Raw genomic sequence first — 70,928 nt, 5'->3', positions numbered from 1 at the left:
AGAATGACTTCTTTCATTCTCGAAGCAGGGAGATTGACTAATCAGCAGGGAGAAGATGCCTTGACAGGTACATGATGCCTTGTCAGGCACATGAATTAGACATGAGTGACGGGGTACTGTGTTAAGTCACCAACCTCATTTTCTCCTCCAGAGAAACCCTCTGGGGCCAGTGACTAGATGGGAATCTGGATGAGAGGCAATCAAGCTCTAAGTGACTTGTTCAAGGCCACATAGCTGGTAATTGTCGGAGGCTAGATTTGAACTCCCATGCTCCTGACTCCAAGGCTCTATCTACTATGCTATCTAGCTGCCCTTTAAAGAGCAATTATAAGATACTTATTTACATTTTACTATTGCAATAGCCTATTGATTAGTAGAAATGAAAGAAGATGCTATCCATCTTCAGATAAATATTGTAGGAGGAAATAAGCATAGTATGGTCATATAACCATATCCATATCTAACTGTGTGGTTGTGTGTATGTGTGTGTTTATAAACATATATATATATATATGTATGTATGTATGTATGTATGTATATATATTCTGGGGCAACTAGTTGGGGCAGTGAATAGAGGAACTTTGGAATCAGGAAGATTCATTTCCATGAGTTCAAATTCCATCTTAGATACTTACAACTGTATGACCCTAGACAAGTCGTTTAACTGTTTGCCTCAGTTTCCTCATCTGTAAAATGAACTGAGGAATGAAATGGCAAATTACTCCAGTATCACTACCAAGAAAATGCCAAATGGCATCACAAAAATTTTGATATGACTAAAATGGTTGAACAGCGAAAATTTACCAGACACTGTGCTAAGCACTGGGAATAAAGAGTTCACAGTATATTGGGGGAGATGATATGAAGACAACTATATTCAAACAAGATACAGAATAAATTAGATATCATCAACAAATGGAAGGTACTGGCATTAAGGGCAATGAAAAAATGCTTTTTGTAGAAGGGATGATTTTTAGCTGGCACTGAAGAAAGTCAGGGAAATCAAGAGGAAGAGATGATTAGAAGAAAATCCTAGGCATGAGTGACAGTCAGTCAAAATACAGGGAGCTGGGAGTGGACTTTCTGGTGTGAGAATTAGAAAGGAGATTAGTATTGCTGAGTTATAGTGTGCCTGGAGGTGAGTAAGTTGTAAGATTGGAGGTAGGAGGGAGCTAGGTCTTAAAGGATTTTGAATATCAAACAAAAGATTTTTTATTTTCTCATAAAGTTAATAAGGAAACATTTGGAGTTTTTGAATAGGGTCATGTCATGGTCAGATGTATTTTTTAGGAATATTGATTGACTACTAATTGGAGGATGGACTAGAATCAGAAAGAGACTTGTAGCAGGGAGATTGACTAATCAGCAGGCTATTCCAATAGTGAGAGGTGATAATAGCCTGTACTGGGATGGTGACAATATCAGAAGAGAGAAAGGAGAATGTACGAAAGATGTTACAAAGGTAAAAATTGATAAGATTTGATAATAGGTTGAGTAGGGAGTGACAGAGTTTAGAAGGTAGGGATGACTCCTTAGTTCTAAGTCTGGAGGACTGGGAGAATTACTGGGCCTTGAACAATAATGGGGAATTTCAGAATGTGGTATTCTAAAAGCAGTCTTCTTAAGTATTGACATAGAATAGAATCAAATAGCAAAGAATAAACATACTTAAAGAACAGAACTCCTATTGGACAATTCCTTATTATATTAAGATGAAATAAAAATTCCTTCTCCTGGCATCTAAAAACATCTGCAATATGGTTCCAACTATCTTTCCAGGAAGACCTCACATTAATCTCCCTCACACAATAAATGATGCAACCAAATTGATTTACTAGTTTGTCTTTGAACATAACACTCCAGCTCTCATCTCCTGCTCCTGGGCAGGCTGTCCCACCAGGGCTGGATGGTTCTCCCTTATGGTATTACCTAGATTTGGAACTGGCAGGGATCTCAGAAAACATGTATTCCAGTTATCTCATTTTACAGATGAGTATAGGGAGGCCTTGGGAGGTTGGAAGTTAGTAAATCTCATTGCTATTTTTTGGAAAATGTAGTTTCCTTTAAGGTGACATCTAGTGACATCTTTTTCATTAGGCTTGCCCTAACCCCAACTAAATTGTTAGTACCTTCCCTCACCTATGTGAATTTTGTGTTGCCTTATCTTTGTAATTATCCATTGCATCCTAGATTTATAGCTAACAGGGATATTAAAAATCATTCAACATTTAGTCCTTTTTTTCAGCTGGAAGAATGAAGGTAAAGATCAGCACTTAGGGGGAAAAAAACCCAATTATATATGAGACATTTTAAATTTTAATTTCAATTATTAATATTTTTCCATCATTTAAAAAGTCTGTATAATCAACAAAATAGTAAATCAAGCCCTGATTTGTAAAGCTTGCCAAATTTCAAGGCACAAATTTTCATTGAAAATTTCACCATGGGGTCTCATGACCCATAGGAGTTGGCACCTCACCACTGGTAAAATCTATTGCAATTTTGAATTTATATCTCCAGGGACTGGCATTAATAATTGCCACATAGTCAGAACTTCATAAATGCATGTTGAACAAATGAATGAATAAAAGTAGGATAATATTAATGCTCTATCTTAAAATAGGAAAATATTAATTCTTATATCACAAGATTATTTTTAAAGCATTGTATGAAGCTTAAAACAAATAGCTATACCTAGCACATTTCATTAGACTGTATATCTAGGGAATTTAAATTTTTACAGGAAAATTTTTATTGAATATTCAATTATAATATACATAATTTTATTCAATAAATTTAAACTTAAATTTAACTTAACAGGATTAAAAATAGCTAATGAATTTAAAAATAAATTTTAAAATGATAAAATAATAAAATGTTTTTCAGACTTCAAGGCATGTTCAAGCACAGCTGACACATACTAGATACAAACTTAAATGAGCTAAGTATAAATGAATTAGTTTTACTGATCCAATAAACTCTTCCAAGTAGGACTGCCTGGATTGCTGTTCTGAGATTTTTCTCTTTGCTTATCTGAGATTCCTGAAGGGAACTTAAGAATGGAAGACAGTTTGGACAATGTTATTCTATTGAAATTACTAGGTTGAGGAAGACTTTAGAGAGGTAATTACTTTTTCCTAAGAGCAGAACCCCAAGAAAATAATCTATCTGGGAGACTCAAAAAGGGGGTATAAGAGAAAGATTAAGAGACATATTGAGGGGCAGTTAGGTGGTGCAGTGGATAGAGCACCACCCTGGAGTCAGGAGTACCTGAGTTCAAATCTGGCCATGACACTTAATAATTACCTAGTTGTGTGGCCTTGGGCAAGCCACTTAACCCCATTTCCCTTGCAAAAACCTAAAAAAAAGAGACATATTGAGAAATGTTAGGGAGAGAGAGAGAGAGGGGCAGAGGACAGAGAGAGGTATAATCAGTGATGTGAACCTCTAAAATCTTTGCTAAATTCCTTAGTATTTTGGAAGAGGTCTAGCCTACTTTGAATAGGTTGTCCAACCCCATGAAAGAAGAATCAACAACTTTTCTGATTACCAGTTTTATTATATTAATTCAGTTTTCCAATTTTGGGCAAACACTTTCCTGAACTTAAGGAAAATTCTAATTTCTAAAATTGATTGGTTACTTTTTTTTTTTTAAGATTTTTCAAGGCAATGGGGTTAAGTGGCTTGCCCAAGGCCACATGGCTAGGTAATTAGTAAGTGTCTGAGGTAGGATTTGAACCCAGGTACTCCTGACTCCAAGGCTGGTGCTCTATTCACTGTGCCACCTAGCCACCCCGATTGGTTGTTTCTTAAAAAACAAACAAACAAAAACTGCACCAGCCCCCCTAGGGAAGTGGAGGATTCCTTAGAATCCCAGACTAGGAAAGGACATATAATCAATGAATGTGGAGATAACTTGATTAAAAAAATGCAAAGTCAGTCAACCTAGATAGAATTAAGGAGATTCTTGCTATTGGGCTTAAAATCTTTTAAAATCTTTCATGGAAGAGGAGTTAGCGATCTTCTCTCACTTTTAGTTCTCAATCCAAACCTGGTTGAAGGGAGGGTTCTCAAGACTCAATGACTTAGCCACATGAATGAAGGTGAAGCACAACTTATGTGTGAACTGAGAAAATGTGTTGAAGGCACACTGCAAATTTGCCCAAGGTCAAACAATTAAGTGTCAGAACTATAAATAAGATTCCATTCCATCTGACACTTCAGCATTATTTGTGCCAAACTATGACAAGAAACTTTCTTTTACCTTCACCTTCCACCAACTCTTTCCTCTCTTTCCCTTCCCTCCCATTGATGGCAGATACTACTTTCACCTTTCTTTATATCTCCCACACTTAGTACACATATAATAGTAGTACACATTTAATAGTTTACAAGTATATAATAGTGTATAATAGTACACATATAATAAATACTTGATTAACTTGTTGACCAGAATATATTATGCATACTAAACCGATATATAAATATTATTGATGGTAAGGATGATGATGATGCTTGACTTCTGACTCATTTCTGACAGCAGCCAGATGGACATATTTGGATCTCTGTGAAAGACTTCCTAAAAGCCTGTGTTAATTATGGAAACTAGTTATAAGAATTAGAGAATTATAGAAATTATAAATTTCTATACAAAATAAAATTAAAGAAATTAATTATAGAAAAAAAGAAGGAATTATAGATTATGGTAGTACAGATTGGCTGATATTTTTGGGTTTACTTGCTGAACACTGGCCTTGGGTCCCAGATACCTGGGTGCCATATCAGTGCTGTTTGGTCTTTCATCTTCATGTCCATATTCAGGACATGCAAGGTTATAGACTGGACATATGTGATCATTCCTTGGTTGTTTTCAGATCAGTATGCTTTCCTGTTGCTTACTTTAATCTTTATTTACTTTATTCGTAGTTTCCACTGTCAGGGAGTTTTTCTAGGAATCCCTTTTTCTAGGAATCACTAATAAAGTTATTCATAACTTTTACAACTTAAGGAATCCACATGATGGGTTTCACAAATAGAAACCCTGCACCAATGGTTATGATAGTATATCAAACTCACAAACTCACAGAACTGAAAAGAGTGGAAAAGAATTTCAGTAATGCACCCCCCCTCCCACCACATCCCTCAGTCTAATTGGTGCACAAAGGGAATCTTCCCTGAGATCATACAAAGCACTGAAAGGATATTAGAAGTCAGTGAATTCCACTCCCTCATTTTATATATGAGGAAACTGAGGACAATAGATATAATAGGATTTGACTATGCTGTAAGAACTGAAGACAGTGAGGAACGCAGGGAAACATAGAAACACTTACATGAACTGACAGAGAATAAAACAAAAATATACTGTAACTACAAGAATGGAAAGAACAATCACACACCAAAAAACAGCAAAAGCAAATATAGACAAATTATAGAGAACAAGCTTGACTTGAAGAAGACATGAGAGGATGCTAATTTACTCCTTCATAGTTGTTGTGCACTGTTAAGTGTTCTTTGGATTTTTGAAATGTACTGATTGATTATGTTGATTTTTCCACTTCTTATGCTTTTCTTTTCTCTTTAGAAAATGGGATTTATTATATGGGATTTCTCTCTGGGAGGAGTAGTAGGAAAACTGTGGAAAACTGTGGTGTTGCCAAAAAAAGACAAATAAAAACTTATTTAAAAAAGAAAAAAAAGGAATGAGAGATGTAAAGATAGAGTGGTCTGTCCTTGTATCTGACATGGAGTGATGATGCCCAGAGGAAGTTTGATATAATTAAAAGAATATTGAGTTTGGCACAAATAATGCAGAAGTGTCAGATGGAATGGAATCTATTTATAACTCTGACAGTTAATTGTTTGACTTTGGTCAAGGCACTTAATAATTATGTGGTTCAGTTTTCTCATCCATATATTGGGTATGCAAATAACTGCATTCCCTACCCAATGTGAGAAACAGTTGAGATAATGATTGTAAAGAGTTTTATACAGATAAAGAACCGTACAAATATGATGACATTCATGTCCTTTGAGTCTCTAAGGGCCTCTAGGACTGAGACCACTTGTGTGAAAATGTTTACTAATTTCCCTGAGACATTTATTTGCTAATTATCCCCTGTGAAACTGCTCTACAGCAGAGACTTTAGTGCTAGGAGACCAGTAAACTTCTCTCTCAACATTAATAACCTTAGTCTGTGGTCAATGACAGCCTGATGATTTATTTGTATGGCCAGAGAGGAGTTCAATGGAAGGAAAAGGTTTATTGTCCTGATGATGGTCAGAATCTCTGACCTGTTCCAAACCATTGCCTCATTGCTTCCCACAGGCAAAGGTTAATTTACTTTTCTTCTTCCTCCTCATTCCTTGTTCATCTTTTTGAATAACACCTGGTTTGATAGTTATTTTTAACTGACAACACTGGACTTATTTGGAAGGAAGAAGTCTGGGAAGTTGTAGTATCTCCTTGTGTTGGAACATCTATCACATTTCCACTTTGAAGGACTGAAAGTGAGTGAGAACAATAAGCTTTTCCTAAGGTAATTCCTATCATTGTAACTTTTAAGTAAGAGAGGGTCATGGCACACCAAGGGAGGGACAATTGGGAAAGATTCCATTCAGTGTTACTACATCAGTGCCAAACTTTGTCATTCATGTGCTAAAGTGTATATTTACATTATGGTATCCAGATATGCTCTTTAGCTTAAATGAGCTGAATCATTGCCTAAACTCCACTTTCTGAATATAAAAAAAGGACCATACTGGATAGGTTAATATACTGTCTGTTCTGAAGGATTTAGACAGTGATTTGACACACACACATGTGAGGAATATAAGTGACTGTGGTATACTGAATAGAAGGTTGGTTTTGGAGTGAGGAAGCAAGTTCTTGTTATGTACTATGAAAACAGGCAAATCACTTCTCTTTTTAACATCTTGTGCAATTCTCCAAGACTTGAACTTAAAAACAATTGTTGATGTGCTTTGGTTTTCACATTAGGAATCCCTTAGGCTAATGAAATTACAGATTTCCTTTGATCTTCACAACAAAGGATGAAATATGTAGGATGGGTCTGATTAATCTCTTTTGACTGATGAGAAAATTTACATCTAAGAGGAGGTAGGTTGCTTTACATTTTTTCCTTTTTAGTTTTTGCAAGGCAAATGGGGTTAAGTGGCTTGTCCAAAGCCATACAGCTAGGTAATTACCAAGTGTCTGAGGCCAGATTTGAACTCAGGTACTCCTGACTCCACAACTGGTGCTCTATCCACTGCGCTACCTAGCTGCCTCAGGTTACTTTACTTTGGAAGTTACTATGGGCTACTAGGTGGTACAGTGAATAGAACACTGGACTTGGAATTAGGCTCATTTTCATAAATTGAAATCTGACTGTGTGACCCTGGGCAAGTCACACAATCCTGTTTACCTCAGTGTCTCACCTGTAAAATGAACTGGAGAAGGAAATGGCAAGTCACTCTATCAGCTTTGCCAAGAAAATCCCAAAGGGGATCAGGAGGAGGCAGACATGACAAACATGACACAACAAGGTTGCTTTAATGGCAAAAAAGTCAAAGTTGAAATCATTTTTCTTTCCTGCATACATATACCTCTATCTGCCCCTCTTCCCACCCCCTCTTTTGATACAATCTTCTTCAGTACTTAGACAAAGTTAATAGAGTCTATTCTCTTTTTGATTCTGGAATGGCTGTGATCATGTCCATAAATTTCATGTATTCTTATTTTCAAATATTTTTTCTTTGAAAGGTCATGAAGAAACCAAATAACATATTTTTTTTGCAAGGCAATAGGGTTAAGTGGCTTTCCCAAGGCCACACAGCTAGGTAATTATTAAGTGTCTGAGGTCAGATTTGAACTCACCACCTAGCTGCCCCCCTGTTGGTTTCTTTCTGAGAATCTGTTTCCTCCCTTCAACATCTGCTCTCAAAGGAACCTGAAGTTTCCATCTACCCCCATGCCCCTCTTTTTCCCCCATGATAAGAACTTAATGTTGCTACAACCCAAGAGTGCCTTCTTCCTTCTGAGAAGTTGGGTCTGCCTTCTTCATGGTAGCAGCTAATGATTTCCTTTAATCAGGTGGGAACCTAGAAGAACTGAAAAAAGTCCCATAAGCCTCAGGTGACAGACAGTTCACAAAGTAATAGAATCAAAGAACTGCTGTGTTGGACAAGCAATAAGGTAATCTAGTCCAAACACTTTGTTATCAAAAGGTCATTCAGATATAGTTTGAATACCTCCAGTAACAGAGGACTGTCTCAAGAGGGAACTAATATCATTTTTTGATATTTGTAATTATATAAGGCCCTTACACTGAATCAAAATATGCATTCTACCTATTTGTTCTAGTTCTGTTCTCTGGGGCCATAATTATCATCTCAGATTTATAGAATAATTTAAAATTTATTAAATATTTGCTTCACAAAATGTTTTAAAGTAGGTGGTAGTACTATTATTCTCATTTTATAGATGAGAAAACTGAGCTCCCCCACCCCCAAATTCTTTTGCTTTGTCCATGGTCATACTCCTAGTTCGTATCAAAGCTACTAGCTTCTTTAAAATCATCCAATTAATTTAGACTGAATGCATTGTGACTTTATAAAAAAGGAATCCTTTTTATCTGACTTGACTTCCTACTCAGGCCAAATCCATTGTATAAATTACTCAATCTTCCATTTGCATTTTGTAGCAATTACAGATACTGTCTATGAAACCTGGAAAGATGTGCTAGTTAGGTAATCTGCTATTTGGATATTTACATCTCTGCATTTCCCATAGACTGGACTTAGTATACTAAAAGTCTCTTAATGAAAATTCTTGAGTTCCCTCTAGTGAGACTCAGTGGTCAAGCAGATACAATTTGAAGTGTAGACATTGGTAAGTTAAGGTTTATTGGGCTAGAATTATGATATAGAATTCAGGAAGCAGGTACAGAAAAAGGGTTAGGCACAGAATCAGATTATGGGATTGATCTGATGATGTTCCTATCAAACTCAATTGATCAAACACAAAATCTTATGTTGACGTCAACAAGTAACCCTAGATAGTTCAAGAAGTAGGACATAGAAAGATAAGAATATTAGTATTCCTTCCAGTTTGGAAGCTTTCTGGAATATTGTCTTCAGTTCTGGGTGTTAAAGTTTTTTTTTTTTCCATTGGTTCTGCCTTGCATAATGATCCTAGTTAAGTTATTTAACTTTTTTTCTACCTCATTTCCTCATCTGTACAATGAAAGAGTTGAACTTGATGGTTTTTAAGCTTTTCCAATTCTGAATCATAATAATTTTCACTCATATATTTATGTATTCATTAGTAAGATTATATTCAGAGAGGAGAGATAGGGTGGTGTAGTTCATTGAGATCATTCTATGGAGGATGAATTGAAGAAATTAGGAGTGTTTAGTTGAAGAGAAGGTTTGGAGAGGGCATAATAGTATAAGTTTCCATATGTTATGGAATGGGGTGTTGTTATTCTATCACTGCTGAAGTGAGTCTCCAAGAGATAATAAAAGTGTCTACTTTTACTGGATTTATACTCAAGGTATCACTTAACCTTATTTCTGGAAGACATCTGCTCCTTACTATGTTAGATGAAACTCTACACCCTAGGTCTCTGTTATCCATAGATTCTACTTTCTATTTTGCAGAGTATTAGAGTTGGGCAGTTACAATGACCTTCCTTTCACTCTGTGTGTGTGTGTGTGTGTGTGTGTGTGTGTGTGTGTGTGACAGAGTGACAGAGAGAGAGACTTGTATTTAAGTCTAGTTCCAAGTCTAACCATCCCAAACTAGCAAGAAATATATTGAATAAAGTAATGAAAATAATAAGAAGCAAATAAAGGAGACATTTTCCCCAAAAGGTCCATCCAATCTTCTTTCACTTAAACATAGAACTCCATCTTCAAACTCTATTTAACTATCTTCCTATGACTGGAATATTTCTATTAGGAATTAGAATAGAATGAGAAAGCACAAATATATATTACTGGTCCATCATATCTAGTTTATCCCAGTACCCACTTCTCTTTATGTACCTCATCAAATCTACTGATTTGCCATGGCATAAATGCCATGGCCTCTCAGTCTCCTCTTGTCAGTGACTTAACCAGATCTCTGTCTCTGTCTCTGTCTGTTTGTCTGTCTCTGTCTCTCTTTCCTACATCCTTATTTAATTGACTGACTTTGGAAGGTGCTATTAGATTTAATTCCTAGTTGATGGATTGGCTTGAAGATAATTTGACTTGTTTAACTTTTCTATCACTTTTTAGATGATAGCTCGTTGACCATGTCTACACCAATTAGTGATTATACAGAATCAGTATATCTGGTTTATGTATCCTTTGGATAGTCATAGTGTGTTACACATTATTTTATGATTTTCAAATAATCATGGAGAGAGGGACAAACACCCTCAAAGAAGAATAAAATTATAAAAAAGATGAAAAATGCAAGAGATTCCCAGAAAAGGTTTCATAATATTATTGCTATATATGTAGAAGAAATAAAGCTAGGTTGAAAATAGTGTAAATAATGAACTCCCCTGAAGTAGTCACATTATTTGCATTCTCATTGCCTATTTCCATTAAACTGGAAACAATGTACTTCTTAGTAAAGAAAGTAGTTCACAATTACACAGATCTGCAAGGTTTTCCTCATTTTGCTCATCACAACTCTGTGATATAGGTAATAAGCATTAGAGTTTTATTTCCATTTTTCTGATGAGCTAACTTAAGTACTCAGGTGCACATGGTAACTATCTGAGGCATAATTTGATCTTTGAGTCTAAGTTTGGTACTCTTGGAGAAAGAAATAACAAAACACTTCATTCAGCATCTTTTCCAAGAAAACCCAAAATGGTATCATGAAGAGTCAGACATGATTGAAATTACTGATTACATGCACACATATACACACAGACTCTAAATGGAAGGAAAAGAGAAATATAAATGGAAGGAAAAGAGAAATGCGTGTGTGTGTGTGTGTGTGTGTGTGTGTGTGTGTGTGTGTGTGTGTGTGAAGGTATCCAACTAGGAAAAGGTGGTCCCCTAAAGGACGTGTGCTTGGAGTTAAATCTTGAATCTTGAAGAAAGCTAGGGAAGCCAAGAGTATGATGAAGACTCAAAATATTCTAGTTATGAGAAGACAGTCAGTACAAAGGCATACAGTTTGAAAATGAATATCAGTTCAGCAATGTAAAAGAAGACAAAAAGAAGAGGAGTTTTAGATTGCCAAATAAGGGACTTCATATTAAACCAAAGGCTATAGAAAGTCATTGGGGGTTTTGATGAGAAAAGAAGTAATATGACAAATTTGTATAAGAAAAATGTAAAATGAGATGGAAAGAGAATAAGAAATACTTCAGGAATCCATTAAGAAACAGCATGGTACAATGTAAAGAGTACAAATTTTGGGATCAGAGGATATTGTTTCAAGTCTTCTCTGATCTTCATTTCCTGTGTTATATAGGCAAGAAACTTAAGTTCAATAGACCTCTGTTTTCTTATCTGTAAAATTATGTGACTTGGACTATATAGTCTCTGAGGTCTCTTCCAACTCTAAATCTACAATTCTATGATTCTGATGGAATTGGTTCTCCTTTCATTGAATCAGATTGCTGCTGTTCTCAACCTCAATGGATGGTTGCATTGGTTTCAGTGGTCCTAAATCCAGTTGCTAGTCATGTGGGTGGTTAACTTCTCAATGACTACTTACTGCCTGTATCAGTTAAGAGAAATAGCCTGTCAGTATATCATGTGACAGATATTGTATTTTACTGCTATATGCTTTGACAACTCCCCATCATCTCCATTCTGTGATCAGACCTTCGAATGAATAAATGACTGGGGGAAGAATTAGAATAAATGATATATAAGATTAAGGATGAGGTAAGAATAGTAGAATGTAGAAGGAGAGAATGAGGTTGGTGGACATGCAACACAGAGCTGAGGAGCAGTTATTGGAGTTTGAAAATTATGATATAAGCAGTAAGGAAGATCAGGGGTAGAGTACAAAAGTGGTGGAACTAAAGGAGAGTGAGGCCCTTGGAGAAGCAATCTTATCTAGGAGGAGATCAATACAAGTGAGAAAGAATTAAAAAGCCACAGGAATAAGGAATGAGCTAAATGAGAAGGCAAAGAAAAAACAGAGAAGATTAGACAGCTAGTGAGAAGAAATGTTGATCTTTAGGCTCTTTTCCAACTTCATGAATAGAGCTATTATAGAGTGGAAAAGAAACTTTATATTTTTAAATTGAAGTCTTTAGCTCTTAGATGACCTGTTTTTCCTTTAGTCACCCTGAAGATCTCTCCTCTATGGAGAGGACCAATGAGACAGCTGTGAGCGAATTTGTCTTTGTTGGCTTCTCAGCCCTGGCTGAATTTCAACGGTTGCTGTTTGTGTTGTTCCTTCTTCTCTACTTGTTCACATTGGGAACCAATGCTGTAATCTTGTTCACTATCCTGTTGGAACGAGCCCTACATACCCCCATGTATTTCTTCCTTGGAATATTGTCTTGTTTTGAGACCTGCTACACTTTTGTCATTGTGCCCAAGATGCTGATAGATCTGCTGTCCCAGAAGAAGACCATCTCTTTTTGGGGTTGTGTTGTCCAGATGCTCACCTTCGTCTTCCTTGGCTGTTCTCACTCCTTCCTGCTGGCAGCTATGGGCTATGACCGCTATGTGGCTATCTGCAATCCTCTCCGCTACACCCTGTTGATGAGTCATGGGACATGTCTGGGACTAGTGGCTGCAGCCTGTGCCTGTGGCTTCACTGTTGCCTTGATCACCACCACTCTGGTGTTTTACTTGCCCTTCCATTCCTCCAACCAACTCCACCACTTCTTCTGTGATATCTCCCCTGTTCTCAAGCTGGCCTCACACCATACCAGTCTCAGTCAGATGATTATCTTCATGCTTAGTGTGTTAGTCCTAGTCATTCCTCTGCTATTAATCTTGGTGTCCTATATCCATATTATCTCTGCCATCCTAAAGATTCCCTCCACTGTGGGCAGGTATAAAGCTTTCTCCACTTGTGCATCTCATCTTATTGTTGTCACTGTCCACTATGGCTGTGCTTCCTTTATCTATTTGAGGCCCAAGACCAATTACACCTCAAGCCAAGATGCTCTGATATCTGTGTCCTATACCATTCTTACCCCATTATTCAATCCCATGATTTATAGTCTGAGAAATAAAGAGTTCAAGACAGCTCTTTGGCGAGCAATGGGCCAAAATTTGTGTCCTAAAATTGCAAGGACCATACCTCTTCCTTGATTCTGTTATCAGTCCTATCATGAGAAGAGTCATCAAAGAAAGCAAATTGAACCCATTGAACTGTCTCAATGACTCATTATTAGATGAATGAAAAGAAGATGCTCTGAGCAACAGAACCTCTATAGATGTGAGGATGAAATCAATTTAGAGATTATTTTGTCTTTTAGTCAAAATGAAATGAACCAACCATAACATTAATGTTTTAATCTCCCTCCTTTAGCATTGTAGAGTCTCAGTTCCTACTCAGTTCCTAACTCACACTTAAAAACTTAATTGAGGAAGAAATTAGAAATTTCTGCCCATGTGATGATGGTCCTCATATCTCTTCTAACCCTCTGCTTCCCTGGGCCAGGATTCTCCCCAGTATCCATAGATTTAGAGATTGTCATATGAAGAGCTGGAAGGGATACTTAGAAACATTGTGGTCAAACTCTCTCATTTTGCAGAAGAGAAAATTGAGATCTCAGGTGAAGTTGACTAAGTTCTAAAACTGGTCAATAGACAATTTAGGAATCCATTCAGTCTCCTGATTCCTTTTCTATTTCTCATTCATTTCTAATATGCTAACTCTTTTTTTATCCTACCATCTCCAGGTTCTGAAGTGTCTGGAAGATTCAGTTTTGAGTGTTCATCCAAGACTAGATTCAATTATGTAGTTTACTCTGGTTCAATGGGACTGAAATTATTTGTATGATTTCCTAGTATAGACTATCCTTCAATGATGTTTTGGTAATATATTCTATTTTCTCCATGATAAATACAAATATTTTAAATTTGAATAAAGTTTTTACATTAACATTATTTTATTTTTAATTTATGAAATAAAATAAGAATTTCAATAACAGTATAATAAAATGATTTGATTGCATTTGAAATTGTAAATCTATTATGTACAACTTGCTATATACCTTTTAAATGTATAATAAAATTATCATATAAATTTCTTTTTCTCTTCCCCCCTTAGAGATAGCTTCCATTAGATACATGTATATATATCTGTAAAAATCATTCTATACATACTTTTATTTATTCAGGTTTTTCTCTAGATGCAGATAATATTTTCCTTCATATGTCCTTTATAGTTACTTTGGATATTTATAATAGTCAAAATGTTTTCCTCACTCAAAATTTTTCTTAAAACAATATCACTGTTACTGTATATAACTTACTCTTTGTACTGCTCATTTCACTCTTCATTATTTCATGTAAGTTTACATTTTAAAGATATTTTTGGCATTCTCTCTCCTCCTAACATGATGACTTAGGCAAAAAAGACACTTTGGCAAACTCCCTTGCTTAGGATGGTGGCACTGATATGGACAAAGCACTGTTGTGCTCCTTCAGCTGGGATGATGAAACTGATGATCTAAAGGAGATTTCCACCACATGGTCTAGTAATGATGATGTCATATTTGGGACACTTCCAATTGACTCTTCCATCCAGCCCATTGCTATATGACCTTTTCAGGAACCCACTATTTACTGGTATGTCTTCCCAAGTTGCCACCCTGCAATGCTTTTCTAGGGAACCTGTCCTATGATGTGACAGAAGATTCCATCAACGGGTATTTAGAGGATTGAATGTCAATTCATAATATTTGACCCAGGAATCCACCAACCTAGAAAGACTGAAAGAATTTGCTTACACTGATTTTGAGGTCTTGGACTCACTCCTCAGTGCTTTGCGCCTGAATGAAAAAGTCTATAGCTAAGAGAAGAATATGAGTAGATATTGCTGATCAAACATAGGATAAAGACTGGGATTATTGTTCTTTTGGCCATAATTAAGTTTGAAATTGAAATTGAAATTAGGATTCTGACCGAACTGATATTAACTGAAGGCCCCATCCTTCCACAATCAACTTTTTTTCTTTTTCTAGTTTTTTGCAAGGCAAATGGGGTTAAAGTGGCTTGACCAAGGTCACACAGCTAGGCAATTATTAAGTTTCTGAGGCCGGATTTGAACTCAGGTTCTCCTGACTTCAGGGCCAGTGCTCTATCCATTGTGCCACCTAACTGCCCCTTGCCACAATCAACTTTAATTATTACTACTCTCCTCAAAAGGATAATGGAAACTTTGGAGATAAGTATTGTGATTGCTTTGATTCAGACCAGTACTTTAATGGTCCATGATGAAACATGGACTGGCATGGAGGCTGGGATCAATATGAGGACAGGGGCAGCAGAGACTATGATAGAGATTTTGATTCTAAGGTAGGTAGTGGCAGAAGAACATCTGGTAGTGGATACCATCGAGATGATAATTATAAAGGAGAACACCATGAAGGCAGATATGCTAGATGGGATGATTGGTAATGGAACACAAGAGATGATTATAGATAGGATGATTTTTGGTGTGAAGACAGAGGTTCTCCTCACCTTCATCTCTGCTGTATTTATCCCTACAGGAAGTACCCCCAAGGATTATGTCAGAGCTCACAGAACTTTTGCAGTAGAAAAGCATAGAGTAGTGGTCTGCTGCAATAGAAAGAGAACTAGATATGGCATCTAAGGACTTTTGTGGTCTTGGGCAAGTTCTTAATCTTTGTGAAACTTTTTCAGTCTACCCAACTCCATGTCAGGAAATGGAAATCTTTCCATTAGGAAGATTTTGAAGATCACCTGGCAAGATAAGGTACCAGACACTAAAGTCCTCTCTTTAGTTAAACTAACAAGCATATCAAACTCTCTTGTAGACACTATTATTCCAATGGACTGGCCATGTTGTTCTAACATTCAAACTCTATTGCAGAGACCACTATTCCAATTTGGATGACCATATTATTCTAATACCAAATATACATGCCAAAAAGACTCATACAAGGCAAGTGTGCATCTGGAGGTCACACAAGAACAATAAACAACCTACATCCAACCCCACTGCCTTTCTGCTTTTCAGCTCCCTATTTATATGCTGTCTTTTTCATTAAAATATAAGCTCCTTGAGGTCAGGGATTGTCTTTATGCTTCTATTTGTATTCTCAGAGTTAAGATCTCTTTCTGCTATAAATATATAAACCTTCCATCTTCATACCAACCCTATTAGATTAAGAGTGGTTAATACTACCCAGACTTTATAGGGGATTAAAATTAAGCTCTGAGAGCTCTAAGACTTGTCTAAAATCAGTAGTGATAGAGATAAGGTAAGGATCCTGTGTTTTTTCCCACTTAAGATTGTTCCCATTAGCTAGTGCCTATACATCAAGTCTCTTAGGTCTTCCTTTGGAGTTTTCCTTTCAGTTGATGTTTGAACTGCTGATGTTCATGGCCCATGGCTTCACAGGACTGAACTTCACTTATGAACAACTGGTGACTATTTTCCATAAAAATCTTGACTGTTAATTATCCCCTTTAAAACCTCTCCAAAGCAGCAGTTCTAGTTCCAAGAGATTGCCAGCAATATGTTTGGTCTGTGTCATGCCAAAACTCTTTTCTGTGGCTAGTGACTGAGGAGCCTGATGGAATGAGGAGGCTGTGTGGTCTTGGACAATTCCTTAATCTTTGTAAATCTTGGTCAGTCTATCCAAAGATCAAAGATCCTAGATTTATCTCATCTCTTCTCATGAGTAGAGGAAAGCTCTCTGCTCTTTTTCTCATCTCTTTTTCTTTATTCTTTTGGTCTCACTTCTGTTTACCAGAGAGACACTTCTAAGTTATATCATTGCCTGTTTTGGAACACTAAGGAAAAAAATGGCGGGAAACCTGGACTGAGTTTGTGTTGAGGCAGCATGATGACCAGAACTCTATACATGGACAGAGTAAGAGAAGGGCTATCTCTTTTTAAATTTATGTATTTAAATTTTTTTATGGTTTATTTATTTTCAGATTATTATAATAATTTTTTTGTGAAAGTAAACAAAACCTTGTCTATCCCTAAAAGATAGAGAAACTTCAAGAGAAATGGAATGAGAGGGGGAAAAAGTGTACTTCATTCTGTGATCGGATTCCATCATCTCTGTCTCTGGCATTAGTTCCCTTCTTTAATAATAAATCTGTCATAGAAGTTGCTTCAGTATCTTTCCCTACAGTCACTATTATTAGCTGTATTTCTCTCCATTCTGTTCCTCTCCACTTTCATTTACTCTATTCACTCTCTCCTTTCCCCTGTCCTTCCTCAGTAGTGTATTGTAACTGACTGCCCTCTCTCATGATCTTCTCTCTCTTGTATCACCTCCTCCCCTCCCCCACCCCCCTTATCCCATCCCTTTCTTCTCATTTTTCTCCAGGATAAGGTAGATTTCTATACCCTAATGAGAATGTACATTATTTCTTCACTGAGTATTTTCTGATGAGAATGAAGGCTCACTTATTCTGCCTCGTCTTCCCCCTTCCATTCCATTGCAAAAGTTTTTTTCTTGACTCTTTTATGTGAAATAACTTAGTCCATCCTACCTCTGCTTTTCCATTCTCTTAGTACTTTCCTTTATTGCCCATTGATTCCATCGTTATACTATATTATACCATTATATTCAGTTCCCTCCTGTGTCTTGTCTATATATGCTCTTTCTAACTTTTCTTATAGATGAGAAGGTTCATATGAGTTATCAGGATCTTCTTCCCATGTAGGAATACACACAGTACAACATAAAGTTACTCATAATTAGTCTTTCCTTTCCACCTTCTCTATGATTCTTAAATGACACAATTTGAGAGGTCCTTTTGATAAATCAATTATTATGATGAATGCCAGCATGTATTATAATTATACCTTATTGGCAAATGTCAACTAAATGACTTTTTGTGTCAGTGTAAATATACAGAAATGATTTTCTAGTATCTAGAAGCCTGGATAACAGGAAAACATAAGGAGATACAGGTATATTGGGGCCAGAACGATTGACCTTTATAGAGACTGTGGACCAGGACAAGATCACCATTAAGATGATCTGGAAAGTATTTCCCTGGGAGCTTGACTCAATAAGGATGATGGATTAACCTGTGATTAAAACAGAATATCATACAAAATTTGATTTTGCTTTTGTCAGTGGCACCATCATTCTTCCAGTCAATAAGTTTTAGAAACGTCTTTATTTCAATCTGCTTTATTGCCTCAGTTCAATAAGTTACTGATTTTTTTATTTTTTCACAATATCACAAAATCTTTAATTTTTACAATAAATGAATTTTTCATTTTCAACATTACTGTTACTATTCTAATGATCTAACTTTAACCCTGTCAAAGTATCTCATGATTATCAGATTAATTTTACTAAAATGGCATTATTATCATATCATTTATTTAAAAAAGTTCCCTTAGTTTCTTTTTGGTCTATAAGCCTCTTATTATTTAATTTATATTAATTGCTACCAAGTCACTTAGTAAATAAACATTAAAAAAATTTTAATTTAATTATTTAAATTTAAATTTGGAAAATAATTTTTTCCAAACTCTCTGGTAAGCCTTGAGAATATAGAGCATGGCCAAAGACAATCTCTGCCTTTGAGAAACTCAAAATATAATGGGTTAGATTACATGTTAATAACTACAAATAAATAAACTGTATTCATGATAAGTAGAAGATTTGATAAACAGAAGGGAAACCATTAGACTCAAGAGGGATGGGGAAAGATTTCCTATAGAAGGTAAGATTTCAACTGGGATTGAAAGGAAGTCAGGGATGCCAAGAGATGAAGTTGAGGAGAAAGAATATTTCATGAAAAAGAGACCACCTATGAAAATGCTTGGCATTGACAGGCATTTGCTTGAGAAAGAGCATTAAGGTCAATGTCACTTGATCATTGAGGGTATAAGGTATAAGAAGACTAGAAAATTAGTGAGGAATAGATCATAAAGGGCTTTGAACACAAGCAGATTTTATATTTAATCCTGAAGGTCCTGGGGCCTACTGGAATTTAATGAAAAGGGAGGTAACAATGGTAATACCTGTGCTTTTGAAAGATCACTGACAGGTTGTATGTCTGTGGGGATATACTTATGGCAAAGGAATTGACTTTATCTGTAGCCCAGGGGTGAGGTAAAAAGGGACTGCACTGGAGGGTGACAGCATTAGAGTACAGAATGGATCATATTTGAGAGATGCTACAAAAATGAAATTGACAGGCTTTCACAACCAATTGGATATGAGTTGGTGGGGGCAATTTAGAGAGGCTGAGGAATCAATAATCTATTAATTTCTGAATCCAAGGGTATTTTCTCAGTCCCTAACATTTTCAGTATACAACTTTTGATACTGTTAATCACCTTCTTCAACTTGATTCATCCTTCTCTCTCTATACTTCTGTGACTATGCTCTTCAGGTTTTCCCTTTGCCTATCTGACAATTTATCTTGCCTCCTTTACTATGCCATTGAAGAATGATTACCCCACCCCTATCCCCAGTGCTGTCCTGGACTCTCTGATCTAATCTTTCTACTGTTATTTACTTGGTGATTTCACCAATTTCCATGACTTCAATTATTACCTCTATGGTTATAATTCATATCTTTTAATTATAATCTACTTAACCTCTCTCCTGACTCCTAGTCTCACTTCTCCAACTGTCTATAAAGCATCTCAAGCTAGATGTCTGATAGATTTCTTAAATTCAACAATTCCCATATTGAACTCATAACCTTTTCTCTGTCCAGAATTTTAATTCCTAGCTTCCCTGTCACTATAGAGGGTACATTATCTTCCAAATCACCCAGACTCTTAACCTGTGTGATTTTCAGTTCATCACTCTCTTTTTTCCAATATCTAATCTGTTGCCAAGCCCTATTGATTTTTATTTGTATCACATTACTTGTATATATCCACTTCTCTCCTCAAACACTGATAATACCCTGGTGTAGTTCCTCTTTCCTCCTTGCCTGTATTACAGCAATAGTCAGCTGGTTGTTTTCCCTACTTCAAATCTCTTTTAATTCCAGTCTTTCTTTGCTATCAAATTAATTTTTAAAAATCAAATATCTGACCAAATTACTACTCTATTTAGAAAACTTCCTCACAGATCAAATATAAAATTTTCTTTTTGGTGGTCAAAAACCTTCATAATCTTCCCCTTTCCACCTTTTCAATTCTTATACATTGCACACTTCTTTTGTCTCTGCAACCTAGCATGGTTCTTGCTGTTCATGCCTAAGATAATCCATCTCTCACCTCATTATATTTTTTTCATGCTATTTCCCATGACTAGCATTCCCTTTCTCTTCATCTCTGCTTCTTGCATTCCTTGACTTCCTTCAAGATTCTTCTAAATTCTTACCTTTAAAAAATTCTCTTCTGCCACCCCTTTAATATAAGTCTTTCCTTTGTGGATTACTATTGATTCATCCTGCATTTATTTTTGTCCTTAGTGGTTTACATGTTGTCTCTTCCTGCTCTTGAGAGCAGGGAGTGTCCTATGCTAGTGAGTGCAGATTCACTGATTGACTAATTGTTATTTTACTCATTAACAAATTTGCAATATTATTCTCATTGATTAATTAGATTAACTCCCCTCTAAATTTATTAAAAGTCTGTCATTTAACTGCAGAATCTTCTAACCTATTAATTCATCCCTTAAATTATCTAGAATTAAGTAACAAAATTGATGAATATATAATTAATTGACAAATAGAATTGATAATAAATTCAAGGGCATATATTTTTGAAATTTTGACTATGACAAATATCACTACCAAAGACCCTCAAACCTTTAACATACAAGTAAATGATTTTGCAATTACTTGGAAATATAGTTTCATAAAACTTAGTTAACTCCAAATATCAATTAAAGTCTTTAAAAATGTTGCTTATATTTTTCCTCAAGATTATAATTAATTTATAAAATAAACTACTTCAGTCTTTTTTCTTTAACTTGTCTTAAGAAATCACCGGAACAAAATTGTCTTTCAAAAATACACTACTTGCCAACTTATCCCAAATTTTTGATTGCATATAATTTTTATGATGAAGTTTGTCCTTCATTCTCAAAGAAGACTATGCCATGACAAGCTTGTGAACCGCATTTGAATGAGGGAGTGATGTGCTTAGTCACCAGTCTCACTTTTTCCTCCAGAGGCATCTGGATACAGGAGCCAGATATGAATCAGGATAACTGGAGATGACCCTGAATGTGAAGCAGTCAGGGTTAAATGACTTGCCCAAGGTCACGCAGCTAACGTCAAGTGTCCTAGGCTGTATTTGAACTCCTGTTCTCCTGACTCCAAGACCAGTGCTCTATTCACTGCACCACCTAACTGCTCCATTTTTTAAAACACTATGAAAGTAGTTCTTACAATGAAGACTTTTCTCTTGACCTCCTTCCAATTTGTCTTCTCCACAGATTGTCCATAGCTCATAATAGATAACAGGTAAAGCTCACTCTTTCATCCTGACTTTATAAGGAAAGCACTTCATCATGTCATTTTTTAACTGAATCTAAATCCTTAAAACCAACTGCATTTCTCAATATTCCATTTGGCTGTTTTTTAAAAGGTAACAGTTGTTGTAAGAGATACTTTTTTGAATCATGTGTGTATTTATGTATGCCTACCTACACAAATAAATGTGTATGTATTTGTTCATAATGCATAAACACATACATAATATTCATATACATATATGTACATATTCACATCCATATACATAAACTTATTCTAATACCTGTATCTATATATTTTAAGCCACACCAGAGGTAGTTGGGGAGATGAGACAATAGACGTGTTTACTCATAATCAGATATACTATTTGATTTTTTATACATAATTTTGCTTTGTAATTTCAACCTATATAATAGCACTATTATTTTTATTGTGCTGCATTGCATGCTTTTTACACAGAGTATATTTTATTGACATATGTCTTTTTGCTAATTTATATATTATACATTTATTTCTCTAGAGTGTGCATTACTATATTATTTTTGCTGGTAATGGTATATTTTTATCATTGTTTATACTATTCTAATATTTACATATACTATGACTGTATTTTAGACGTTAAATTATTGAAGTAGCTTTTAAAGTGATGTTCTCCATTATTATATTGGTTATTTATCAATGAGAATTTAACATACCATGAATGATTTTTTTCTTCTTTTGAAGACTGAAAATTTTGACTATAGGAGGAAATTCAACTGAGTATATTAGATGATTACATTAGGATTCAAAGTATGAATTAAGAAGGAAATGATCTAAGAGCAGGTAGAAGCGGGTCAAGGCTTGGTCTTATCAACTAGTAAACATATAACAAGTACACAGAAGTCTCCCACAACAGGATTTTAATGTCATATCTTGTTTTCTCATGTCTAAGTCTCCTACAACACAACTCCACTTAACAAGTGAGTAAAGCAAACTCTAACAGAATTACTACATCTGGTATTAGGGGAGAAAGAGAGATCAGCAAGAAATGCCTGAGTCATTACTTTCATTTCTAGAGAGCTGTTTCATTTAAAATGTATTTCTATACACCTCTCATTTGATACTACAAATAACTTTGTGATGCATAGAGTAGGTGGGTATTATTATCCCTATTCACAGATGAGGAAATAGATTCAGAGGAGTTTCTTTGTCTCTCTATCAGTGATAGAGCTGGGATATGAGTACTGAATCCAAGTCCACTGCATTGTTTTAATAGACATAATTTATTTAAGGTTGACCCAGAGGATGACTTTTTTCCAATGACCTGAGAATGAAAAAGCAAAAAGATGTTCTGTATAAGAAGGAGGGACTAATTCTGGTCACAAGGATTGCAACAAGATAAACAGAAGTACAGATGCTGAACAACAAAACCAAACCTTGGATTTTCTATACCAGAGATTAGTTTTGAAGAACTCCTTTAAAATGACCAGTTGGTAGGGGCCCAGTAATTTATGTATTAAGGAGTGAGTTAATAATAACTCATATTTTTTCTCTTTAATAATTTAACTTTTCAAAATACTCACCACTTTGTGATTTAGTTGAAAAAATTATTACTCTTACTTTATGACTGAAGAAATGGAGTTTCCAAATGTTTCAGGGTCTTGAGGAGGGTCATATAAATGTTCGAGCAAATGAACTGTGACTTGAACTTTGCTCTTTGGATTTAATGACCAATGCTCTTTCCACTGAACCATGGTTTTCCAGTAGACTATGGAATCAACCTCAATCAGTGGAGCAAATGAATATGATTTAGCACCTTATTTAGTCCCATAGAATAGGGCACACACATGGCCTAAGGCCTCTCTCTGTATGTACAGAGCAGAAAGTGCCAGGGTGGGCTGGCTTTAGTTTTCGCCTCTGCCTCTATTTGTGATTGTAGTACTAAACCATACTCCTTCAGATGGAATTGAGACCTTTGTTTCTAAAGCACATCTTTGCTGCTCTTATAACATTTGATGTCATCTTTATAGGGGTGGTAGATTAATGGAATCCTTCTTGATCCCAGCAGCGAGACCCATTTGTTTTTTTTCTGAAGCTAAATAAATTCCTTGGTCACTGTTCGGCTCCTTGAGTCAAAGAAAGGCATTTACTGATATTTCTGGGATTCTTTTGTGACTGGCATCTGGATGTGATCCTATTCCCCTATTTTCTTCAGCCTTTCCTATCATTTCTATAAAGATAAAATGGCTATATTTCTATAACTATAGGGTTGCTTTTGCCTCTGCTAGTTCAAGTCGTCTTTCATCCCTCATAATTAATTCCATTTTGGGGACAGAGACAGGAAATGGGGGATTGAGTGAGGGTGATAGATACCAACCTAATGACCTTTGTGTTTACTCTTGATAGTAAAGAAAGTAGGAATTTGGGAATAGAAAAATTGAGATAGGGGATTTTTTTTTCTATTGAAGATACTCAGAAGTTGTCAGGTCCTTAATGAATCCACAGGGAGCTATGGAAAGTAGACCAGAAAATTCTCTATATGATTGACCTGATTTCTTTAACTTGGCATAGAACTTGAAAGTCACTGTGCCAGACCTAGTAGTCCTCATTGGATCTTATTAAATAATTTAGATAGAAGAACTTGTGTCAAATATAGTTTAGTAATGACCCTCCAGGGTCATGATAACAAAATTACTAATAAATGCTTGGATACCAGCACAGTGAGAGAGGCAATAGAAAAGTCCATTAATGATGCTCATTGGGACAAGAATTTGGAGAAATGCCTGTGGAGAGGAGACTGAAGGGACCCTGCATAAGGAAGTAAGATGAGGCTAGTAGAATGTAGGTATATCTGAAATGATTTGGATACCCTTGATTGGGACCGCATGACCTGGTGGTACCCCCCAAAGCACATGGAAATTAGAGATTCTTGTAGAGAATTTCAATTGGGAGATCCCTGGAATAAATAAAGTAGAAACTGAGAGATAGAGCATGATTGCCAATGATCTGATTTGATATGGGACATGAATTATGATTTTGGAGTTCTTTATTTGAGATAGAAGATGAAGATTCTTTTAAAGGATCATGAATCCTGAACATAGAGAGTGAGGCAAAAAAACAAAACAAAACAAAACTCATACCTGAGTATTGACCTATTCATTTCATTTCAGGTCTCTTCTGAGCTGTGGCCTACTTTTATGTATTCATTGGACAAATAAGGAGAGGAAATCAAATAGTAGTGGGTAGTGGAAAGGAGTAAAAATGTTTAAAGATAAGTAGAGGATTTAAGGGACTTGGTGATAATGGAGCCAAGATATTGGGTGGTGAAGCAGGAAGGCAAGAAGGGAAGAAATGTATACAAGGACCATGCCAGTGCTAATTTTGTGTTCCCCTTAGAATACCTTCTATATCAAGAGGATACAGTGCACTTTTTACTTCTTTCTCAGGACTTTTTCCCATCGTTCAGGCAAGTTGCCTTATTAACCTCTTTTTTTTTCAATGCCAACTTTTCTCTTCCAAACTGCATGCTTGTGTTACCCTCATTTCTGTGTATAAAAATTTCTCTGTTTCTTTCAAGTCTACATTTCCCTCTCAGGAAAAAACATTCTTACTTTCAGGAGATGGCTTTTTTTTCAGCTCTTGGTCTGAAATGCATTCACCCACAAATTATACACCCCTTTACTCACCATCCTACCTGTCCAATTGTATTTATAGGTCACAATGAGGAAATCATGGAATCACATGGCATATTTCATTTATTTATTTATTTATTCATACATTTATTTAATTATTTATACATTTATTCATTTATTTATTTGTATGTTTGTTTGTTTACTTATTTATTTATTTAGGCTTTTACAAGGCAAATGGGGTTAAATGGCTTGCCCAAGGCCACACAGCTCGGTAATTATTAAGTGTCTGAGACTGGATTTGAACCCAGCTACTCCTGACTCCACTATGCCACCTAGCTGCCCCAATATGGTATATTTTAAATAAAAGAAAGATTCAGGGAAGAATAAGAAGTGAGTTTGTGATATGATCTTGTTCCCTGTAGAAAGTCTTGCTCTCCTTGAACATTACTTTTCTATTTCCTTGAGGGGATGTGTTTGCTACAGATTCAATATCAAGGATGAAAAGCCAAGAAAGTGATGAGGAAAAGGAACCCAGTGAGCCAAGGAAAATCATAGAATTACATTTAATATCCTCTGTCATTAATCAGTTACTTAGTCTTTCAGACTTTCAGCAGAAAAAATAGATTTAACCCTCTCAGGGCACAGAATCTATGGAGCTTATACTCCCTAAATATGCACCTACAGTCCCTGGCTCTGTTGTGAGAATATGGAATTGGGAATAAGAAAACCCTGGCTTATATTGTGGTTCCACCATTGACTAGTAGTATAAGCTTTGGCAAGTCACTTAATTTCTCTGAATCTCAGTGATTTTATTTGCAAAAGAAAGATTCAAAAGAAATAAGAGATGTGCAAATTCAGGGAATGAAACTTAAATGATCAAATGGGCTATTTGTGCCTGACCTGTGGTGGAACATACCTAGCTCATATTGGTCTGATCAGTCACAGTCAAATACTCTGTAACTTGACTAATATAGTGATGTCATTTTGGTCCTCTTTGAGAATGAAGGATAACAACCCACCAAACAATCAAAATAGACATCCTGGAATCATAGAGAAATGGAATTAAATTGTTTTATTTAGAGTTATGTAGGATTTCAGCAATCACTTAGTTTATTTCTAAGAAATAATCCAGAAGGGTTATTGAAAGTCAGGAAATAGGTAGTTTTTTTATATAAAAAGTAACTTTTAAATGTCAATAGTTCTATCCTCTAAAATGTAAAACCATAAACTGAATCCTATAGATAATTAGCTATAATTGTGTCATAATGATAGTTATAATTTATATAAAAATTTGTTTTACAAATCATTTCCCATGTTGATTTATTTTAGTTTCACAGTGCTGAGAGGTAGGTGCTAATAATTATTCCATTTAACAGATAAGGAAACAGGCTATTAGAGGTTAAGCGATTTGCCTAGCTAGTAAATGTCTGAGACTGGATTTGAGCTCAGGTCTTCCTGAGTCCAGGTCCAGCACTCTATTCAATGCCCTGACTTAGCTGCCTCAAATTCAATTCAATATCTTTTAATCAACTTATCAATAAGAATTTATAATTTACTAAATACCAGGAACAGTGATAATTAATGGGAATAATAAATAAAGAACAAAACTCATGCTTAAAAAGGTCCTGTTGTGAAGTAACTTACCAATTTAAGGAAGAGATGACATGTTAATAAATAAAATGTGCACACACATATCTATATACATACACACACGTACACATAGCTATGTACCCATAAATATCCACACATATCTAAAAACACTTGCAATATACTTGTATACATATACCATGTATGTATACATGCATACACACAAACAATACATGTGAATATACCCAATATACCCATATTCATCCATATCCATCAATCTATATATACATACATCCAGACAAACAATATATATATATATATATGTATATATATGTATATATAGAATATAAGGAGGATAAGTGTAAAGAGCAACGTGTACCTACATGAAGCACAAGAGAAAAGTCACATTTGTGTTGTTGTAAAGATATGTTGAGAGATTGAGATGAAGAGAAAATCACTCTGGGCTTGGGGGATAGCTAGTGCAATGGTATGATGATGGAAGATGGAGAGTAGTGTGAGAATTCTATTAAGGTAGGGAAGGGGTAAAGAACTTGAGTTGCTAAACAGGTAAAAGGAAGTTCCTGAAGTTCATGAAATAATGGAACAAGATGACATGGGCAGACCTTTATTCCAGACAAATCATGTTGACAATTGTATGTTGAATTGACTGGACCTGGGAGACACCTGAGGGAGGGAGGCCAATTAGAAGGCTATTGCAAATGGTTCAGTCTTGGAATGTTGATAGCTTGACTAGGGTAGTGGCTCTATGAATATAGAAAAACTCTCAGAGAGGAGAGATGTTTTAAAGAAAGAAATCACAAGATAAAGGGAAATATCAGATATGAGGGGTAAGTTTATGATATATAGTAACAATAACAATGGCTAACATTTATGTAGCACTTACTTTAGGCTGGCTATTGTGTTAAATTCTTTACAATTATTATCTTATTTGACTTTGAGGAAATGCAAATCACAATAGTAGACACACTATATAAAAAGAAAAAAAACAGTATTACCTTACTCTCAGAGGGATTTTGGTTTATGTGGAATGAAATGGTAACTGCATAAATGTATACAAGTTAGAATACAATGAATAGGAAAATTAAATGTACTCAAGGCAATTGTGAGGGGGAGGGGAGAACATTTCCAGATCCATTAATGCATCTGAGATGATTCCATGGAGAATCTTAGCTGCTAGTTTTTATGGAGAGGCTAGCTTTATGAGTGCAAAGAGACATGGAAGAGAAAATTGAAGAAGAGCTAATGGGCCAGTTTGACTAGAATGCAGCATGAATAAAATGGGACAATATTAAGTAAGACCAGAAAGTAACAGGAGACAAATGGCAGAGGTTTTTAAATAGGAGACTGAGAAATTTGTGTTTTATACAATATGTATATATCTAGGCAATTCATTGGACACTTAACAGGAAAGATCAGGATTGGCAGTGGGAACTGGGGTGACAGCTATGTTTTATTTAAATATAGAGGAACTGGAGCAAAAAGCTCAGAAAGGTGGAGGCAAGAGATGAAAAATGAATTAGAAACAAAGACTTGGGGGCAGAGAATGGGATGGTGAAGGAAAGTAGCATGGGATAGAGGATGGGATAAAAGAAGAACAGTTTATCATTTATGTTATCGTGGATTGGAATTGGGAACACTCAGTAGCATGGACTCAATGGAAATGAAAGAGCACTCAAAATGAGGAGGAATTTGAGATCTCTTTATAAATTTTTTGGGAGAAGACCAACTTTAACATTCTGGAATCAGTTCATTAACATATCCAAAAGCATCTTAAAGTCAACGGTTAATCCTCAAAGTTCATTCTCAGATAATTCAAGTCAAATATTTTTGATGTTCTGTTGGTCTGGAGTTGTGGAGGTCTGAGTAGTATTTGAAATTTACATATCTCAGCACCTGAACCTTGATAAGCAGCATCTAGATAGTTTTCTCTGATTTGACTCATATTACCAGAATGTGAATTTTCATTAATATATGATACAATTTGTAAATTATTTGTGAATTATGCTTCTTTCATCTTTGTGATGGTTTGTGTGTGACTTCTTGGTTCCTCTTTGCAGTCTTATTTCCTGTTTTTGATACTTTATAGTGGCTACTTATAAACTTATTTTATTGATTAGATGGGGAAGAGGTGGTTAGGAGGACTAGAATTAGAAATAGTTTTAACAAATAAAGAACAATGAATATTTTAAGTAGTTTTTAAAAAAAACAGCATCATCTTTTATCAATACTTTCACTAAAGTCCTTCTCTGATGCTTCAGACTAGGATAGAAGTTACCATGTCTACTTAAAAGCTTTTGGTGCAATGTAAATTCAGATTATGGGTTCAGTGCTAGACTGTATCTTTAGGAAAAAAATACTGCAAAAATTTTGAAATAAAGTCATAGAGTGATTTTAATCTATACTGTGCAGGGAATGTTCACATTTACAAAATCACTTGTCCTTGAAGCTCTGAAATTTTAAGATTCTTAGGATATAACTATTTTCTTTGTCTCATTGGATAAAAAGATTTGCTTATTTTTGTAACTTATCATATAATAGGAAATACCCAGTAAATGAGAGTTTCATTAGGAGAAAAAGAACATTCTTGATCTGGTATAGTAAAGGACCATAATTGGGTAATGAAGGACCCTGAATTCATGATGTATAAAGATTGGTTGAAGGACATCTACATAGTCTGGATTAGTGAAGACTCAGAGAGTGGGGAGGATAATATCTATGATCAAATATCTGGAAAGTTGTCATGTGGAAGAAGTATTAGATTTATTCTGTATATCTCCCAGTGCCCAAAAGAGGAGCAATAAGGTGAAGTTGTAATGAAACAAATTTAGACTTGATATCAAGAGAAACTCTCCAGTGGTTAGAGTTAGTTCAAAGAGAAATGGAGTTTATTTCTGGGGTAATTTCCTTCTTTCTTCACATAGATCTTTAGGCAGAAGTTATATGACCACTAGATAAGGTATGTATAGGAGGAATCCCTTTACAGATGGTAGCTGAGTTTCCATTCAACTTTAAAAGTATGATTATATGAAATGATTTTCCAAAGAGATTTTAAAATCTCATTAGACCCTTTTTGATCATTAATGTAGATGTGAGACTATATTTTATTACCAGTAATCATGTCACCTTTTCTTTATCAGGTCTTTTTTATCTTCACAGTTCAATTTGATGTTCTTATTGCTCTCCATACTCTTTTTTTCTTGGATTTTCTTTTTTCCTTTCCTTTAAACAATGAGTTGTTTTTATATGTTTATCATTATATTTAATACATGTTCCCTTCTTTTTTCCTTTTCCTTCCCAATTTATTCTCTCCTTTTTATTTGAATTTTGACCCCTTGTGCTAAGATCTGTATATATGTATTTTTTGAATGATAGAGCATAACTTTTTCTTTAATAAGCAATTATTGTTCACATTAATTTTTTTTAACATTTAAATTGTTATTTATTTTTATATTCTTTTTTAAAATTGAGTTTCAAATTCTCTCACTTTCTGAAATCCCTCCCAATACTATTGAGAAGGCAAACAATAGAATATCAATTATGCATGTGAAATCATGTAAAACACATTTCATATTAGTTATCTCACAAAAACATGAGGAATAAAGTAAGAAAATTATAATTCAATTTGAAAACAAGCTCATCATTCCTCTTCATGGTGGTGGATAGCTTTGTCATCATGAATCCTTTGGAATTGTGTTGGATCATTGTATTGATCAGAGTGTTTGAGTTTTTCACTGTTGAACATCATTACAATATTGCTGTATAATGATCTCCAAGTTATGCTCACTTCAGTTTGCATTCGTTCAGAAAGGTCTTCCCACATTTTTCTGAAACTGTATTTTTCATAATTCTTTATAGCATAAAAATTAATATTGCATCTCAATCATGCACCATTTCTTGTTTAGTCATTTCCCAATTCATGAACATCTCCTGAATTTCCAGTTCTTTGACCCCCAAAAAACTTATAAAATTTTTGTACACAAAGTCATTTTCCTTTTTCTTTGATCTTTTAGTGATACAAACTTAGTATTAAAATTGTTAGGTCAAAGGGTATGAAAGCTTTTCTAGAACTTTAAGCATAGTTTTAAATTCTTCTCCAGAATGAAAGCAACATTCATAACTTAGTGCACCTATTTTCTTTCATTCTTTCACCCAGCATCTGTATTTTCTGATAGGCATGAGGTTGTATCTGAAAGTTTTTAAATGTGCATTTCTCAAATAAACATTAATTTAGAACATTTTTATATGAATAAAGATAGATTAGATTTCTTATGGAAACTGCCAGTTCAAATACTTTGACCATTTATTAATTGGCGATTGATCTTTCTTTTTTACAAATTTGACTCACATCCCTATATTTTTAAGAAAGGAGACTTTTTTTTAGTTTTTTGCAAGGCAAACGGGGTTAAGTGGCTTGCCCAAGGCCACACAGCTAGGTAATTATTAAGTGTCTGAGACTGGATTTGAACCCAGGTACTCCTGACTCCAGGGCCGGTGATTATCCACTACGCCACCTAGCTGCCCCGAAAGGAGACTTTTATCAGAGAAACTTGCTATAATTTTTTTGATATATTCATTCATTCTCTATGGTACTTTTAACAAAATGTAGTTTCTCTTATTATTTCTTTTGATTAGGTCTATTTTTTGCTTTTGCTTTGTCTGAGATTATAACTGGCCAGTTTGAGTGAAAGCATTAGATTCTGTTCTAGTCTCTTATTTTAACTGTGTGTGTCTTTCCATTTCAAGCATGTGTCTTTTAAAGAGCATATTGTTGGATCTTGATTTCTAATTTCTTTTGCCATCTACTTTTGTTTTATGAGTAAGTACATACCAATTACATGTACAATTCTGGTTATTTGTATTTCGCTCCATCCTATTTTTTCCCCCTGTTTGTCCTCTCTTTTATCCCATCCCTCCTTAAAAGTATCCCTTTAATCATCCCCCTTCTTTCTCTTATCCCCTTCCCCTCCATCTTCTCTGTTGGGTATGATAGATTTCCATATTCACTTGAATTTCTCAATTGAATATATGGTTTTTACATATATATATATATATATTTATGTTTGTATTCTTCCCTCTTTGAACCAATTCCCATTTTCTTCTCCACTATAATAGCTCTTTCTTATGTACCTTTTTCATGTGAGATAATTTTTCCCCTTTTCCTTTCTCTTTTCTCTTCTTTCAGAGTATCCCTTTCTCTTTTGAAATCACCCCAATGTAATTGACTTAGATTCATGCCTCCTGCCTATGTAGTCTCCTTCTACATGCCCTAAATAATGATAAAGTTCTTAGCAGTAATATTTATAATAATAAACAGCTTCCTTTATAGAAATGTAAACAGTTTATCCTTGTTGAGTTCCTTATGATTTCTCTTTTATGTTTGCTTTTTGAACTCAGATCCTCCTGATTCCAGGGCTGGTGCTCTATTCACTGCACCACCTAACTACCCCTTGTATTTTTTAAAAAAATCTTTAAAAATAAGTCAAGATTATCATAAGAGGAAACTGATCAATTAAGATAAACAAATTAAGCTAACAAAGCAACTGTCTCTCCTCTCTGTTGGTCTCTCTGTCTCTCTGTCTCTCTCTGTCTCTGTCTCTGTCTGTCTCTCTGTCTCTCTGTCTCTCTGTCTCTCTGTCTCTCTGTCTCTCTGTCTCTCTCTCTCTCTCTCTCTCTCTCTCTCTCTCTCTCTCTCTCTCTCCCTCCCACTGTCCCTCAAAGAAAATGATATGGTAAAGACTTATACCTTAAAATTGTCATTGACAATTCTGGGTAGAGTGAGTTAAAGATGGATGAGACTGGAGGTAGGGAGATCAATTTTGGAGGTTATTGAAATAGTCCAGGAGACAGGTGTTGAGGGCCAGATGATGAGGATGGTGACAATGTGGGTAGAAAGAAAATGATGGTTATGAGACATGCTATTGAGTAAATTTGATAGAATTTAACACAGAGAAGTATGCAGTTGAAGATGACTTCAAAGTTGCAAACCTAGGTGTTTGAAAGGATAGTAGTACCCTCAATATGCAAAAATTGTCATAAATTATTCCCTGTTAATATACAGAAGGCAGATGGAAAGAGAAATGATCTTCTAGTTTAAACAGATCATTCTTTTAAACAATTTCACTTTGGCCAGAAATATATTTGCTACTTTGAATACCACAGCACCTGTTTAGTAGTAGATTAAGATAAATCTTAACCAGGTAGGTAGCAATAGGAGTGGTAAAAAGACAACAATATTATAATTGTACTTTTGGTTGTCACTACTCCACTATGCATTCATTCATTCATTTTTCCATTTATTTTTCCAATCAACAATTAAATATTCTGTACAGACTTTGTGAAGAAACTTGACTCAAGGATTCTGGAAAGTAAGTAAATAGAAGATACAGTTCTTGCCTCAAGAATCTTACCCTCTGGTTAAAAAGTGGATATATACATGAAGTGAATAAAAATACATTAGTATTCTTTCTATCCTTTTTCAAAAGACTGCTTTTCTTCCTCTTCTTGCTGTAAATGCAAAGGTGACAATGAGGATCATACTTAAATCTGGAAAACTCCAGGCCACAAACTTTGAGGCTCCTTAGTCCTCTTAATAGCAAGGAGTCCAAAAAGATAAGTAAAATAAAGAAAAATCATCCATATGGATCTTTAATTTCTTAAATTGAATGAGATTAACTGCTTGATGGATTTGAATGATGTGGCAGAAAATGGCTGATCAATCAAATGATATACCAAAAATTGCTGATTTGGTTGATAATATGACACATATCCTAGCTTGGTTTATTTTTAGCTATAGTAACAAATCCTACCCTGCCAATAATTCAGGGTAGGTCTTATTCCCTAAATCATTCAGAATGAATATTCTCAGCTCCCTAGGTCACAGAAGTGAATATTTTCACCTCTCCTCTTTTTTTCCTTCAGAACATTCCCAGAAAAATGATTCCTCAAGCCAATCTTACCACAGTTACAGAGTTCCTGTTGCTGGGCTTCTCTTACCTCCAGGAAAAACAACTTGTGCTTTTCCCACTGTTCCTCTGCCTTTACTTGCTCATTCTAAGTGGGAACTTTACCACAGTTACTGCCATCCGCTTGGAACCCAGACTCCACACCCCAATGTATTACTTCTTGAGTGTCCTTTCTGTCTCTGAGACCTTCTATACCATTGTCATTTTACCTAAGATGCTCCTCAACCTTCTTTCTGTGTTCAGGACTATCTCCTTCTTCAATTGTGCTGTCCAGATGTTCTTCTTCCTTGGCTTTGCTGTCACTAACTGCTTGCTTCTTGGGGTGATGGGTTATGACCGCTATGCTGCTATATGCCAACCCCTGCGCTACCCAATCCTCATGAATTGGCAGATGTGTGGACTGTTGTCAGTCACTTGTGGTGTTGTGGGCTTCATAATGGCACTAATTATGGTTAACTTGGTCTTTAGTCTCCCCTTTTGTTATTCCAACAAAGTCAACCACTACTTCTGTGACATTTCACCTGTCATTCGACTTGCCTGTACAGATTCAGACACTCATGAATTTATCATCTTTATCCTTGGAGCCCTTGTGCTTGTGGTCCCCTTTTTCTTCATTTGTATTTCTTATCTCTCTATATTGAGAACCATCCTGAAAATCCCCTCAACTGAGGGAAAGAAAAAGGCCTTCTCTACTTGTGCTTCTCATCTTACTGTGGTAATCATTCACTATGGCTGTGCCTCCTTTATCTACCTGAGACCGACAGCCAGCTATATCTCCGACAAAGACCGCCTGGTCACAGTGACATATACCATAATCACTCCTTTGTTGAATCCCATGGTGTATAGCCTCAGGAATAAAGATGTACAAGTAGCAATCAGGAAAGTGTTAAACAGGAATTTTCACCTTAAATGACATGATTTTCTGGGTCCCTTTGATAATTCAGCTTTGGTACTGAATATTCTCCCATATTATAAATATATTGTATATGTATGCTTTGGTATTATTGAATATTAACTGAAAGATTCCTTTTCTGTCAACAAGATGTGGGAATGTATTTCTTTTGGGAAACTGGAATTCTTAATAGCTTTGAAAGATCAAGATAATTCTGGCATTTTGGAGCCAGAGAGAGTGGTCTTGGCAGAGAATCTGATCCCTGACAAGTTCATTAGAAAAATGGTGTGGCATACTGAGAGAAAGCATTTTCATGGGGACTTGATCTGGAAGGATGATGAATTTAGTCTGAGATGAAACAAAATATCAGATGAAAGTCAACTATGTCATGTGACACTGACATTCTTCCATTATCTAATCTCAGAGCCATCTTTGTCTACATCTGTTTCACTGATTCACTTCCAAGTCACCAACATTTGCTTATTCATTTTTCACTATGTCTTTTGAATGAATTCCTCCTTTGCAACACTAATTTTAATATTCTAATGATCTAACTTTTATCATGACATTATGGGACAATTACAAATGTCTCTTGATTGATCCCTGGACTTGAATTCTCTCCCTCCCAACCAATCAGTTGTTCACATGATTATCAGATTAATTTTATTAAAATGCCATTGTTATATTATCAATTAAATAAAAGCTCCTCATGTTCTCTATGACCTTTGAGAGGAATTCTAAATTACTTTTTCTGACATTGATACATCACCATAGCCTTTCCCTACTCTTCCTTTCCAAAATTTAGTTACCATTATTTCCCTTTTTTAAAATTCTTTCCTGAACACCACATTTATCCTTCCCTTCAAATAGTATAGTCTTAATGAACACCATGCCCAGAATATGACTAGTACTTCTGGCTTTCATGGATATGCTCACCTCATTTTCCTCACTTGGAATGGCTTCTACTCTGCTTATTGAAATCCAATTCATATTCAGGGTTCATTTCAAACCCCAATTCTTTATTGAAGTCACCTTGTATACAGGAAACAACATACATTTTCCAAAAGAAATATAATCAATGACTTCTGTTTTTTTATTGCCTTTCTATCTCCTGAGTCACATCCTGTGGGATGAAATGTAAATAATTGCCAGAAGCCTCAATCCTGGAAACCAGAAAGAAGGAAACAGTATTTGAGGTCTTGCTCCTTGATAATTTATTTAGTCATAAAGGTTAATTCAGTCAGAGTCTGACTTCTTTCTGATAGGTGTTATTGTGAGTTTTTCATATGCATATACCAATATATGCACATCATACTGATATTCATTACAAATTGCATATAAGCATATAATATATATATATACACCATATTTGTTCACCTTATATGTATATAAGCATATTTACATGTGTATATTTATATATATGTATACATGAATCTATTTGTATATGTGTAAATATATTATGCATCTGTGTACACACACATATGTACAGATGCTTGATCCTCTCCCTGTTTCCTTCCCTGGCTTTCCTGCAGGGAAAGGAGAGAAGCACTATTCTATCAGCTAACCTTAGTGGTCCCATGCTCTTATTTACCTACTGCTGGAAGTAATCAATAGAGTGCTGAGTCAGGAAAAGTCAAGTTCAAATCTAGTGTCAGACACTAAGTAACTGGTCAAGTCACTTAATCTATGCTTGCATTAGTTTCCTCAAGTATAAAGTGGAGAAAGTAATAGCAATTAGATTGTTATGAATTATTGTGAGGACAATATTCATAAAGTGCTGGCATGAAGTAGATGCTATATAAATGATTATTCCCTTCCCCCTTTCATAGGATTGTTGTAAGGATCAAGAGATAAAATGTATTAAATGTTGAACACAATATCTAGTTCATAGTAAACCCTTAATAAAGACTTATTTTCTTTCTTCCTATCCTCGCCTTCTCTGCCCTGAAAGAACTCCACCCTGAGACCATAATCCATATTTAATAATATCTGAACATCCCTAAATGAATAACAAATATTCAAGCTTTGTTTTTCCCCCTCACTGTCCACTTCCTTATTTCTATGACCCTCAACTCTCCTATTCACTTTTCTCCCCTCTTATTTATCTCACATCATCTTAATGTCTTCTGCAATTATGACTGTCTTCTCTCCACTTCAGATGTATTTGTGGTCTTTCTCTTTGCCAAGGCAAACCATTTACCTGTATAGGTGATTGAAATTCTAATCTGACTTCTCTATCAGATTATTTCCTGTATGATTCCACTCTCAATAATCTTCAGTCTTTCCCTCCAGACTTGCTCCTTCCATACTGCCTGCAAATATGATCGATTCACTCCAAACCTAAAAAGTATTTACCTGATAACAAGCATCCCTGCTAGTTGTCATTCATAATATCAACTCCTATTTATGGCTAATCTCATTGAAAAAACTGGCTACAATTGATACATCTATTTTCTTTTCTCTTTTTCTTTTTAACTCTCTTCATTCTTCTTCTTCTGACCCCCCCAAACCAGTCATTCAATAAACATTTTTAAGTACCTATTATTTGTGAGGCACTCAGTTGAGTACTAAGAATATAAAGAATATTAAAAATACAGTTCCTGTCTTTAAGAAGCTAAAAACCTAATGTTTTGGATGACATGTAAATAACTATGTACAAAAAACTATATACAGGATAACCTGGAGATAATATACAGAAGAAAATAGAATCAAAAGGAACTGGTAGTCTTCCCGTAGAAGTTAGGTTTTAGTTGGGATTTAAATGAGGCCAGAGATATCAGGGCTTGAAGATGAGGAAGAATAATATTACATGCATAAGGGAAGGCCAACAAACATGCCTGGAGTTAGAAGCTAGAATATTTTGATTGAAAAAAAAGGAAAGAGACATTGGATAACAGGGAATATGATGAGATGTAAGGTGTAAGAAGACTGTAAGGGTAGAAAGGAATTGTTTATGAAAAACATTGCATTCCAAGGCAAAGGTTTTAATATTTGATCTCAGAGGAGATGGGATCACTGGAGTAACATTTTTAGACTTGTGCTTTAGGAATATTATTTTAATATTGTGATGGAAGATAGATGTGTTTGACAAGAGATTTGTGACAAAGAGACCAACCATTAGTCTTTTTCAGTAGTCCAAGGGTGAGTCTTTTATTGGGGTGGTGACTGTGTTAGAGAAGAGGAGCATATCCGAGAGATGTTGCAAAGGTAAAATTAAAAGGTTTTAGGAATAGTTTGGAATATGGGGAATTAAAGAGAATGAAGAACTAAAGATCTCTTAATTGCCTGCATTAATTGCCTGGCCTTTTCCAGGTTATTTACTTCTTGACCTCTTTTCATGCTACCTTTGTCTTATTGGTCTTCCTGCTTCAAATCACTTCTCACTTCAGTCTCTCTTTCCACTCAGTTGTTAAATTTTTCTTCTTAAAGCAAGTGTTTGGTTGTGTCACAATCATATTTAGTAAACACCCTCTTGCCTCAAGGATCAAAAATAAATTTCATTTGATGGTTGAAAGCTGTCATAATCTGACCCCTTTCAAACATTCCATTCTTCTTATACTTTATATACTTCCATATGCACTACAGTTTAATGACACTAATTTTCTTGCTATTATTTGCCCAAGAAAACTCATCTTCTAATGCCTTACATTTTATTTGGTTTTTAGCTCATGTATGGAATTTTTTCTCTCCTCATTTCTGCTTTCTGACTTCCTTGACTTACTTCATGTCTCAACTAAAAGCTCACCTTTAGAGAAAATTCTTCTGGTTGTCCTCAGTAATAATGCCTTCCTTTCATTGACTTTCTCTGGATCATTTTATATATATATATATATATATATATATATATATATATATATACATACACACATATACATACATATATAGGCATATATGCATACATGCATACTTGTATATGAAGATATTTTAGATATAACTACATATGTAAGATATATCATTTGTACATAGCTATTTGTGTATTGTCTTATCCAATAGACAATGAGTTTCTTGAGAGTAGGAATTGCCTTTCTTTGTGTCCTCAGTAAATAACATGGGTTCCTGAACATGGTAGATTCCTTTTTTTAGTTTTTTTGCAAGGCAATGGGGTTAAGTAGCTTGCCCAAGGCCACACAGCTAGGTAATTATTAAATGTCTGAGGCCAAATTTGAACCCAGGTACTCCTGACTCCAGGGCCAGTACTCTATCCACTGCACCACCTAGCTGCCCCAATATGGTAGATTCTTAATAAATACTTACTGACTCATTGAGTGATTGAATATTTTCTCATTAAAAATTTTTGCAACATTATTTTTCATTAATTATATAAGCTCTCATTTCAATTTATTAAAAATTAATTTTAATGACCTAGAGATGTTTCCTTTCCTATAGTTCATTCTTTTGTTTCTTTAGCATTAAATATTAAAATAGATAAATATTAGATTAGCACATATAATTGATAAGGCAAATGGCTATATTTATGATATTTTCATTATGACAAAGATCACTACTTAAAGACCTCTCACACCTTCAATATAAAAGTACATGAATTTTCCTCACTCCTTTGGAAGCAAGATTTCACACAACTCAGCTAATTCCAATCACAGCTTAAAGTCTTTTAAGAATATTCTTTATGCTTCTTCTCAACTTCATAATAAATTCAGTTTATTAAGAAAATAAACTAAATGAATTTTTTATTTGACTTCTCTTCAATAAACACAATAAAAAGCCCAAAATATATTGTATTTTTTACATCAATTCATTATTATATACTTTTCATAATGTTTCTTTATAACACCACAGTGAGAATAGTTCTTAAAAGGAAGACTTTTATCCTTGCCTTATTAATTGTTTTCTCCACAGATTCTTTATAGTTTATCATGGCTAAGATACAGATACAAAACATATACCTTTTCCCTAACTCTATAAGAAGCATTTCATTATAAGCCACTTTTTCAACTGATATTATATTACAAATACCAACCTTATTTCTCAATATTCCATTTGACTCTTGTTCTTAAAAAGACAATGGCAGTTTTTATAATATTTGTAGGAAATATTTCTTAAAACACTGCACACACAAATACATGCATATACATATATGTGTTCATGTATGTATATGTGTGAATATACATAATGAAATATGCATCATATATACACTAAACACACATATGGATATACTAATTCACATACATCGCTAGACTCATTCTAGCTGTTTAGGGAGATAAGATACTGTACTGGAAAATTTATTGATTCAAATCAGATATAGTACCTGATTACTTATATATAATATGTTTTGTAATTTCAACCCATAATATGTATGTTTTAATGATTTTCACACAATGGCTTGTAGTTACTTTTTAATGTTTTATTGGTATATGTGTTTTTATGTGTGTATATATACCAATAAAGTATTGCAGATATATATATATATATTATTAATATGGAATTGCTATTAAATATACTATATATATGATATTTAATGGTCTTAACATAAATTTACTTTGTTATTGTTATTAATGGTACTTCTTTCTCTTTGCACATTATTTTGTTTACATGTATTATATTCTGTTTATGTTTTAGATATTAACACATTGAAGCAGTCTATAAAGTGGAGTTCTCCGCTGTTATACTGATTATTTATTAATATGACTGTGTTATACTAAGAATGATTATTTTTGAGAATTGGAAAATTTTGACTGTGAGAAGAAATGCAGCAGCAGAGTATATTGCATGATTGCCTTATGATCAATGATACAAATTAAAAAGAATGCAGGGACAGGTAGAGAAGAGCAAGGCTTGGTGTAGTTGTCATCTAGTACAGCTGCATGCAGTAGATCAAAAAAAATTAAACCTTGAATTCACTACATCAGATTCACTTTGGAAAATTCTTCTCAAGTGACCTCCTGGTATGTATCTAAGTAGTTATTTCTTGGACATCCAATGTTGTAAGGCACTGAGAAGTTTGAACTCACATTTTTGAGTTAAGTTTTACAAAACACTCACCATAATACTGTGATGAAGGAAAAATAAATATTTTTGTACTCTCACTTTATAGATAAAGAAACCGAGGTTCTAACTCTTTTGGTGCGTTGTATAGGGTGACAAAACTGTCTTAAAAATGAACTAAGGGGGCAGCTAGGTGGCATTGGGGCAGCTTAGTGGTACAGTAGTTAGAACACTGGCTCTGGAGTCAGGAGGACCTGAATTCAGATCTGACCCCAGGCACTTAATAATTACCTAGCTATGTTACCTTGGGCAAGTCATTTAAGCCCATTGAGTTACAAGAAAAATCAACTAGGACTTGAGTTCTCTGCTCTTTGACCAGTGCTCTTTTCACTGAATTTTGATTTTCTAGTAGAATACCGAACCAGTCTGTCTCAGTGAACAAATTAATATAATGTTATACTTTTCATACTTCCATAGAAGAGGACCCATACATAGACTAAATTCTTCATCTGTTCAGACAAGACAGTACCAACGAGGAATGATTTTAATTTTAGTGGTTCTCTATGACTAGGGTACTAGCTGTATTAGCCATCATTTTTCAAATGCAACTGAAGTCTTTGTTCCTGAGACTTATCCCTGTGCTCTCATGACACAACCTTTGGTTTGAACCCTATAAGAATAGGGAGTTGATAGGAAATTCCTGATTTTAGTAGAAAGATCCATTTGAGGTTCTCCCCTAGGTAAATACTCATGAAGATTTCCCAGGTGAAAGAACTTTTTAGCAACTTGATTCAAGGAAGGTACTTTGTGGCATTTTGGGGGGTTCCTTTGTGATTAGCATCTAGATATACTCCTATTTCTTCCTCTTTTCTGTCCTTGACCATCATTTCAATAATTGTAGGGTTCTTTCTGCATCTACCAGTCCAAGTTTTCTCTTTTTGATTAATAATAATTTACTAATCCTTGAATACAGATACAGGAAATAGGGAAAGGGATGAGGGTCATAGAGACCAACCAAGGGAGCTCTTAGTCTAGTTTTTTTTTAGGTTTTTGCAAGGCAAATGGGGTTAAGTGGCTTGCCCAAGGCCACACAGCTAGGTAATTATTAAGTGTCTGAGACCAGATTTGAACCCAGGTACTCCTGACTCCAAGGCCAGTGCTTTATCCACCTAGCCAGCCTCTAGTCTAGTTTTCATAAGGAAAAAGTAAGAACTTAGGGACAGGGAAACCTGAGTGGAAGGATTTGTTTTTTCTATTGAAGGTTCTCACTTGCTGCTAACTACTTAATGAGACCACAGGGAGCAATGGGAAGGGGATTGGAAAATTCTCCTTATTAATGTTACAATTTCTTCATCCTGATCACAAATCTCTAAGCTCACTGTCCAGACCTGGTTGTTCTCACTGTATTCTATTAAGTGATTTGGGTGGAAGGACCTATTCTAAGTGTAGTGTATTAATAATCCTCTAGGGTCATAGGGGAAAAAATTCTTAAAGGCTTTGGGGCCACAACTGTGAAAGAGATAAAGAAATGTCCATTAATAATGCTCAATGGGACAAGAGTTTGGAGGAATGACAATGGAGAAGAGGCTGAGGGGACTGTGCGAAAGGAAGTAAGAGTAGGATGTGAGTACATCTGAAATGCTCTTGGCCTCTTTCATTGAGGTCATAGGATCTAGGGAGTATGGAAGCAGCCCCAGAACATATGGAAAATGTTAGTTGGGAAATCCCTGGAATTTATGGAGCAAAAACTGGGAAATAGGACAGCAATGCTAATAGACTTGAGCACTTACACTTAATGTGGGACCTGAGATAGGGTCTTGGAGTTCCTTATGTGGAAAAGAAAAGGACATTATTTCCTTACATTTGAATACTGGTCTGTTCATTTCATAGTTGGCCTGGAGTTTCCTCTTTGTAGGAATCTACTTTTCCATAGTTATTAGACAAATAAAGGGAGGCAATTATGAGGTAGCAGATAGTGGAGAGAAGCAAAAAAGTACTTGAAGAAAACTGGAGGATTGGGGGAAGCTGGGAGATTATGGAAGTAAGGTGGGGAAAAATAGAAAAGTGAGAAAGATATTACTGCTGTTGTAATGCATGAGAAGTAAATGTATTCAATAATCAGTTGGATAAATGAAAAGCACTGGGGACCAAATCAACCCTAACTCTATGAACCCCTTGAAAACTCTTCTGTATGCCTCTTTTCAGTTGCTTCTTTCAACTTTCAGGTAAATTGCTTTATTAAACCTTTTTTTTTCATTATCCCCTCTCATAACACCTTTTCTTCTAAACTATCTGAATACCCACATTGCCTTAATTTTGTGCATCAAAGTATCTCTATCTTAAGTTTCCACTCTTCTCCCACTTCTTCCCTTCCTTCCCCCAAATCTGCATCCTTCTTCTAGGCATGCTAGGTTGATTTGAATGCAGATCCTTCTTCCTCACCCCTGACCTGAAATGTATTAGTCCAGTAACCTTTTGCCCTATTGTGTTCAAAAGCAACAGGGAAGAAGTCACAGAATCCCAAAATATATACAAAAGTGAAAGAATTGGTGAAGATTATGAAGCATTGTTTTTATAACAAGACCCTGTCTCCATCTAGAAAAACTGTCTCTCCTTCGACTTCACTTTTCTGTTTTACTCTGCATATAATTTTATCACAGATTTGATATCAAGGATGAAGAACCAGAGCTGGGATGAGGTAAGGGGACCCAGTGGAATAAGGAAAGTCTTGGTGATACTTATCATATTAATCGACTTGTCAGTAATTACTTACTTGTAGTCATAAGCAAAATGAACTTGACCCTCCTAGTCTCAGAATTAAGGGTTGTTGTATTCACTGAATTAGCAGCTGTTTCCCAAGCTCTAAGATGAAATGGGGAGAATATGGGTCTGGGAGTGGGAAAACTCATATTTCTATGAGGATTCTAATACTTATCAATAGTGCAAGAATTAGCAAGTTATTCCCTCTTTCTGAACCTTTCTCAATAGATGTCTCAATAGATCACCAATTAATAGCAACAATTTAGTGGATCCATGATGGGAAAAATTATAATATCTCTCATTGGATTATTGAGACAATAAACTGAGATTATGCATTTGAAGGTCCTATTAAAAAGACTAACAATGATTAAACAGAAACAATTTTTATAGTTTAGTAGTAGGGTTGGGTTAGAAGACATAGCAGATAAAAAAGGTCTCCTCTTTGTCCTTGGGAAGTCTTCTATCTTTTTGAAGAGACATGACATTTATATAAAATATTAGGTGACACATTTACAAAGCAATAGTCCCAGGAGAGGGAGCCTTGAATTTCCCTCTCCTATCTAGTGTAGTGTCATTAAATTTTAACCAACACCAGGATTAATTGTTATAGGATTTAGATTTGAAGTGACTTTTACATTCATGTATTCCTCATTTTAGATCATGTAATGTAAAAACTGAGGTTTCCAGAGGTCATCCTTTGGTAAGAAGAAATAATGGTAGGATTTGAATTTACTAAAGTAGCAAAATTTATTTATGCTTGTGGAAGTCTGCTTAATTCAGCTATTGAGGATATGAGTACATGTAACATAGTACCTGCCTTTATGGGCTGCTTAGGTGGATAAGGGCATGCACAAAGATTTATACATACACACACATATACACACATATAGATTGTATATATATATATATATATATATATATATATATATATATACATATTTACATGCATATATACATCTCTACCCACACATACACACACAAAAGGTACTATGTTGTAAGGAACATAAAGGGAGGTAATTAGCACAAGTGATAAAACGTAGAGCCTGGAATTTGAGTTCTAATCCTACCTTAGACACTTATTTATTGTGGGACCTTAGAAAAATCACTTAACCTCATTAAGTCTTGGGTTCTTTATCTGTAAAATTTATCTGCACCTACCTCCTAGAGCCATTGTGAGGATCAAATGAGATAATAGATGCAAAACACATTGCAGACCTTAAAACACTGCATAAAATAGTCTCTTCCTTCAGGATAATCTTGAATCATTTTATTAATCAAAGTAGCTTGCTTTGAAAATATTTTTTAAAGTTTCTTTTATTTATAAAGGATAAAAAAACCCCAAGAGGTTGAAGGTATTCACGGCAGGGAGAAATCACTTCAAGTTAGAAAGTCAAGGAAGGCTTTCTGGAAGAAGTGACATTTGAATTCATTATGTAAGTCCATAAGTGGAAAGGGGGTTTGGGGCATCACAAGAAAAAGGAACTGGCATGAAACAAAGGTACATTGTCTTTCTTAGAAAGATAATAGATTGAGAGGTAGCATATTGAGTCCTTAAAAGACTTGATCTTTAATGCCTAAATATGAGTAAATTCACCAGATTGTTTCCTTCAGTGACAGGCTGATGCAAGTCAAGAAGTTAAGAGATTTGTTAACCATGACACATGATAATTGTTGCTACACATAGAAGCAATAAATACAGCAGGAATTAAATACAGTAGTAATTATATTTAGCAGTAGTGTATTTAATAAATAGTTGTTATTTTGAATTATGTTGAAAGTTGATAACTATCTTCAATTACTTGAGCAGCTATTATGAGGAAAACGGATTGATATAGTTATGTTTTGTCCAGGAGGGCATAACTGAGATCAGGGGATTGCATTTGCAGCAAAACTTATTGAATTTTGATTTAAGGCAAAACTTTCTATTTTAGTTGTTCAAAATTTGAATGCACTGTCTGGGGTGAGGGTATACTCTTCCTCAGTAGATGTCTTCAGATTATGTCTGCTGGATTATTAAATGGAAGGGATATCAAAAGGCATGCAAAAGGATGAGATAAGTTCTATAAATCCTTTCCAACTCTAAAGGAATCTGGTACATTTAGTAGAAAGTTTTATTTTCCTTATTTTATAAATGAGGAAAATATGATTCACAAAGACTAAGGACTTATCAAAGGTTTCAGAAATTCCTAAGAAATGAAATAAGTTTAGCCTTGAACTCTGGTTTTTGCACTTACTGATCAACTTTCTATCTTTTTACTGTACTATTGTACTCCAGCAAACAATAAAATGTGCCTGACTTGATGGTATAGATGGATTCAAAGTCAAAATAGATGTAGGACATAAGCCTTTAGGTGAAAGTTATGTTAATCATAAAGTGATTGAAAGTCTGCCAAGTGGAAGATAGATTAGACTTCTTCATGGAACTAGAGAGCAGAATAAAGAAGCAAAGAAAATTATTCCCAAAAGATAGTTTTTAGTTCACTACATGGAAGATGTTCTTCCAACAGAATTTTTTGAACTTAGAAGGATTGTCTCAGGAGAATAGTGAGTTTACTACCACAAGGTAAGGTTGGGATGAACATTTGCTGAAGATAAAATAGTTGGGGTTTATGGAGCTGTTACAGATGACCTTCAAAGTCTGTCCCAAATGTGAGATTCTTGTTTTGAATTTTTGGAGAAAATTGGGGGAAAATGACTTTCCCAGTAAGTGTCTGAGGTTGGATTTAAACTTAGGTCCTCTTAAATCGATTGTATCACTCAGTTGCCCAGATTCTTTGATTTTTAAAAGGGATTGGGGAATTCATGGTCTCTCTCTCTCTCTCTCTCTCTCTCTCTCTCTCTCTCTCTCTCTCTCTCTCTCTCTCTCTCTGTCTCTCTCTCTCTGTGCATGTGTGTAGATTAAAAGGGGGAAAAACCATTGAATGGGAAAAGTGAACTGGACTGTTTTCATGATTGAGAAGTTATGTAGGACAACTGAAATTCTGCAGGCAGACTTATTTAAAAAATTATATTTCAAAATGCTCAAATATCAAAAGTTTGATGTTCTTTAAATAAAGTTCAAAAACAGGTATCTAATCAACAGTGACTTAATAGGCATTAAAAAGAAAGACTAAAATACAGGAAGAAATGCTCTCAAATTTTTATACTAAAAAGGAAAATAAAATGTAAAAAAGCAAATACATAAAACAGCTAACAAAACAGAAACATGATTGAATGAATGTGTATAAGATACATACAGAATATAAGGAAAGAAATTTTTGAAGTTGAGAAGCTGCAAGTGCATGGGGACCTAAGAAAAGCCTCTTGCAGAAGATGACATTTGAATTGCCTTCAAAGAAGTTAAAAGTTGGAGATGAGGAGTAGATCATGCCATACTTGGAAGATAGCTTTTGCAGTGCCATGATGATGAAAGAAGCATGTAAAGTTTCCCCATTCACTGTAAAAGCTTTTCTTTGACTGTTTCTTTCATGTGAGAAAACTTTCCCACTATATCTCTCCTTTCTCTATTCTCCCAATATCTCTTTTTCACTCTTTCATTTATTTTCTTCTTTTAAAATTTTATTTATTTAAAGCAATGGGGTTAAGTGACTTGCCCAAGGTCACACAGCTAGGTAATTATTATTTGTCTGAGGCTGGATTTGAACTTAGGTCCTCCTGACTCCAGGGCCAGTGCTCTATCCACTGCACCACATAGTTGCCCTTCTTTCATTTATTTTCAATATCATCTTGGCATAATCATCACACACACAGTTCTACCTTATCCTTTGGTTCTAAGACAGTAGGGCAGTTTTCCTTGATAATTTACTTTGATATGATGTCTAGATGCCAACTTTTGAATTTGTCTTAGATTGGGAAAATGTCTCACTATGACCTTTCATTGACTCTGACATTCCCAAATTTGATTTGAGGCATACTTTTAAATTTATTTGGAGGAGAAAGTTGGCACAATTCTGCTGGACTACTGCCTCTACTCCAGAGATTGACTGTTTTTTCTTCTTCTTATGCACCAACATTAATTGCAATGTATAAAGAAGTAGATCAGAGAATCAGTAAATCTGTAAGATATTCAGAAGATAGGACTTTTACATTTTATGATGACAGATTCAAGTATTGAAAAATGTAAGGAAAAATCTTAGCTTGTTGATCATATTTAACCATTCCACAATCATTGCTTTACCTCCTCCTCAATTAGAGGTCTCTAAAAAGTTTATAAAAATCTTTAAATTAATATATTTAAATTATAAATATATTTATATACATAAATATAAATATATTTAAGTTAATATATCCTTTGATATTCAGTGACTTCAAATTAAAGGTTAACATTGGAAAGTTCAATAAAAATATTTTGGGAAGTGAATAATAGTGATCAAAGGTTTTTAGATTAAAAACACTTCTGAGGCCAATGTATCATAAATATTTCCCTTAAGAAATGTATAAGAAGACTATGGTTATGGTGGGCAAAAAAGTAAAATACTTTTAACGGACAGGAAATGTGTTAGTTCATTATTTAATATTTATAAATTTTTATATTTATTATTCAATATCAAACCACCAACTTTTTATAGCAAATTTAATTAGTAATTATAAATAATAGAATAATAGCTGGTATTTATATAGCTCTTCAAATTTTTCATAAATACATACATACACACAGACACACACATACATACATATATATATGTATGTATGTATGTATTTATATGATAAAGATGAGTACACCAGTGGAAGAAATTATTCAAAAAAATCTAGAAAAGAAACTTAGAGTAATTTCTACCCTACCTGTGGAGTTCAGATCCTAATGTTGAAATAAGTGCTATGGATAAAGGAAAGATACAACTAACCATCTGCAAATAAAAACTGTGTGACTATGATTGACGTTAGGAAGGAGGAAAGGAATAAGCATTTATATAACACCTACCATAGGCCAGGTGCTGTACTAAGTACTTTTTAACAAATATCTTATTTTATTCTTACAACATTTCCAAGGTAGATGCTTATTATCCCCCTTTTACAATTGCAGAGACTGAGGCAAAGAAAAGTTAAGTGACTTGTCCAGGGTTCCGAAGCTAGTAAGCATCTAAGGCTAGATTTAAACTCTAGTCTTCCTGACTCTAGGTCTAGCAGCCTTTCCACTGTACCACCAGTTGTCTTTGGTAGAATCTAGAAAACTTAATAAAACTGGAGGGAGGCTGTGCTGTAAGATCATTTCCATATATATTACCTCAAATATTTGAAGCCACTGTACTCTCTTCTAGGCAAATGCTCTTATAATATGTGCAGAACCCTAAAAAGTCTATATCTCGTTTTTTGGAGAATATCTATTTATTAAAGTTTCTACCATCTTGTACTTTTGAAGTTGAACTTTGAACCCAAGCTTAGGAATTTACATTTACCTCTATTGTTTTTACAACATTATTAGGAACTATTTTCCTTACTAAAAAACTGATACCTTTTGTTGTTATTTATTTGAATTATTCCAAATTCTGTCCTTTGAAGTCAAGAATACATTTAATTTGTCTTCCATATGACAATACTTCAAATACTTGAAAGACAGTTTTTATGCTCCCTTTTAACCAGTTAAAAATTTCTAGTAACTAAACATCATCATCATAATATAACAAGGTCTATATATCCCTGTCACCACTGTGGCTACTTTCTCACTGGTTATCATCTTTTAATTTTACCCTATTGCAGCTAATCCCCTTTCTGACCACATATGGCTTCCTTCTCCTTTGCTTCCTCCTCCTTAAGTAGTTATTAAAATAAACAGTATACAGACAGTTGTATAGAAAATTCAGAATGAAGACCCTCAGCTTCATTGGTCCATAGATTTGAGCATTCTTTCTTTCCCCCTCACTCCTTTCTGCAGATCATTCCCCAGGAACAACTTCCTTCGGAGAACCTAACCATAATCACTGAATTTCTGTTGCTGGGCTTCTCCAATCTCCAAGAAAAGCAGCTTGTACTTTTTCCTATCTTCCTTTGCCTCTATCTAGTCATCCTCAGTGGGAATATCACCATTGTCACTGTCATCTGCCTGGAGCAGAGTCTCCATATCCCCATGTACTTTTTCCTAGGCGTTCTATCTGTCTCTGAAACATGTTATACATTTGTCGTCCTGCCCAAGATGCTTATCAATTTGTTTTCTGTGCTCAGGACCATCTCCTTCACCAGCTGTGCTATCCAGATGTTCTTCTTTCTTGGCTTTGGTGTCACCAACTGCCTGTTGCTTGGTGTGATGGGTTATGATCGCTATGCTGCCATCTGCCACCCTTTGCGCTATCCAATCCTCATGAACTGGAGGGTCTGCAGGCTTCTAGCAATCTCTTGTGGAGTGAGTGGCTTCCTAATTTCATTGGTGGGCACAACCTTGGTATTCATTTTGCCATTCTGCAACTCCAACAAGGTTGAACACTACTTCTGTGATATTTCACCTATTATTCACCTTGCCTGTGGTGATGCTTATATCAATGAGCTTGTCATATTCATTTGTGGTGTCCTGGTACTTGTTTTCCCTCTTACCTTCATCTGTATCTCCTATAGTTTCATTGTTAGTACCATCTTAAAGATTCCATCTGCTGAGGGAAAGCGGAAGGCCTTTTCCACCTGTGCCTCCCATCTCACAGTTGTTGTAGTCCACTATGGATGTGCATCCTTTGTCTACCTCAGGCCTTCCAGGATTTCATCAAGTAAAGACCAACTGGTGACAGTGACTTATACCATTATTACCCCCTTGTTGAATCCAATGGTTTATAGCCTAAGGAACAAGGATGTTCAAATAGCCATACGGAAAGTGATGAGCTGGAGAAGGTTTTCCTTTAAAACCATTTAATATCTATCTATCTATCTATCTATCTATCTATCTATCTATCTATCTACCTTTGAATTTTTTAAATTAATTGTTGTTTTTGTACAAACTTTTTTAATATGTTACTAAAATATTCTTGTTTAAGAGTAACCATAATACCCCCCCCAAATATAGAACCTCATGAGAAATAAAGTAAAAGAAAGAGAAATAAATGTGCTTTAGTCTGTGTTCCAACACCATCAGCTCTGTCTCAGGTGAATCACATTCTTTATGCTAAGTTCATCACAGAATCTACTTCCATATTTTTCCACCATTGCCATTGCTGATCACAACTCCCTCCATTCATACCTCCCTACTACCATTTACTATATTTTCTCTCTCCTTTCACTCTGTCCCTCTTCTAAAATGTGCTGTAGATTAGCTGAGTGGTTCAGCAGATTGATCACTGGCCCTGGGGCCAAGAGGCCCAAAACCTACATGCTACTCCTAAGGCCCAACAACTACCTGTCCCTGTGGTCCTGGACAGGCCACCCAATCCCAGTCCCTTGCAAGAAGTGTAAAAGAAAATGTGTTATATCTGACCACTCTTCCCCACAATTGACCCTCACCTCCATCACTCACATCCCCCCCCCCTTCCCCATCCCCCTTCTCTCCTTTTTACTCTAGATGTCTATACCCCATTGAGTGTGTATGGTGTTTCCTCTCTGAGCCACCTCTGATGAGAGTGAATGTTCCCTCATTCCCCTTGCCTTCCCCTTCCATATCATTATAATAGCTCATTGCAATAAAAAAATATTATTATATGAAATATCTTAGCCTATTCCACCTCTCCTTTCTCTTATTCCCATATTTCCCTTTTAGCCATAGACTCCAGTTTTACAATATATTATATCTTTAAATTCAGCTCTCTCCTGTGCTTCATCTACAAAAACTCCTTTTACCTGTTCTATTAAATGAGAAGTTTTATATGAATATTATCATTATCATTTTCCTATGCAGGAATACATGCAGTTTCTCTTCATTAAGTCCCTCATATTTTACCCTTCTCCACTCTCTATGCTTCACCTGAGTCGTGTATTTGAAGGTCAGACTTTCTGTTCAGCTCTGGTTGTTTCAACAGGAACAATTGAAATTCCCCTGGTTCATTGAAAGCTCATCTTTTCCCCTGGAAGGGGATGTTCAGTTTTGTAGGGTAGTTGATTCTCAGTTGCATTATCAATGGTTGCATTCTAGGCTCTTTTGCCTTCCATAATATTATATTCCAAGCCCTACGAGCCCTTAATGTAGTTGCTGCTAAGTCCTGTGTAATCCGGACTGCAACTCCATGATACTTGAATTGTGTTCTTTTGTCTGCTTGTAATATTTTTCTTTGACTTAGGAGTTCTGGAACTTGGCTATTATATTCCTGGAGTTTTTTTTTTTGGATTCTCTCAATTTATATTTTGCCTCTGCTTCTTGCATATCTGGGCTCTAGGAATTCTTTAAAAATAAGGTCAAGGCTCTTTTCCTGATCATGACTTTCAGGTATCCCAATAATTTTTAAATTATCCTTCCTGAATTTGTTTTTTAGATCAGTTGTTTTTTTTCAATGAGATGTTTCACATTTTCTTCTAATTTTTATTCTTTTGGTGTTGAAGTATTGTGTCTTGACTTCTCATAAAGTCATTAGCTTCCTTTAGCTCCATTCTGCATCTGAAGGATTTGTTTTCCTCAGAGAGCTTTCTTATCTCTTTTTCCATCTGTCCAATTCTGCTTTTTAAAGCATTCTTCTCCTCAATAACTTTTTTATTTAATATTTATTTATTCTCATTTTGTACGATGTTTTTTAATTAATAAAATATTCTTTTTTTATGTTTTTGCAAGGCAAATGGGGTTAAGAGGCCCCAAGACCCTATACCACCCCTTGCCCAAGGCCACACAGCTAGGTAATTATTAAGTGTCTGAGACCGGATTTACACCCAGGTACTCCTGACTCCAAGGCTAGTGCTTTATCCACTGTGCCACCTAGCTGCCCCATTAATAAAATATTCTTAAGAGTAAACAAAATACCTCCTCCTCCTCCAAAAATCTATAGACTCACTTGAGCAATAAAGTAAAAGGGAGAAAAAATTAAAATTAAAATAAAAAAATAATAGTAATAATTGTAGGTATGGTCAGGTGGTGCAGTGGATGGAGCACCAGCCCTGGAGCTAGGAGTACCCAAGCCCATATCCTGCCCCATACACCCAACAATCACCCAGATGTGTGACTTGCAAGCCACCCCAAAACCACTGCCCTGAATAAACCAAAAAAAGAATAAAGATGACCTAAAATAAAATAAAATGGTAATAATAGTAGGGGCAGCTGGGTGGCAGACAGAGCACTAGCTCTTGAGCCAGGAGCACCTGGGGCTAAATCCAGCCAAGGATCACCCTGCTATGCAGCCCCAGGCAGGCCACCTAGCCCTATTTGCCCTGCACCCCCCCAAATAATAATAATAATAATAATAATAATAATAATAATAATAATAATAATAATAAAACGTGCTTCAGTCTGTGATCCAACACCACCAACTTTGTCACGGATGGATCACATTCTTTATGATAAGTCCATCACAAAAGGTACTTCCATAGTTTTCCACCATTGCCATTGCTGATCCCACCTCCCCCCTTCCATATTTCTCCACTACCATGTACCATATTTTCTCTCAGCTTTCACTGACTCTGCTGTGGGGTAGCTGAGTGGTGCAGCAGACAGATCCCTGGCCCTGGGGCCAAGAGGCCCCGAGACCCTATACCACCCCTTAGGCCCAGCATCCACCTGGCTCTATGGTCCCAGAAAGGCCATCCAATCCCAGCCCCTTGCAAGAAGTAAAAAAGAAAATGAGTTATATCTGACCACTCTTCCCCCATGGTCCATTCTCTCCTCCTTCATTCACATCCCCACCCCTTCCCCCTGTCCCCCCCTCTACTTCTTACTCCAGATGTCTATACCCCATTGAGTATATATGCTGTTTCCTCTCCTAGCCACCTCTGATGAGAATGAAGATTCCCTTATTCCCCCTTGCCTTCCCCCTTCCATATCATTGCAATAGCTCATTATAATAAAGAAAAATCTTATTATATGAAATATCTTGGCCTATTCCCCCTCTCCTTTTTCTTTCTCCCATTACATTTAACTTTTTTCTACTGACTCCATTTTTACACCATATTTTATCTTCATATTCAGCTTTCTCCTGTGCTTCATCTATAAAAGTTCCTTCTACCTGCTCTATTAATTGAGGAGGTTCATATGAGTATTATCAGTGTCATATTTCTATACAGGAATATATGCAGTTCATCATCATTAAGTCCCTCATATTTTCCCCTTCTCCTCCGATCTCTGCTTCACCTGAGTCTTATATTTGAAAATCAAACCTTCTGTTCAGCTCTGGCCATTCCAACAGGAACATTTGAAATTCCCCTGGTTCATTGAAAGTCCATCTTTTTCCCTGGAAGAGAACATTCAGTTTTGCTGGGTAGTTGTTTCTCGGTTGCATTCCAAGATCTTTTGTCTTCTGGTATATTATGTTCCAAGCCCTACCAGCTTCCAATGTAGTTGCTGCTAAGTCCTGTGTGATCCTGACTGCAGCTCCATGACAATAGAACTGTGTCCTTCTGGCTGCTTGTAATATTTTCTCTTTGAGTTGGGAGTTCTGGAATTTGGCTACAATATTCCTAGTGGTTGGTTTTTTGGCATCTCTTTCTCGGAAGGATCAGTGGATTCTCTCCATTTCTATTTTGCCTTCTTCTTCTAGAATATCAGGGCAATTTTCCTGCAGTAATTCTTTGAAAATGTTGTCAAGGCTCTTTTCCTGATCATGACTTTCAGGTATTCCAATAATTTTTAAATTATCTTTCCTAAGTCTGTTTTCCATATCAGTTGTTTTTTCAATGAGATGTTTCACATTTTCTTCTAATTTTTCATTCTTTTGGTTTTGAAGTATTGATTCCTGGTTTCTCGTAAATTCATCAATCTCCCTGAGTCCTATTCTTTGTTTGAAGGATTTGTTCTCCTCAGAGATTATTCTTATCTCTTTTTCCAGCTGGCCAATTTTGCTTTTTAAGGCATTCTTCTCCTCAATTACTTTTTGACTGTTTTGTCCATTTGACCTAAGCTGGTTTTTAACATGCTATTTATTTTCATGTTTTTTCTTCATCTCTCTCATTTCTTTTCCCAGTTTTTATTCTAACTCTCTCATTTGATTTTCAAAGTCTTTTTTTGAGCTCTATCATAGCCTGAGCACAATTTCTGTTTTTTTTTGGAGTCTTTAGATGCAGGAGCTTGTACCTTCTCATCTTCAGACTGAGTGTTTCAATCCTCTTGTTTCTCTGATTGCTCATTTTCCCAGCCTTAGCCTGTTTTGGGGGTGCTTCCTGAGCTTTTGTGACACTCCCACAAGGGTCTCAGTGTGTGAGGCTCTGTCCTCCCTCCTGGTCTGTGAGTGACCATATGCACCCCCCTCTGCCACAGGGCTGAGGTGGAGGGGGCTCCTGCTATTATATTGGGTCCTAGACTGCGATCAGAATCTGAATGTGGTTAGAGCCCTAGCCTCTTGTTCCACGGGCAGAGGACAGAGTTGGGCAATCTCTCTTCAGTCCCCTACTTAGGTTCAATGGGCTCATGCCCTGGGGGCTCCTGCTTACTGGCTCCACTTGCTTCTGTTTCCTGGAACTTGGCTGTGCTGGCCACTCTGCTCTCTGTGTGCCCTGAGGGCTGGTCTTCACATGCTCACTCTGGCAGAGGTCCCCCGCTGTTTCCCCAATTTGTGCCCGGTGCTCCTCAGGGCATAGCTCAGGAGACTCCCCCACCATGGCTCCCAGTGCCCTGGGGCTGCCTCCAGGAAGCTGAAGTTCTTTCACTCTGGCGGGCTACCCCTCTGGCGGACTGTCCCTCCAACCCCGGGAAGCAGAGTCTTTCTGCTCTTTTCCAGGTTACTTTGAGTAGGAGAACTGCCTCATTGGATCCCTCTGTGGGTTCTGTCTCTTGAAAATTTAGTTAGAGTCCTTAGCTTATGAGTTTTATGAGAGAGAGCCTAAGACACGATCCGTTCTTGTCGCCCAAGTTTGTTTTTAGTGATGTTCTCCATCACTTTCTTGATCATAACCTGCTTCCCTGTCCATAGATCTGACAGATAAACTATTCCTTGATCTCCTACTTTGCTTATAATATTATCTTTTATGTCTAAACCCTGTAACCACTTTGATCTTATCTTTGTATAGGGTGTGAAATGTTGGTCTAATACAAGTTTCTGCCATACTAACTTCCAAATTTCCCAGTAGTTTTTTTTTCCGAAGAGAGAGTTTTTATCCTAACAGCTAGACTCATTGGATTTATTAAACAGCAGATTACTATCATCATTTCCTGCTGTCTCTTTTGCACCCAGTCTATTCCACTTGTCCACCACTCTATTTCTTAGTCAATGCCAGACTGTTTTGATCACTGACTATTTAAAATATAATTTTAGATCAGTAGGGTTTAGCCACTTTCTTTTATATTTTTTATTAAATCTCTGGAAATTCTTGATTTTTATATTTCTCTATATGAATTTGCTTACTGCTTTTTCTAATTTGTTAAAGTAATTTTTTGGAATTTTGATTGGTAGGGAACTAAAAAATTAGTACAGTTTTGGTAGAATTGTCATTTTTATTATATTAGCTCTACCTATCCATGAGCAGTTGATGTTTGCCCAGTTATTTAAATCTTATTTTCTTTGTGTGCGAAGTGTTTTGTAATTGTTTTCATAAAGTTTCTGAGTCTGCCTTGGCAGGTATACTCCCAAGTGTTCTATATTGTCTGAAGTTACTTTGAATGGGATTTCTCTTTCAAGCTCTTTCTGCTGTATCTTGCTAGTCACATAGAGGAATGTTTGAGGCTTTATGAGATTTATTTTATATCCTGTGACTTTGCTAAATTTGCTAATTGTTTCTTGCAGATTTTTAGATGATATTTTAGGATTCTCCAGGTATACCATCATGTCATCTGCAAAGATTGAGAATTTTGTCTTTTCCTTCTCAGTTCTAATTCCTTCAATTTCTTTTTCTTCTCTTATTGTTGAAGCTAACATTTCTAACACAATATTGAAAATTAGTGGTGATAATGGGCATCCTTGTTTCATCCCTTGTTTTACCCCTGCTCTTATTGATAATGTTTCTAGCTTATCTCCATTGCATATAATGTTTGTTGATTATATTAAAAAGCATCAGTGATCAAAAAAGTCTGGTATTGACTAAGAAATAGAGTGGTGGATCAGTGGAATAGACTGGGTGCAAAAGAGATAGTAGGAAATGGTTATAGTAATCTATTGTTTAATAAATTCAAATGGTCTAGCTTTTGGGTTAAAAACTCTCTCTTTGATTGTTCTTAGGAATAATTCATTTAGTCCTACACTCTCTAGTTCTTTTAGTAGGAATGGGTGCTGTATTTTCTCAAAGGCTTTTTCAGCAACTATTGATATAATTATATGATTTTTTGATAGGTTTGTAACTGATATAGTTAAATTATACTAACAGTTTCCCTAATATTGAACCAACCCTGCATTCCTGGGATAAATCCTACTTGGTCATAGTGTATTATCCTAATGATAACTTGCTGTAATAATTTTGCTCAGATTTTTACATCTATATGCCTCAGGGAGATAGGTGTATAATTTTCTTTCTCTGATTTTACTCTTCCTGGTTTAGGTATCAGCACCATATTGGTGTCATAGAAAGAGTTAGACAGAGTTCCATCTTCACCTATTTTCCCAAAGAGTTTATATAGAATTGAAACCAATTGTTCCTTAATTATATGATAGAATTTACTTGTGAATCCATCTGGCCTTGGAGATTTTTTCCTTAGGGAATTCAATAATGGTTTGTTGAGTTCATTTTTCAGAGATTGGCATATTGAGGTATTTCATTTCCTCTTCATTTAACCTGGGCACCTTATATTTTTGTAAATATTCATCCATTTCACTTAGATTAACAAACATTATTGGCATACAGTTGAGAAAATTAATTCTGAATTATTACTTTAATTTCTTTCTCATTGGTGGTGAGTTCAACTTTTTCAATTATGATACTAGCAATTTGAAAACCACTTAATTTCAAATTCTAACAATTATGGGCAAATAGTTGTCCTGGCCATATACTTTGTTTTGGAAGAAATATGGCTTTAGTATTACTCTCAGGGAGGAATACTTTTTAAACTTATGTAGAGATTAAAAAAATTATGTGAAGAGTAAGTACCAGGTTAGGAGCATAATATATTATGGACAATGTATTGTAGAATACATTCTTTAAGTTTTTATTTTTGATTACATCTGTATCATAATTTTTGAATATATATTCCTAACATATGTATTTTTATGGATACATTATGCTAATATATTAATCTAAAAGAATTAGATAAGGAGAATTATATCCTTTTAAAATATCTTCATTTTGCTATGATTGATGTCAATAAACAAAAAGCATTTTTATTTAGTACATATTATATACATGACACTCTACTAAATCTTAGAGAGACAAATAAAGACATCAAAATATTATACTAGTGATGGGAGATAAGCAGGAAAGCAAAGAAAAGAAGAAAATATCAAGGTGGATTGTGGTAATCTTGAGAGTCAAAAGCCAAGCAGTAAAATGAGTGAAGACTCTACTGGCCTAGGTTCTTTAAAGAGGAGGATCCAGCAATAACCCACCAATGAAAGAAGGGGCCTCAGGCATACAGAAAGTTTCAGGGGGAGAAGACACTTTTAGGTTGAAAAGGCAACATGGTGGTGAAGTCATAAGAATAAAAAAACCATACTGGGAAAGAAATGAAAGATGGATAGCTTGAGTCTTTTTTTCAAAATTGAAATTTTTGGAAGAAGGACATTGAAGGGGACAAGGGTAATTTCAAACCAAGGAGGGCATATCTGTGGAAAATCTTCTTTTATAAAAATCCTCTTAAAATTAATTTAAAAAATTAAAAATCATTTTAGTGAAATCAATGATCAATACAGTTAATTGAGTCTGATGTATTATTTTTGAAAATACTCATGACTGCACTAAAGGGTTGGGTAAATGTTTAAATTATTATTATTTGAGAGGAAATAATTGTTTAGTTAATTTTCCCACTCTAGCAAATAGGTGAATTTTTTTACATTGAAAATTAAATAGACACTATATAATAATCAAATGATAAATCATTAAAATCAATTAAAATAGCTTTTTAACAAAGTTATAATTCTTTGTGTAAATAAACTGTACAATGAAGAAAACAAGGAAATATGAATTATTTAAGATTTCATCTCAACAAAAATATTTTCAGTGTAAATCTATTCCTCTTTCTTTACACAATTCTGCTTAATGGATACTATTAATGCCTACTTAATGGATACTATTAATGCCTTCTATTCATATTTGAATGTTTTACTTCTGTTTTTGTATGAGTAGGAGGGATAGGAAGAGAGTCAGCTTGGTTGAATTGTAAGTGAAAGGCATAGTATGATGTATACTAAGGCTTGCAATGGAGGCTGCAACTAGGTCATAAAAGACCTTTTAATGTCAGAAAGAAAAGTTTGTATAGAATCCATAAATAACTACTGGAGTTTAATAAGCATGGGGTTATATGGGCTTTATAAATAATTGTTACTTTATAAAATCACCTTGCCAGGAACAGGGAGAAAAGATTGAAGTGGAGAGAGATTTGATGCAGGCAGATGAATTAGAAGACTGAGGGAATAATTCAAGGAAGATGTGATGAAGGCCTGAATTAGGATGGTAACTGTATTGATACAGAGAAAGGAATTGAAGTTAGATGTTTTATAGAGTTAGAATGATTTGGCCATTGCTTAGATTTATTATATGTGTGAAATAGGAGAGTCAAAGATGATACTAGGTAACTGGAACACTGGTGAAGACCTCAATAGGAATTTTCTGAAACAAGCAATAATTTTGGTCAGATTTTATTTTGTGACAGTATTGTTCAGATATATGTACTTCTGCTGAAACTATATTCATCTTGAACACCTGACAGATCAAATTGAGCTGGCTTCCCCAACTGTATATGTGCTTTATTATTCTCTTTTATTGTATTTTTAGTTGTTGCGTTAAATAATGGATAATATTTCAAGGAAATGAATTAAAGTGCTCTCTTTCCTGATTTATTTATTTATTTATTTATTTGCTTATTTATTTATTTTCACATTACACAGTAATCTTTTTTGTGAAAGCAAGCATAACCCGCCCCCCCCCCCAAAGATAAAGCAATGAAGTGAAAAAAAGTGTACTTCAGTCTGTTTTCAGATACCATGGGGTCTGTCTCTGGGATAGGTTGCATTCTTTATCATAAGTCCATCGGAAAAGCTGCTTCAATATCTTTTCCCACAGTACCTGTAACTGTTACTCTCCATTCTATTCCTCCCCACTCCCATTTAATCTATTCACTCTCCTTTCACCCTGTTCCTCCTTAGAAGTTTGTTGTATCTGATTTCTCTCTCCCATGATTTTCCCTCTCTTCTATCACTTATTTCCTGCCCCCCCCCCCATTCCTCTTTCCTCTCCCTTTTCCTCTAGGGTTAGATTGATTTCTATACCTATTGAATGTGTTTGTTATTTCATCTCTGAGCCATTTTTGATGAGAAAGAAGGCTCATTTATTCCCCCTCCCTTATTCCACTCCATTGTAAAGTATTTTCTTGATTATTTTATGTGAAATATCTTAGCCCATTCTACCTCTCCTTTCCCCTTTTCCCAGTACTTTCTTTTATCACCCATTGACTCCATCTTGATACTATATTGTACCATTATTTTCATCTCACTCCTATGTCTTATCTATATATGTTCCTTCTAACTGCTATTATAAATGAGAAGGTTCATGTGAGTTATCAGTACCTTCTTCCCATGTAGGAATACATGTAGTTCATTAAATCCCTCATTATTTGTCCTTCCCATTCATCCTATCTATGCTTCACCTGAGCCCTGTACTTGGCAATCGCTTTCTGTTCAGTTCTGGTTGTTTCAACGGGAATGTTTGAAAGTTACCTGTTTCATTGAATGTCCCATCTTTACCCCTGAAAGAGCATGGTCAGTTTTGCTGGGTGTTTGATCTTGATTGCAATCCAATCTCTTTTGCTTTCTGGAATATCACATTCCATGCCCTATGAGCCCTTAATATAGATGCTGTCAAATCCTGTGTAATTCTGACTGGAGTGCTATGGTAGTTGAATTGTTTTGTTTTAGCTGCATACTGCATTTTCTCCTACCTGGGAGTTTTGGAATTGGGTTGTACTATTCCTGGGAGGTTTATTTTTTGGTGGGGGGGAGAAGATGGACTTTCACTTGTTCTGGGAAAAAGGTTCAGCTGAAGTGAAAGTATGGATTCTGAGGTCCTCCAGACCAGAGGAGCCCAGCGGATCGATGTCTGTAACTCTCCATGTTGGAACTCACCCTCCAGCTCTGCCTAGCACCCCAGACTATTAGTCCTATAGCCAAATCCTCCACACCCCACTTGGCTCTTGGACCACTTTTCCCATAGTCAACACCTCTGTGACTAATCCTAGGTGAGTCCAGCTCTCACCCTGCTTCCCCTGGGTTGTCTTTCTGCTCTCTGCCCCTACTCATCCATGATCTCTGAAGACAAAGCTTGAGATAGATGTTCTTCTCCTAGCTTCTTTTTCTGGATTTTGTCAGTGGAATTTCTGTTAAGAGATTTGTTTTGGGGCAGCTAGGTGGCACAGTGGATAGAGCACCGGCTCTGGAGTCAGGAGTACCTGGGTTCAAATCCGGCCTCAGACACATAATAATTACCTAGCTGTGTGGCCTTGGGCAAGCCACTTAACCCCACTGCCTTGCAAAAACTAAAAAACAACCCTAAAAATAAATAAAGAGATTTGTTTCATATTATATATGAGGAAAGATCAGGAGCCTTTAGCAGAATGACTGTCTTCTCTCCATCATCTCGACCAGATAAGTCCCTATACACACATTCTTATATAAAGCTGATTTAACAAAGCAAAAATAAGAAAAAAATAATAAAATAAAGTAAAAGATCAAAATAAGAATAAGAAACTTCATTTAAAATAACTACTTATTCTATAACTTACCTGGGAAGCATCTAAGTATAAACACTCTGCAGAAATAAAGACAGATTTTATTAATTAGAGAACCATTAATTGCTTATATTTTGAGTTAATATAATAAACTTACATTACCTAAGGTTATTTATTGAATGCTATACCATACTCTGAAAAAATTTTATAGAGCTAGAAAAATAATAATGAAATTAATATGGAGAAATAAAAGATCAAGAAAGTCAAAGGTAAAAAAGGAATTATCTTTCAGTATCAGATCTTCAATTATGCTACAAAGCAGTAATCATTAAATTGATCTGGTACTGTAAAAACATAAATAGCAGTGAGAAAATGGAATAAATTATATCCATAGAAAACTCAGTTTCCTAGTGTTTGATAAACAAAAAATACATGACCAAGATGGAAAGGTCACAGAACAAATAAATAAGAAGAGTAAGGGAGATATTATATTTCAGATCTACAGGTAGGGGAAAGATGAAATGTATAAATTTTACTTAATGAAATTAAAAAGCCTTTTCAAAAACAATTCCAAAGAAGTCAAAATTAGAAAGTAAATATGTAACTGGGAAAGGAAAAAATCTTTATGAAATGTTCCCAATAAAGGTATCATTGTACATGAAATTGGAGATCTATTATATATAACTTTCTATTCCTTTTAAATGTATAATAAAGTTATCATATGCATTTTCCCCTTTTTTTCTTTCCCCACCCTAGAGATGGCTATACACACACACACACACACACAAACACACACACACACATACACATGTCAGTCTCTGGATGAAGATAGTATATTCCTTCATATGTTCTTTGAAGCTAATTTGGGTAATTATAATAGTCAAAATGACTTATTTGCTTAAAGTTATTCTTAAAGCAATGTTGTTATTACTGGATACAACATTCTCTTTGTTTTTTTCATTTAACTTTTCATTAATTTGTGCAAGTCTACACATGTTTTTCTAAAATAGTTAAGTTAATCATTTTTGATAGCATGGAAATGTTTCATCACAACAATATAATCACAAGTTTTGCCATTTTCTAATTGAGAGACATCCTTGCAATTTCCATTTCTTTGTCATTACAAAGAAAGATTTTATTGTTATTTTGGAATATTTTTCACTGATCATCACTAATCATCCCTAACCATACAGTAGTGACATTGCTAGATCAAAAGTATAGGCAGTTAATAACTCTCATAGTAATTCCAGATTGCTTTCCAAAATGACTGATCAGTTCACAATTCTACCACAATGAATTAATGTTCCAGTTTTTCCAGTCTATATAATATTTGTTAGTTTCCCCTTCAATTGTTTTATCCAATCTGGTAAGTGTAAAATGATATCCCAAGGTTGTTTTAATCTGAATTTCTCTAATCAGTAATGATTTAGAGCATTTTTATATGACTATAATTTGCTTTGATTTTTTTCATCTAAAAACTCTATATCCTTTGACCATTCATCAATTGAGGAATATTTCATAGTTATATAGATTTTACAAATTCTTTATGTGTTTGAGATATGAGACTTTTATCTGAGAAATGTCTATAAATCTTTCTCTATCTTCCTCCCCCATCCCAACCCCTGTCTATTTTCTGCTTTCCTTCTGATCTTGGTTACCTTTGATTTTTTTTTTTTAGCATTTTAACATTTTATTTGTTTTCCAATTATATACAATAGTAATATGTACCCATCATTTTTTGCAAGGCTCTGAATTCTACAATTTTCCCCAAGGCTCTGAATTCTACAATTCCCACCCCCCTTCCCCTGCCCCCCCCCCCCGAAAGCTGTCTGACAGTCTCTACAATGTTTCCATGCCATACATTGATGTAAATTGAATGCTAAAATAGTAAACATAAGAATAAAAATAAACCCCTTCCCCTCCCAAGAAGATGAGAAACCTCAAGAATAAAGAGAGAGGAAAAAAAATTGTAGTTCAGTTGGTGTTCAGATTTCAATGGTTCTGTCTCTGGGGTGAGTTGCTTTCTTTATCATAAGTCCACCAGAGAAGTTGCTTTAATATTTTTCTCTCAGTTGCTATTACTAGCTGTACCTCCACTCTATTTCTCCCCACTCTCATTGATTCTATTCTCTTTTTCCTTTTATCCTGACCCTGTCCAAAAGTATGTTGAATCTGAGTACCCTCTCCCTTGATCTTCCCTCTCTTCTATCACCTATTCCCCCTTCCCTCCCCCCATTCCCCTTCATCCCGTCCCTTTTCTCCCATCCTTCTCCAGGGCAAGATATATTTCCTCACCCTATTAAGTGTGTATGTCATTTCCTCCCTGAGCCATTTCTGGTGAGAATGAAGGCTCACTCATTTCCCTTTTCCTTCCCCCCTCCACTCCATTGAAAAACGTTTTTCTTGACTCTTATGTGAAATCTCTCAGGTTCATCTTCATCTCCTTTTCCTTCCTCCCAGTACTTTCCCCCATCGCCCATTAACTCTATCCCTTTACCACATCATACCATTATATTCTGTTCCTTCCTATGTCCTATCTATATATGCTCCTTCCAACAGCTCTTATAAATGAGAAAGTTCATATGAGTTATCAATATCTTCTTCACATGCAGTAATAGAAATAGTTCAGCATCATCAAGTTCCTCATAGTTAGTACCTCTCTTCCACTCCCTCTGTGGTTCACCAGAGTCCTGTACTTGGAGATCAAACTTTCCGTTCAGCTCTGGTCATCTCAAGGAAAGTTTGAAAGTCCCCTGTTTCATTGAAAGTCCATCATTTCCCCTGAAAGAGGATGTACTGTTTTGCTGGGTAGTTGATTCCTGGTTGTAAACCAAGATCTTTTGCCTTCTGGAATACCACATTCCAATCCCTATGAGCCCTTAATATAGATGCTGCCAGATCCTGTGTAATGCTGACTATGGAGCCTCAGTAGTTGAATTGTTTGTTTCTGGCAGCTTTTAGAATTTTCTCTTTGATTTGGGAGTTTTGGAATTTGGCTATAATATTCCTGGAAGTTTTTCTTTTGGAATCTCTTTCAGGGAGTGACTGGTAAATTCTCTCAATTTCTATTTTACCCTCAGCTTCTAGGATCTCAGGGAAATTTTGTTGTATTATTTCTTGAAAATGAAGTCTAGACTCTTCTCCTGGTTACGGCTTTCAAATAGCCCAATAATTTTAAAATTATTTCTTCTGGATCTGATTTTGAGGTCGGTTGTGTTTCCAATGAGATATTTCACATTTTCTTCTAATTTTTGGCTTTTTTTTGGGAAGAGTTTTATTTCTTCCTGATTTCTTGCAAAGTCATCAACTTCCTTTAGTTCCATTTTGCATTTGAAGGCCCTATTTTCTTCAGAGAGCTTTTTTATCTCCTTTTCCAGGTGGCCAATACTACTTTTTAAGGCATTCTTCTCCTAATTTTCCTTTTGTTTTGCCTTTTCCATTAGGCCTAAACTAGTTTTTCACATATTATTTTCTTCAGTATTTTTTGTATATCTTTCACCAAGCTTTTGATTTGGTTTTCATGATTTTTCTGCATCACTCTCATTTCTCCTCCCAATTTTTCCTCCACCTCCCTTAATTGTTTTTCAAAGTCTTTTTTGAGCTCATCCATAGTCTGAGCCCATTTTCTATTTCTCTTGGAGATTTTGGATACAGAAGCTTCGATTTTGTTATCATCTGAGTAAGTATTTTGATCTTTCATGGGACTAAAGTAATTCCCTATGGTCAGATTCTTCTTTTTCTGTTGTTTACTCATTTCCTCAGCCCAAGACCAATTTACAGCACTTCCAAGGCTTTGGGGTTGTGTATTTCTCAGGGAGAGCAGAGAAATCTCTGTAGACTTCCCTTACCATCTGTGGAGGTGCAGCCTGCTTTCATTCGATTCTTGCTGCAGATTCTGTGGCCCTGCTCCTCACTCTACACTCACCCAAGTGCAGCAGAATTCTCTCCCTGCCCCTTCAAGCTGTTGCAGGTGATTGCTGGGCTTGGCTGGGCTTGGCTGGGCTGGGCTGGGCCTTGGCTTTTTTCCAACCTCTGGTCCTGGTGAAACACACCTTTCATGGGAAACTTCTAAGTTATGTTGGACTTGGAAAAATGTATCACTCAGTCTTTCTGTGGGTTCTGCCCCTCTTAACTTTGGCTAGAGCCATTTTTTTTGTTTTTTGGGGGTTTAGGGGGTCAGAGTTCTTGGGAAATGCTGCCTTCATGCTGCCATCTTGGCTCCACCTTGGTTACATTTGTTTTACTCGAACAAATCCCTTTTAATTTAATATAATTGAAATTATTCATTTTGTACCTCATTCTGCTCTCTATTTCTTCTCTGTTCATAAAATGTTTGATTATTCATAAATCCAATAAATAAAATGTTCCATTAAAATTTTCTTGTAATTATTAAATACTTTTTGCAACAATGATGTATATTTTGATACTACCAAATATTAAAATAGGGTGGAGGGAATGTCTTTGAATTTCTTGAAAAAGTAAGGAGACTGATCTATACTTGGAGTTTAGTAGTTGATTGTAATTGACCATAGGATAGATAAGGATAGAAAAAATTTCAAAAGAAGAGAGGATTGTTGAGTGATGGTGGCAAAAGGGATAGTTTGGTGGCATGTGAAAAGAAAGCAGAATGTGCCTACTCTAAACATGTGTTCTATTTTTAAGTAGGATGAGAGAAGAAGCATCCAGTACTGGAGAGTAGTAACGAATGGGGATAGCAAAAATAAAATGGAGTGCTAAGGGTGGTAGTGAAGATTACAGAGGGGACAGTGTGGCATAAATAGTAAGAATGGATTGCATTATGTAAAGAAAGGGCTAAAAGGGATAGAGATGAAACCATGCAGAGGAGCCAAGGATAGAGTGCCTAAGAACATGGTAGTTCTGAAGCACAGGTATTAAGGGCGTAAGCTGGAAAGATGGGAAATGATGGAGATCTCTAGCTCTCAGTTTACTGTAATTTTGTCATAATTGGTCTTACTTTCAGAGAGTTAGAATTCATAAATAAGGGAGTTTAGAAACTGAGGAAAAAGGTTATAATTAGATTCCTGAGACCTGAACTGCTTTTACATACTTGATCTGGAGCCTCATCTTAAAAGACTCACATTGGAGGCACATTCCATAATTCCCTAAAAAGATAGCTAATTTACTGAGTCTCAGCATCACAAAGAGTACAGTAATAATTTAGATATTGTGGGTCTAGATATCTAAGGTGGTTTAGAATCCTTTTTAGAGCAGATGCAGAAGTTTTCTTTCCCATCTGATTGCTGTTATGCTCTTGGAAATTCTAATTGATTAATGATTAATGCTGCTGCTGATTTGCTGCACATGGGACAAGTCCTCTTTCTCCTCAGAGATAACCTAGTATCCCCTTTTAGATAGTGTCACTTCTCTGACAGGAAGCATGATAATCATAATTCTAGTGGGAGTTGAACTCAGACTGTCTTTATTCTTATTATTCTTTCCCTAGGCTCTTCTGCCATCAGCTCCCATTCAGTCTGTTCCATCCTCTGTCAGAAGAGCAGAGCATTTTGGTAAGTGCCTGAATACCCCATGTATTATCCACACATTTTTATGCTCAGGCTTCCCCAATCTATTATCTCCTCTCATGTTTGTGAATGCTGCAATCCTTAAAAAAAATTGGAACTTTCTTCCATTAATAACCATTTTCCCATATCTCATCTTCCTAAAACTCCTTGAGAAAGATAACTGTTTTCCAATGATCACTGCTAATTTTTCCTTTCTCTAGTTGTCAAATTGAGTCATATTTAGTTGTGTCTGACTCTCTGTGACCCCATTTGAGGTATTATGGCCAAGACACTGGGGTGGTTTGGCATTTTCTTCTCCAACACATCTTATAGATGAGGAAACTAAGGCAAACAAAGCTAAATTACTTCTTTATGATTATACACTAGTACATATTTGATGCTAGATTTTAACTTAGATAGATGAGTCTTCCAGACTGTAGGTTCATCACTCTATCCACTGTGCTCCCTCTTGCTGCCTCTTCTAATTTTTTCAACTCTTTAATCTCATAGGCTAGCTTATCATTCTATTGAAACTGTTGGCAACCAAATTAAGGATGCTCTCTTAATGGCTAAATATGACTTTTTATCATAATGATCCTTCTTGATCTCTCTACACTTATTGAAATTGACTCTCATTCTCTTCTCCTAAATAATGTCTCCTCTCTAGGTTTTCATGGCATTGCTATCCTCTGGTTCTGCTATGACATACTAGATCTCTCCTCAATTTCCTTTCCAAATCCATATCCAAATCAGGTCTATTAACCTTGTGTTTTCCCCAAAGGCTCTGCTCTAGGCATTCTTTTCTTCTGTTTACTATCTCACCTAGTGGTTCATGAGCTCTATGGGATCAATTTTTGTGACTTTGCAGATAACTCTAAGCTCTATTTTGAACTCTAATCTTCTATTACTGATTGCTTCTTGAATAATTTACGATGAAAGTCCGCTACACATCTCAAACTCATCATGTTTTGAGACATGGCTCATTCAGAATTTTTCTCTAATCTCTCTCTCCTAAACTTCCCGATGACAGTAAAGGGCACCATCTTTTTGTCAATCACCCAAACTTAGAGCCTCTGCTATCCTCAATTTTTTATGCTCAACCTTCGCAATACCTTTTTAATTCACTAGTAAAGCCACCACTCTGGTACAGATCTTCATCACCTGACTCCTAGATTATTGCAATAGATTTTTTGGTCTATGAGTCTCAAATTTCTCTTCATTTCAGTACAGTAGCAAGTTCATTGTTCTCTTTGACTCAGTTTCTCCCTACTACAATCTATCTTCTAATGAACTTTCAAATTAATCATTTTTAAAGCAAAGATATGACCCCATGTCATCCCTGCCCAATAAACTTCAGTGGCTTCTTATTATTATATTATACATATTCATATGAAAAATCATATTTAACATTTAAAGATCCTCCTGGATTCCATCCAAGATGGCAGAGAGAAGACAGGTACTGTTTTAAGCTCTCCTGGCGTTCCCTCAGAACTACTATGAACCAAGCTTTTAATTGATTTTGGATCCACAGAACTCAGAGAAGAACTGAACATCTCACAGAAAGATCTGTTACAGGGGACTGTGAGTGTGCTGGGGGCAGAGAGCACAGACCCAGTGCAGGGGTGGTAGGGTGAAGCCAGGTGGTTGGATGGGAGAGCTCCAGCATGCACCACTCAGACATCCAATCAGCTCAATGGATCTGGAAGACTTACTTGGTGGCAAGCCCCAGGGTTTTCAGTAGAGTCCCTGAATTTCCACTGAACCCCCCCCCCCCCATCCCCTCCTTCCTATGGGAGCTTCTGACCTTCTCCAGAGCAAGGACAGAAACAGCTCAGAGCTCACAAATTGCCCCAAGGCTGGTTGTGCTGATTACTGATTAAGTTAACTTTCTAGCCTAGATTGTGCAAAGACAACACAGATCATGGTCCAAGGCTTAGGGAGTGGGCCACAGACATCACTAACACAGACAATTCATAGAAAGTTTCTGGCATCCCTTATTGGTGGGCCCACTGAGTTACACTGCCCTGCCCCCCGAAGTTGCTTAGCCAAGTAAGAAAGAACTCTAAGGCTCTAACACCCAGGGTTGGTGAACCAGCCCCTCCCCCAACAAAAGATCATAAAGAAAGGGCCCAAAATGGAAAAAGGTCAGTGCAAGGTGGGGTCCAGTGAATGTTTACTTGAAGATAAGGATAGTAGCTCAGAGAAGGATGAGCATCAGGGAGAATAAGAATTGGTCTCCAGACCAGAAAAAGTTCTTAGAAGAGATCAGAAAGTTGTATAAAAAATCAAATGGAGGGGCAACTAGTTGGCACAGTGGATAAAGCAGCAGTCCTGGAGTCAGAAGGACCTGAGTTCAATGTGGCCTCAGACACATCATAATTGCCTAGCTGTGTGACCTTGGGCAAGTCACTTAACCCCATTGCCTTGCAAAAAAACCCTAAAAACCAATACAAAAATCAAATAGAAAAATTGGGATAAGAAATGCAAAAGAAAATTACCACTTTGCTAGAAAAAATTAACATCTTACTACACGAAAACAAGTCCTTTCAAAACACAATTAAGCAATTGGAAAAGATAAAAACACCTTCAAAAACAGAATTGATAAATTGGAAAAGGAAATACAAAAGGTCAATGAAGAAAGCTCTTCCCTAAAAAAGATTGGAATCCATGGAAACTAATGATTTCATGAGACACCAAGAATCTGTTAAGCAAAATAAAAAAAAAAACCAGAAGAAAATATAAACTATCTTGGTAAAATAACTGAACTGGAAAATAGATCCAGTAGAGACAATTTAAGAATCATAGGATTACTTGAAAACCTTGTGGGGAAAAGTCTGTACTTCATAATTCAGGATATAGTGAGGGAGAACTATCCTGGAACCAAGAGTCAAAATAGTCATTGATATAGTCATTGATCTCCTCTGAAAGGATCCCAAAATGAAACACCTAGGAATATTGTGACCAAACTCCAGAGCTATCAGATCAAGGAGAAAATCCTTCAAATGGCCAGAGAGAAACAATTCAAATACTAAGGAGCCACAGTCATGATTACACAGGACCTGGCTGCATCAACATTAAGGGCTCAAAGGGCCTGGATATGATATTCCAAAGAACCAAGGAGCTTAGAATGCAGCCAGGAATTCAATATCTGGCAAAACTGAGCCTTTTCTTCCAGGGGAAAAGATGGACATTTAAGAAAATGGGACACTCAAATAGGAGACTCAGGAAATACACGAAAAGGAAAAAACCTTGTCATTCAATAAGATGAAATTGGCTATATCCACATCTGGGAGGAAAGATTCTCATAATTCTTGAGAATTGTAACTCCACTAGAGGGAATATATACTTAAGCAGACATAATGGGCATTCATGATTTGTTTGTGACTTTGATAGAATGAATTAAAAATATCTCCTTAAAAAGGGGGCACAGTAAAGAGATGGAAGGATGGAGAGACTGAACGGAGTAAATTACAAAACCTGAAGAGGTACAAAAGACCTATTGCAATAGAGTGGAAGAAGGGAGGAGGTGAGAATAGTTTGAATATTACTGTCATCAGATTTGGCTCAAAGAAGAATTAACATACACACACTCAATTGAATTTAGAAATTTATCTCATCTTTCAAGTACTAAGATGGGACAGACAGTAGGAGGGGGAGTTAAGGAGCAAGTGACAGAAGGAAGGGAAGGAAGAAGGGGTAAAGGGAAAGGGGAAAATAAAAAGAGATGGTTGTATAGAAGGGGGTAAACATGCTGAAGGAAATAGCATTCATAAGCAAAATATTGGGGAATAAGGATGAAGAAAGGGGAAAATAGAAGTAGGGGGAAGAGACCGTGAAGGGCAATAAAGAGTAATTACAACTTTAATTGTGAATGGGATGGACTCCTATAAAACAGAAGTGGATAGCAGAGATTAAAAACCAGAATCCTACAATATGTTGCTTAGAAGAAATGCATTTGAAGCAGAGGGATACATCCAGAGTAAAGGTAAAAGCCTGTAGCAGAATATATAATGCTTCAGGGGGTAGTGATTCTTATTTCAGACAAGTAACAGCAAAAATAGATCTCATTAAAAGGGATAAGGAAGGAAGTTATATCCTCCTGAAAAGATACCATAGACCATTTCAAAACTAAATATGTTTGCACCAAGTGGTATAGCATCCAAATTCTTAGTGGAGAAGCTGAATAGTTAC

At 35.6% G+C, this 70,928-nt stretch overlaps 3 protein-coding genes across 3 annotated transcripts; all 3 read left to right on the top strand.

Annotated features, from left to right (window-relative positions):
* Positions 1-10,668: 10,668 nt before the first annotated feature.
* LOC141511251 (olfactory receptor 10K1-like) lies at positions 10,669-13,707 on the top strand. The gene has a single exon (XM_074220488.1). The coding sequence runs from the start codon at positions 12,286-12,288 to the stop codon at positions 13,288-13,290; it is 1,005 nt and encodes a 334-aa protein (XP_074076589.1). The 5' UTR covers positions 10,669-12,285; the 3' UTR covers positions 13,291-13,707.
* A 19,677-nt stretch (positions 13,708-33,384) lies between these two features.
* On the top strand, positions 33,385-34,755 carry LOC141511250 (olfactory receptor 10R2-like). The gene has a single exon (XM_074220487.1). The coding sequence runs from the start codon at positions 33,747-33,749 to the stop codon at positions 34,686-34,688; it is 942 nt and encodes a 313-aa protein (XP_074076588.1). The 5' UTR covers positions 33,385-33,746; the 3' UTR covers positions 34,689-34,755.
* A 7,396-nt stretch (positions 34,756-42,151) lies between these two features.
* On the top strand, positions 42,152-50,205 carry LOC141512010 (olfactory receptor 10R2-like). The gene is made up of 3 exons (XM_074220939.1): positions 42,152-42,233; positions 43,271-43,308; positions 49,243-50,205. Exons 1-3 carry the CDS (start codon positions 42,152-42,154, stop codon positions 50,203-50,205), a joined length of 1,083 nt encoding a protein of 360 aa, XP_074077040.1.
* Positions 50,206-70,928: the final 20,723 nt, after the last annotated feature.

Source organism: Macrotis lagotis, chromosome 2 (assembly GCF_037893015.1).
Source record: "Macrotis lagotis isolate mMagLag1 chromosome 2, bilby.v1.9.chrom.fasta, whole genome shotgun sequence".
Classification (NCBI taxonomy): domain Eukaryota; kingdom Metazoa; phylum Chordata; class Mammalia; order Peramelemorphia; family Peramelidae; genus Macrotis; species Macrotis lagotis.
Note: the sequence above shows the minus strand (reverse complement) of the source record. Positions and strands in the feature narration are given on the sequence as shown.

What these genes read in the sequence shown, in the direction of transcription:
- LOC141511251 (XM_074220488.1), top strand. Translation starts at nt 12,286, where the DNA reads ATGACCTGTTTTTCCTTTAGTCACCCTGAAGATCTCTCCTCTATGGAG.
- LOC141511250 (XM_074220487.1), top strand. Translation starts at nt 33,747, where the DNA reads ATGATTCCTCAAGCCAATCTTACCACAGTTACAGAGTTCCTGTTGCTG.
- LOC141512010 (XM_074220939.1), top strand. Translation starts at nt 42,152, where the DNA reads ATGCTCAATGGGACAAGAGTTTGGAGGAATGACAATGGAGAAGAGGCT. An exon ending in AAAGGAAGTAAGAGTAGGAT is followed by an intron (nt 42,234 to 43,270) that starts GTGAGTACATCT and finishes ATTTTATCACAG; the next exon opens with ATTTGATATCAAGGATGAAG. An exon ending in AGAACCAGAGCTGGGATGAG is followed by an intron (nt 43,309 to 49,242) that starts GTAAGGGGACCC and finishes TCCTTTCTGCAG; the next exon opens with ATCATTCCCCAGGAACAACT.